This window comes from Thamnophis elegans, chromosome Z, assembly GCF_009769535.1.
Source record: "Thamnophis elegans isolate rThaEle1 chromosome Z, rThaEle1.pri, whole genome shotgun sequence".
Taxonomy (NCBI): Eukaryota; Metazoa; Chordata; class Lepidosauria; order Squamata; family Colubridae; genus Thamnophis; species Thamnophis elegans.
In genome coordinates, this window is record NC_045558.1 from 68,112,963 (window position 1) to 68,185,051 (window position 72,089).

Sequence of the window (72,089 nt, forward strand, 5' to 3'; positions counted from 1 at the left end):
TGATATGTACTTCTTGCAGGCATATTATATCTAATTTCAATTTCTCTAATTTATTAAAGGTCCTCTTTCTTTTTATGCTTGAATTTAGTTCATTTATGTTTAATGAGATTATTTTTTTATTTCTTCTTTCATGTCTTATTTATTTGTCATTTTAGTTGATCTAGTCACTCTCATCTCCATTTGTTCTTTCATCTCTTTTCCTCTTGCTCCTCTTAATGCCCTTTCTTCTTGTTCTTTGGCTGATTCTCTCTGTTCTTTCTCCTTCTCTTCTTGTAGTTTTATTCCTATTTTCTCTCTTTGTCTCTCTTCTTCTTGTGATCCAAAGTATTGTTCATAGAATAACGCTGCCTTCTCTACGTATCCAGCCTATGCATTTGTTCTTGCCAAGTTACTAGTATCCCTTCTGATATTAACCATCTGAAATTAATTCATTTTTTATTAGGCATTTAGTAAGGAATTGATATTCTCTTCTTAGATCTCTCACCTTTCTTGGCACTTGTTTGATGACTATTATTTCTTTAGATTTGTATTTTATTGTGGTGTTCCTTGCAGCTTGCAGGATCTCTGTTCTCAGTGTTTTCTTAGTAAATCTTACATGTACCTCTCTGGGTAATTTATTTCTTATGGCATATCTTGTATAGACTCTGTAAATTTCATCAATCCCACTTAACATCTTTTCCTTGGATTCTTCCAGTCTGTCCACTAATATGTCAGTGATTTTTTCCTGCTAGATTCTCTTCCTTTTCCTCTTTGATATTTTGGAATCTTAAATAAAAATCTGCCTTGTCTATTTTCCATAGAATATTCATTTTCTTGTTTTTTAATCTGCTGTTATCTATAATCCATCTTCTCCATTTTCTTCTCTGTTATTTCCACCTTTTCTTCCACTTTCTGCAATCTCTGCTCATTTATCTCTTTAACCTCTTTCAGGTCTTCATCCACTTTGTCCATTCTTTCTTTGAGGTCTTCATGCAGAGCCTGTAGCATGCTCTTTAACTCCATAGTAGCTTTATCATGTTGTGTTATTGTATTTGATGGGTTTTGTGCTGTAGGACTGGAGGTTGTTGCTGTCGATGTGGAATATGCTGTTATCTTCTTCATCTTGTTGATTTATTTTTTATAATCCAAATATAAAAAAAGGAAAAGAGAAGAAAAGAAAAAATCCAAGTTTTACAAGTCGCCTCTCCAAGTCTGGTGGTCAAAATTTCAGGTTCTTGTTACCTTGATCCAATTGTAGTAGTAAAATAAAAAGAAAGAAAGAAAAAAATGGACCAAATTCCAACAAAAAGGGCAAAGAGAAAAAATAGTAAAAGGTTGACCACAATTGTAAAATAAAAATGTTTCCTTAGTCTCCATTACTTCCTCCAAACTACAGGTTCTTGTTACCCTAATCCAATTGCAGTGGAGGTTAGAAAGACAAAAACAAAACAATTTTAAAAAAAAACCCAAATTCCAACAGAGAGAGCAGAGAGAGAAAAATAGTAAAGGATTGACCACAGTTGTAAAATAAATATATATCTTTAATCCCCCTTATTCCCTTCAACTCTAGCCATAGAGTTCCAGGAGAGAAAAGGAGAGAGTAAAAAGAAAAAGAAAAAACCCAGTAAGTACCCACTAAGTAGAAAGTTATGGGTAAAATAAAAAAAGACATTGATTTAAAAAAAGGGAACCAGGTACAGATCCACCTAAAGAAAATGACTTCCATTCTTAATATAAGCAAAAGTTCCACTGTTCCAAACAGTTCCAAAACAATTCCAGCACTCCAAAGTTATAATCAGAAAAGTAGAAAACAAAAGCAGCAAAGATGAATCCACAGCTGTTGTTTTGTCTTATGTGGCAGTTTTTATCACCACATGCATTGTTCTTTCTGTTGCCACTAGATGGCACTGTTGTTACTGAAAAGAGTAGTTAGGAAAAAAGAAAAAGAGATTTCAAGAGGAATCTCAGAGTTTCAATTTTTCAATATCAATATCAAAATTTAAAAATTTCACTAGCAGTCAACTCTGTCCAGACTGCTCTCCATTTCTCCAAACCATCCTCTCAAAACTATTATTATGAATCATTTATTTGTATTGGTGTTTGTATTGAGGTAATCTAAACAAACTTTTGAATACAGTGTGCCCCAAGGTATTAGCAAGATCTCACCCAGACATCCCAAGCTGCTTTCTTCTCTCTTTTTATGAGGCTGCCTCCACTCTGACAGCTCATAATGGCTGCCCTCCTAGCCACTTAGGTTGAGGGCTGTTGCAGACATCCCAGAGGGTTTGGAGCACCCCTCTTCACATCTGCCCATGTTCTCATTCCTCAATGTTCCTCCAAGACAGTTCCAGACTCAGAGGAGCCTCCCGAAGTGGTAGGTCCTTTGGAGCCCCGAAGTTCGTGTGTGTGCCATTGAGACGCTGCCCCCTCCTTTCCAGGTTAACAATTCTGACAATGGAGAAAGGACCCATATATTTTGGTCCAAGTTTCTTCGATTTTTGGGTAGCCTGGAGATACTTAGTGGACAAGAAAACCCTCTCTCTAATCTGGTATTCTTTTGGCTTCACCCTTTTCTTATCAGCTTGTATTTTATATGCTTAATGAGCCTCATCTAACATTTTACGTGTCACAGGCCAGATGACTTGTAGCTGTTTAATCCATTCGGATAAGGAAAGGTTTTATAATTTCTCTTGGGGCAATTCAGGGATAGACACAAAATCCTGGCCAGACACTACTTTGAATGGGGTCAATCCTTTATTGCTATGTACAGGATTATTATACGCGATTTCTGCAAATGGCAAAAGGTCAGTCAAATTATCCTGCTGATAATTGACATAGCACCTGAGGTACTGCTCTAGAACCGAGTTAGCCCTTTCACAAGCCCCATTTGTCTGCAGATTGTGAGCGGAGCTTAGACCTTGGGCAGAGCCTAACAATTTTAGGAACTCCCTCCAAAAGTGGGAGGTGAATTGGACTCCTCTATCTGAGATAATGCATTCAGGAACACCATGTAACCTATACACATGTAGGATGAATAGTTTAGCCAGTGTGTTTGCTGATGGGATCTTGGAACAGGGCACAAAATGCACTTGCTTGGAGAACAAATCCATGACCATCCAAATGACAGTGTTGCTATTACTTTCTGGTAGCTTAACAATGAAATCCATGGATATCTCCTTCCAAGGGGCACCAGGTCTGGCAAAACCTTGGAGTAGTCTAGCAGTTTTCCTGGTAGTCTCTTTGTTGCAGCACAAACAGGACAACTAGCAATGTAGGATTCTATGTCTTTTTTTCAGAGAAGGCCACCAAAACTGTCTTTTAAGCAAATGTAAGGTCTTCACAATTCCAAAATGTCCAGCTGCTCTTGAATCATGGGCTTGTTGGAGGACAACACTTTTTAGACTAGCAGGCACATACAACTTGCCCCCCACCCATGCAAGGCCATCCTGCATGGTGCATTCATTTGAGTGGGACTTGAACCAGTCATCAGATGCTAGTGTCTCCCTCAGACACTTTGTTAGCTCTGTGAGTATGTCTTGTTCAGCTTTTCCTTGGCTCCTGGTGACTACTGGAGCCATTAGCTGCTTGGAAGGAATGACTGGATGAATCACCTCCGGCCTGGCATTGTTATACTAGGGCAATCTGGATAAGACATCTGCCATAAAATTCTTTCTTCCTGGGAGGTATCTCAGAGTAAAATTTAACCTATTAAAGTGTTATGCCCAGCGAACTTGTTTGGGCAACAGTTTCCATGGGGTTTTTAATGCCTCAAGGTTCTTATGATCATTCCACACCTCAAACGAGTGCTTGGCTCCTTTGAGGAAATGCCGCCAGGTCAGCAGGGTCCACCAGACTGCAAAAGCTTCTTTTTCCCAAATTGCCCATCTCCTTTCTGTCTCAGTCTACTTCCAGGAGGTGTAAGCACAGAGTTGTAGGTTTCCATCAGCATTAGTTTGAAGTAATACTGCCCTTACAGCCACATCACTTGCATCAGCTTGGACCATAAAAGGTGCATCAAGGTCGAGGTGTTTTAAAACAGATTCAGATGCAAACAATTGTTTTAATTTCTCAAATGCCACTTGGCATTCCATTGTCCACTTCAGGGGCCAACTAGGTTTTGGCTTTGTTTCCCCATTTGACTTTAGGAGATTTGTAATTGGCAAAACAAAACTAGCAAATGAAGGGATGAACTGGCGGTAAAAATTGGCAACCCTCCCCCAAACCTTTGTAGCTGTTTGCAGGTGTAGGGGGTGCCCATTCTATGACAGCCTGGATGTTCTCTTGGTCCATTTCAATACCCATATGAGAAATGTGGTATCTCAAATAGTCAATTTTTTCCTGGTGGAATTCACACTCAGAAAATTTGGCATAAAGTTCAGCAGCCCTGAGTTTTTTCAGGACACGAGCACATGAGCACACGAGTCTCACATGTTCCTCTAAGGTTTCCATGTAGATGAGGATGTCGTCAAGATAAACTAACACCCCCTTATACAGATGTTCATGCAGCACCTCATTTATCAGCTGCATGAAAACTGCTGGTGCCCCCTGAAGTTCGAATGGGAGTACTCTAAACTGGAAGCAACCCAGAGGGCAGTTGAAGGTGGTCTTCCACTCATCCCCTGCTTTTATTTGGACTCTGTAATATGCTTCCCTTAAATCCAACAGTGAAAAATTTCCCGTTGGCCAGATGAGCTAACATGTCCTTCCTGAGTGGTAAGGGGTAGACATTTTTCACACAAATGGTGTTAAGGTTCTTATAGTTCACACATAAGCGAAGAGCGACATCTTTCTTTTCTCAAAATAACACCAGTGCAGATACCCGTAGCCTAGCTGGCTGGATGAACCCCCTCTTTAGGTTTTTAATCAATGAAGTTACATAACTCTTCCAATTCACACAGATTCGCCAAGTAAATCTGTGGCTTAGGAACTTTCACCCCGAGGCGGATTTCTATGCTACATTCAGTAGGGCAATAGGGTGGGAGCTCATTGGAATGTCCTTTCACTGAATAACTGCCTGAGGTCCCGATATTCCTTGGGGATTTTCTCCTCCCCCTCAATTGTCTCACGTGTGAATGCTGCCAGTTCCTTTGTGGCTCTGGCTATGCAGGAGGTTTTCCCTACCCACTTTCCCAGGTGGGTGGAATGGATGCATAGCAGTCCCTTCCTCCAATTCACCTGTGGGTTCCACTTCCACAGCCATGGTAATCCAAGTATGAGGGGCCATTCCATCCCAGGGGTGATGATGAAGCTTAAAGACTCTCGATGGTCCCCCATCCACATCTCTACTGGTTTGGTCACAAAATGGGCTGTAGGGCCCTCCAGCATGACCCATCCAGCTGGCAAAAGGCAATGGGTACTTTCATTGTTTTCAGTCTTAGTCCCATTTTTCCACCACCTCTGGCTATTAACACACCTGATGCAACCAGAGTCTAAAAGGGCCAGCATCTTTCTCTGGGTGCCAGTTGAGGGTACCCTTAGTTCTACTGGGATGGTCATGGGGTCCACATGAGGACTTACCAGGAGATTGTCATCAGAGTCGGTTTTGCTTTCCCCTGAAATGGCTGGATTCCCATCTCCTCCGAACCTGGGTGAGGGAAATCAATGACTTCATCTTTCAGGGCTGTTTCACGATGTTTCACTGACTGCTTCTCAGCCTTTTTCCCTCCAGCCAAGGTCAGTTTATGGCCAGGCTTAGAGTAGCAATCAGTAGCCCAATGCCCCCCTTCTCACATCTGAAACATGCTGTTGACCTGCAATTGGTCACTGCCCCCCCTTTTGGTGCTCAAGGGGCTTCCCTCAAAACAGGGGGTGGGTTTTTGCTCCAACAGTTGCCCCACGGCATCAATTTCTGGCCAGGTCAATTTCCACATTCGCAGCCAGCACATACCAGCGCTGAAGGTCTTGGGGAGCCCCTTGGTTAACACAGTTCTGGTACACGTCATTGTAACTGTCCATCAGCACTTCCTGGGACCATAGCCGCATGTGTACAGACAGCTCACGAAACTCTTGACACATTCTGCCACTGATCTCCGACCCTGTATTAAGGATTTCATCCTGGTTCTTGGCTTCCAGTCAGCAAGGGGGTCTTCAAAGTGTGCCATCAGGGACATCATAAATCCATCATAATCCCTCAGCTGTGGGGAACCATCACTGTGAAGGGTCACTATCCACTCAACTGCGGCATCCTCCAATGCCATGGTAATACATCTCACTTTTGCAGCTTCTCATACAAAATCTACCCCATATTCCTGCATGTAGTTTCAGACTTGAGCTAAGAAAAATCCCAGCACTTTGGGATCCCCTCCATATTTCACTCCTAGAGGAGGAATCTTTCGAATTCAGTGCCAAGGGCTGCCTTCCCTTGGGGGAGCATGGGTTGCTGCTGCAGCTGCTGCTGCTGCTGCTGCTGCTGCTGCTGCTGCTGCTGGAGTTCCTGCTGCCTGCCCTAGTCCTGGTCCAGCTCCCAGAGTCAATTTGGGGTTGGTCAGAGCCTCTGCTCCGACTTCAACTGATTCAACTTCGTGCTAAAACACAACCTGATAACTCGGGGGGAGGAATTTTCTAGCTAACACCCTCTCCCTCATGCCTCAATACAAATGCGAGTGGGGGAAGGTTGTAACACTATCATTCCACTTCCTCAAACCACAGTCCAAGTGACCACCATCAAAATGATGTGATTGGCAAGACCCACTCACAAGTGATTTAATGTAAAGTTTAAAACCAAACTGGGAACAAACCCCTGGATCCGTGACAACCAGCACATCCTGACAAAAAGGGAGGACTTAGCATGGAAGGGGGCAAAACTCTACATTCCCAAGTCCCTACACACCTCAATCCTCCACAGAAGCCATGATGTCAAATTGGCAGGCCACTTTGGGTTCCTAAAAACTTTACACCTGGTGAGGAGACAATTCTGGTGGCCCTGCATGAAGAAAAATGTGGATGGCTATTTAAAAAGCTGCCACCATAAAAAGGAGACGCCCCTGGACTGGTCTAACAGGTGGCAGAGCCAATAAGACTGTGGGGGGGATACTGCAATGGATTTTATAATTGAATTGCCAAAGATCAGGGGGAATACAGTGATCTGGACTGTGATTGTAATGGCTCCTCTCCTAACTTAAGAAAGTAAAGACTCTTGAAACAGATTATTTCAAAAGGAACCTTTAATCAAGCAGGATGGAAACCATTAGAGGCAAAGCAGCATCTGAAACCCTTTAGGCAATGCAAGTGGGATTAAACTGATAATGACCCCTCCCCTTTGTCCGAATGCAGATTCTGACCAATACACAAGTGTGAAGATGTTTCCTTAACTCTTCTGCCCTGAGAGTCGAATAAAACACATGTTCCAATGGCTATCTCTAGTTAGACATTAAAGTAAGATATCTCACATGACCATCATAAACATCCCTCCAGAGGTGCTGGGACCTTCAGTCTTCTGGTGACAGGAAACCAGTTGTAAAAGTTGCAAAACTCAGTTGTTACAGGTACAGCTAGTGATTTAACTCCGAGGCCCCCCTCCTCCCAATTGAATGGCAGTATCACTTTTAGGGATCTGACAGTGATTGTCTTATTCTCCAAGCAGGCACACTTCATACCCTCAGCCACCAACTAGCCAAACTCTTCCTGAAGCATATCTACTGCCTGCATGGGGTACTGTTCAGAATGATCTCAGACAGATGAGTCCACATCATGGCTACGTTCTGGAGCGAGTTTTTGCAGTCCATTGGATCATCCCAGAGCCTTAGCTTGGTGTTCCATTTGAGCACCAATGGCTGGGCAGAGAGATTGAACTCCATGGTAGAACAGTATTTGAGGTGCGAACTACCAGCAGTCTAATTGAGCTGACCTTCTGCTATTCACAAAAGTTGCTTATAATAATGCTGTTCACAGTAGCAAAGGGTTAATCCCTTTCAAGATAGTAAGTGGTATGGACTTTGTCCCAATGCAGGAATATCCAAGAGAACCCCGCTTCTCAGCCAGTTTGACTAACTGGATGTCGATACTGAAAGCATCATGGAAAAATGTCAAGAAAACACTAGTTAAGGTGGTGCAGACCTATAAGCAACAGGCAGACAAACACCAAGCCCCACAATGGCCATTCCAAGTGGAAGGAAAGATCTACCTATCCACAAAATACTTAAGGCTAAAACTTTCCAGCAAGATTCTGGGACCTAAGTTCATGGAGCCATTCCCCATAGTAAAGATCATCAATCCAATCACAGTGCAGCTGGGGCTGCCCAGGTACTGGGGAGAATGCACCCGGTGTTCCATAGCAGCCTCTTAAAGCCTGTGGTTGGGTCAACCCTGAGACTACCACCCCCCCTGAAACCCCAGATCCAGTGATCATGGGGGGGACCCCTTATGAGGTGCAACACATCCTCAACTCTAGGTAGCACAGGGGGCAACACCTAATCATGTGGATGGGCTACCTTCTATCAGAGGCATCCTGGGTAAAGAGCAGAAACATCCAAGCCAACCGTCTCCTAGCTAGATTCATGAAAAGAACCCAACCAAACCTGGGGGTGGGGGAAATCACACCCGTAAATGATATACCTGTACTCAAATTGTTTTTGCTTTGCATAAGTCACCTTCAGTAAGTGAGGGAGGCCAAATGTAAACTCATGAAGCTTTCCTGACCTGCTCCTGAATCGCCATAGGCAGAGGGATGAGAAATCACACTTTGCAGCTGCATCAAGGAATTTACTCCTCAGTCATATGAAGATGCATTCTGGCTGAGCAAGTCAAGGCCATCTCCATGGATACCACCAATGCCTGAAAGGGAATGACTTCTGCAATACACCTACTTCTTGGGGAATGTGATTGGGTGACACACTTTGGAGGGAGGGGAAAACATGGTCAGAGGCAAGGCGTGAAGGGAGTGTAGTCAGAATTGGTTTTACCTAGGTAATGCTGACATGGTGCTCCTAAAAAAAGACTGGATTTTTATTGCCAGATAGCTTGAGATTCTTAATTGCGTTAGGGCTGGTCGGAATCCTGACACTATTCCTGATTGAATTCATTAGACTTCTGTGAAAGCATATGGTCAGTTTGTCAGCCTCTGCTTTGCTGTTGCTTTGGCTGCCATGAAACGGGGAGGGAGAGCATGGTATTTGGGAGGGGTTACTCATTGTGCTGGAGGAAGGTTCTGGAGTTCACCGGCTGATCGGACTACGCATGCGTGGGAGTTTCCCGCCAGGACTAACGGCACCGACATTCCATCTTCGTGATGCCTTTTGAAGTTATCTCGCACCTGACACTTGGGAGAATTATGATTGGACTGTAACTGTGATGCCAAGGGGAGGGGAATGGGCTATTCTATATATCAATCGCTTTCGCGCCTAAATATTCAGATTTCGCTTCGCTATGCCTTTAATCATTTTTAATTAGTAAAAGTACACTTGATTTCCACACATGGAGTCTCGTGGTCTTTCTTTCCTAATTATTTAATGGAGAGGTGCTGACAGTAAGCGAAATCTCACTAACACCCCACCAGGAGATTATAACCTTCCATGGGGGGTGTACTTGCAAGAAGAAACGAAGACAATGTCTTTGCACGCAAGCGATGAAGACATTGAAAAGGAAACTACTGATCCATCATTACCTGAGAAAATGGCTGAGTTGGAAATAGCGGGCCCTGCGATCCCCCCCCCCCGTTGGTCCTTGTCTGTGGGACAAAAGGAGGACAGTGCAAGCTGGGATGCTGGAGTTACCAGAAGAAAACATCAGGCGAGGCCACTTGAAATGGGGGCCGAATGAAGGCCCCGAGAAAGAGGTCAGCCGGAGGACTTGGAACAAAGGTACTCTATGCAAAGATTCAGGGAGGGTGAAGAGGCCGAGGGGGAATGGGAGCGAGCTAACCCAGAGACAGCTTCACAAACCCCCAGCCAGGGGGGCTGCCAGAGCAGGGGGGGCAGAAGACGCAGAATGGCTAAAGTCCCTCCCTTAGCTGTAAAGTATGACGGCAATCCCAAAAAACTGGGCCTCTTCATTATGCAAGTTTATAACTTTATGGAAATTTATGGGCCCGATTTAGAATCGGATGACATGAAAGTACGTATGGTGTTACTTGCTTTGGAGGAAGAGGCTGCCGACTGGGTGATGGGTCTGCACCAAAGCAATTCCCCCCTCCTGAGGAATTTTGACACTTTTATGACTGCATTCAAGAGACAATTTGATGATCCCCTAACTGAGAAACGGGGGAAACTGAAATTTATGACCCTCATACAGGGAGATAGGCTGGTGACTCAGTACATTCAGGAGTTTCAACACCTCTGTACTTATATGAGAAGATGGTCTGCAGAAGCGCTTTTGGATAAATTTGCATTGGGCTTGAATGAGGACATTTATCAACAATGTGTTAATCGCCACCTTCCTAAGCGCGTTACAGCTTGGTATGAAAATGCAGCAGATATTGAGCTTGATTTAATTAGACTTCAATGTGCAAAGGAGGAGAGAGAGAGAGAGAGAAAGAGCAGCAAGATCTCCCCCCCACCTCAAAAGCCCCCTTTCCGAGTCAGGAGCGAGGGGAAGGGAGGCCCCACAGGCAAAGTCAAGCCGTTCACATGTTTTCGTTGCGGGAGGGGAGGCCACCGCACTCCGGAGTGCCGCGCTAAGCTTCCCGCGACCACCCCACCCCCTGCCAAGAGAGAAGGGAGATCAAGCAAGGCCCCGGACAAAAAGAAAAAGGAAGCTGCTTTCGCTGCGGATGCCACACACACACACCCCCCCGCGTTTCAGACAGGCAAATGGAGGGAGAAGCTGACGCCACTACCAGCTCCTCTGATGACTCCGATGACGATGCCTCGCCTCGCTGGGTGAGTTCAACCAAAGGCCCCATGCTGATCCCAATAGAGTTAAGGGTTCCGCCCGATGGGATGTCAGAGCAGCTTCCCGCTCTCCTTGCTCAGGCTGTTCCCGATGTATGATCAATCCTGCAATGGTGGAGAAACTAGGCCTCAAGTTAAAAACTTTGAAAACCCCTATTGTCTTTTGCCAGATAGATGGGTCCATAGCAGGGGGTGGCCCGGCCCACTTCTATACTGAACCTCTAGAGATGAAAATGGGCTCCCACACTGAATTAATCTCTTTTATTGTGGCTCCTGAAATGGACAGGCCCCTCATTTTAGGCCTCCCTTGGCTTCGAAAATGGAACCCTCGCATAAATTGGAGGGAGGGATGGTTGCGCATTCGCACAAGCACGCCTCCAGAGGGGAAGGGCATTTCCCCGGAGCCTGTTAGCTGCAGTTCTGCTTTGGCCGGCAGAGGGCAGGAGAGGATTGAAGGAGAGAAAAAGATTCCAAAAGTGTATTGGGACCTGAGAGGAGTTTTTAGTGAGGAATCTTCCGATAAACTTCCGCCCCACAGACCTACTGATTGCTCCATCGACATTTTGCCCAGTGTCAAGCTTCCAAAGCCCCAAATATATTCCATGTCCCCTAGGGAGATGGAGGAAATGAGAAAACTCATTGATAAAAATTTAGAACGGGGTTTCATCAAGCCAGCATGGTCCAAAGTAGCTGCCCCTGTATTATTCAGAGAGAAGAAAGATGGCTCCCTGAGGCTATGTGTTAATTTCAAGAATCTGAATGGGATCTCGGCCCAAAACCTCTACCCATTGCCGTTAATGAAGGACATGTTAGCCCAATTGGGGAAGGGCCGCATTTTCACTAAACTGGACCTCAGAGAAGCGTACTATAGAGTCCGCATAAAGGAGGGGGATGAGTGGAAGACTGCTTTCAACTGCCCCCTCGGCTGCTTCCAGTTCCGGGTGATGCCTTTTGGCCTGCAAGGGGCGCCTTCGGTTTTCATGCAATTAATTAATGAGATCTTGCATGACCACCTTTACAAAGGCGTTATCGTATATTTGGACGATATCCTTATCTATACTCAGACTTACGAAGAACACGTCGCTTTGGTCTGCACTGTCTTGAAAAAACTCAGGGCCGCTGAACTGTATGCCAAGCTGTCCAAGTGTGAATTTCACCAGGCAAAGATAGGTAGTCACCTAGGGTATCGTATCTCCCCCGCTGGCATTGAGATGGACCCTGGGAAAGTGAAGGTGGTCACTGAGTGGGAGGCACCCCGGACACGCAAGCAATTGCAAAAGTTTTTGGGTTTTTCTAATTTCTACCGTCAGTTCATTCCTTCTTTTGCCAAAATTGCGCTTCCTATCACTAATTTGTTGAAGTCCAAAGGTGGGCCTAAACCTAAGCCTAGCAAACCACTGGATTGGACCATGGAGTGTCAAGCTGCTTTCGAGAAGTTGAAGCGCCTCTTTGCTGCGGAACCGGTTCTGAAGCATCCCGACATGGACAAGCCTTTCGTCATCCAAGCCGATGCCAGTGACGTCGCTGTTGGGGCCGTCTTGCTACAAGCCAACGACCAAGGTAATTTGCAACCTTGCGCTTACACCTCCCACAAGCTCACAGACACTGAAAGACGTTGGGCCGTTTGGGAGAAGGAAGCATTTGCGGTACGCTGGGCCCTGGCCACGTGGCGCCACTTCCTAGAGGGCGCTAAACACCCTTTTGAGGTGTGGACTTACCACAAAAATTTGGAGGCTTTGAGGACCCCTCGCCGCCTATCCCCTAAGCAGATGCGCTGGGCCCAACATTTCAACCGTTTCAACTTCACACTCAAGTACATTCCTGGGGGGAAGAATTTCATGGCTGATGCTTTGTCCAGACTCCCTCAATACAACTGCTCTAAACTGAGTATTGTTCAGCCTGTTGTTCCCACATCCAGCCTTGCGGCTCCAGTGGTCACTCGCCAGCAGGCACGTTCGAAAGTGGAGGTGCCTCAAGATTTTCTTTCTGATCTCAGACGGGCCCTTCCCCAAGATGATTGGTTCCAGCAGCATCAAGATGAGTGCACAATGAGGGACGATTTACCGTGGATCGGAGCCAAGCTTTACGTCCCAGCCTCTCTTCATCTCATCGTCCTCCAACAAGCTCACGATTCTAAGTTGGCGGGTCACTTTGGATTCATAAAAATGTTGCATCTGGTGGTGAAGAGACAGTTTTGGTGGCCCTCTTTGAAGAAGGACATTGAACTTTATGTTGCCAGTTGTCTGGTCTGTGCAGCCGCTAAATGGCCACCTGGGAAGCCACAAGGCCTACTTCAATCCGTGGCCCGCCCTGTCACCCCTTGGAAGGAAATTTTGATGGACTTCATTGTCGACCTTCTTGAGAGCCAGGGGCACACCGTCATTTGGATGGTTACAGACTTATTTTCAAAACAAGTTCATTTTGTTCTGTGCCACAAGATTCCTTCTGCTAAGCCACTGGCTAGACTCTTCATTTCCCACATTTACCGTTTGCATGGGGTGCCTGATCGCATCATTTCCGATAGGGGTGTCCAGTTTACTTCTGCTTTCTGGAAGGAATTTCTTAAACGCATTGGCTCCGCCCAGGGCCTCAGCTCCGCCCACCATCCTCAGACTAACGTGGCTTGTGAGAGGACTAATTCTGTTTTAGAACAATATTTATGTTGTTTCATCAATTATCAGCAAGATGATTGGGTGGACTTGCTACCGCACGCTGAGGTGGCCTACAATAACTCCGTCCATAGCAGCACTGGTTTCACTCCTTTTCGTGTTGTTTTTGGTCAGGATTTTGTTCCTATTCCTGAGCTGCCTCGTGAACAACCTCAGGTTTCTTCCGTCGCTGAGTGGAGCGAACGTCTGAGCCATGTTTGGCCTTTGACTTACTATTTTGGATGCTGCGCATCGCGCTCATAAGAAACAAGCTGATAAGAGGCGTGCGCAACCTTATCAGTACAGGGAGGGTGACCTGGTTTATTTGTCCACAAAGTTCCTTCAAACTACGCAAAAGTCGAAGAAATTGGGGCCTAAGTACGTGGGTCCATTTCCCATCATCAAGGTCATCAATCCTGTTTCGGTTCGTTTGCAGCTGCCCAAGCATCTCAACCATGTTCATCCCGTGTTCCACATTAACCTCATTAAGCCTGTTCGTATTTCTACTTTACGTCTGCCTGTCGACCCTCCGCCTGCCCCCTGTTGATTGACGGTGAACGTCATTTTGAAGTTCGTGAGATATTGGACTCTCGACGGCGACGTAATCGAATCCAGTACTTAGTGGCTTGGAAGCATTTTCCTCCATCTCATACTGAATGGGTTGACAAGTCCCATGTTCGTGCCCCCCAGCTGCTTCGACAGTTTTATTCTGCTTATCCTGACAAGCCCTGATTCCCCCCCCCCTCTTTTCTCTTCTGTGTTTTGTTGTTCGTCTGTTTGTTTGTGTTTTTCTCATTTTCCAGGCCTGACTGCCTTTTTCCGGGGGACGGCCGGATGTCAGCCTCTGCTTTGCTGTTGTTTCAGCTGCCATGAAATGGGGAGGGAGGGCATGGTATTTGGGAGGGGTTACTCATTGTTCTGGAGGAAGGTTCTGGAGTTCACCGGCTGATCGGACTAGGCATGCGTGGGAGTTTCCCGCCAGGACTAACGGCACCGACATTCCATCTTCGTGATGCCTTTTGAAGTTATCTCGCACCTGACACTTGGGAGAATTATGATTGGACTGTAACTGTGATGCCAAGGGGAGGGGAATGGGCTATTCTATATATCAATCGCTTTCGCGCCTAAATATTCAGATTTCGCTTCGCTATGCCTTTAATAATTTTTAATTAGTAAAAGTACACTTGATTTCCACACATGGAGTCTCATGGTCTTTCTTTCCTAATTATTTAATGGAGAGGTGCTGACAGTTTTTCCACTGTGGCATATTCCTCCACTTTAGTCACCCAATCCTGCACTAATAGCAATGTTTCTCTTTTCAAATGCTATGCAGATTGACTCTTGCTGTTGTTACCACATATCTTAATAAATTATTGAACTTTTCATTTATGTTCTCTGGGGTTGTGCCTGATAAAAATATTTGTGCTTTAATTTAAAAAAATATTTTCAGAGTTTTAGGGATGTTTTGGTGAATTTCTTTACAGTAGTTTTGGGATTCTTTTCACTTTAATTACCACATATGATAAAATGTTCCTGGTTTGTTGTAGCACTTCCAATATTTATTGCTCTTCAATTTATCACTCTTGGTAATGGAGTTGTATATAATCTGTAGAATCTGTAGAATATTTATCCCAATTTTCCCTGTTTGTAGATTAGCGTTAATTTTACTGATTTTGCCCCAGAGGTCTTTCCGTTGATCCATTTTCATTGCTTCTTTGAAATTTTATATTCATTTTGTAATGCATTTTTATTTATTCTATCTTCAAATATTAGATAAGTAATAATTTATCCTAATAAATTATCTTGAATCTGAATAAATGTTTCACTATTTTGTCATTTTCAAAGTATAAATACAGACTTCTAACACTATCAATACTTCCTTATTCATTTGGTCATTGATTGCTGTACTTTAACTCTTTTTAGCAACCTTGTTTAATCACTTTACATTTATGGATGATGGACTGATGGTGCTGGTGGTGGGTGCTAGCAGCATTGGCTGGCTTCACCCACATCAACATGGTGAGAACTGGGAAGTGTGCAAGTGGAGTGGGACAGGCACTCATGTGGTTTGGCACCTTCAGGATACCACTCAGTCAGTGAATGGTGCTCTGCCCGGCTGGAGAGGACAGTTTTTCCACTGGGTGGGCATCACATGGCAAGAAGTACCAGGTGGTTGTTCTCTTGTGAGCGGCCTCCCGAAGAGCTATATGGAAGGACGCGGGCACAGCCTCAGGGGCAAACAACTAACCAGAGGCTGTGTTGCACTGTTATGAGGTGAACACACTCACTGCCTCCTGCATCCCCAAAATAATAAGCCCCCCTCCCCTGAAAATAAGGCAAAGCCCTTATTTCAGGGGTGAAAAGAAAATATGACCCAAATCAAACCTGATATTTTCCCTATATTAGATTTACAAAAAAGGTTTGTTAATGTAAATTTTTGTGAAAAGGGATAAAGAAAAAAATGAAAAGAATCAAGTTTTATAACAACATTTGAAGGGACTAAAGATCAAGATAGTTAGGAATAAAGCAAAATATAAAGATAATTTATTTGATCAAGATAAAAATAGATATTGTCAGCCTCTGCTTTGCTGCTGCTTCGGCTGCCATTGTAATGGGAAGGGGGGCTTGGTATTTGGGAGGGGAATCATGATGTGCTGGAGGAAGATTCTAGACGCTGACCTGACCATCTTATTGCACATGTGGAGGAAGGGAGTTTCCCACCAAGGTTAACTGTCCGGCATTCCATCCTGGTGATGTCTTTTGAAGTTATATCCCACCTGACAATTGGGTGCATTATAATTGGACTATGGACTGGGGTGCCAAGGGGAGGAGATTGAATTATACATGATATTCTTTGCTTTCGCGCCTAATTAACCAGATTCAGCTTAGCTATGCTACTGTTCGTTTATAATTAGTAAAAGTACACTTGATTTCAAACAAATGGAGTTGAGTGGTTTCTTTCCTGATTATTAAATGAAGTCACAGCTGACAATAAGCTGAATCTCAATCGCACCCATCCCGGAGCGAACAACTACCGAGGGGGGTGCCCTCACAAGAAGAAAAGAAAATGTCTTTGCATGAAAGCGACCAGGAGGAAGAAGAGGGGGCAGTGGCGGGACCATCTCTAACAGAAAGACTAGCTGAACTAAGAGTGGAAGAACCTGCCGTCCGTCCCAGATGGACTTGGGGTGTGGGACAGAAAGAGGAACCTGAGGAATTACAAGCTGGAGTCACAAGAAGGAGGCCAAAGAAAAATCCAGCGGCTGACTGGAGTGGCACTGGAGAAGAAGACTACAAAATCTCCCATGCCCTAAAAGGAATTAAGGTTAGGCAGCAAGAATACAGAGTGCGGGCTTTTGCGGATGATTTAGTCATAATATTGGAACAACCGCAGGAATCCAGTATGGTTTTAATGAATACGATTGATCAATATGGTCAAGTGTCTGGTTTTAAAATAAACTTAGGGAAAAAGAAAATATTAGCCATAAATATGAATACTAAACAAAAGGAGGAATTAGGAGGAATGTTAGGATGTGAGGTAGTCAAAAAGGTTAAATATCTTGGAGTTAATATTTCAATCTCAAATGGGAAATTATACAAGTATAATTATGAAGCACTCTGGCATAGTATACAGATAGAGATGAAAAATGGGAGAAGTTACACTTATCTTTGCTGGGAAGAATCGCGGCAGTGAAAATGAATACCTTACCAAAATTTTTATTTCTTTTCCAAATGTTACCTATACTTAAAAAAGATGCAAATCTTTTAGAATGGCAGAAGGATATCAATAAATTTGTATGAGCAGGAAAGAAGCCGAGAGTAAAGCTGAAAATAATGCAAGATATACGCGAGAGGGGAGGCTTGAAACTACCCAATTTAAAACTATATTATGATGCAGTGGTGTTGTCCGTAATTAGTGATTGGATCAATTTAACTAATGATAGGATACTGAACCTTGAGGGATATGATCTGGTATATGGTTGGCACGCTTACTTGTTATTTAACAAAAAACTGGACAAAAACTTTAAAAGTCATATTTTAAAAAATGCTTTACTGCGGGTTTGGAAAAAATATCAACATAAATTAAATGATAAGATACCTATGTGGGCAATTCCTAGACATGCAATTGAAAATATAAATATAGCAAAAAAGCAGGATAGAATTACTTACAGACAGCTTCTTATTTTGGAAGGAGGGGCATTACAATTAAAATCCTTAGAGGTATTAAAAGAGGAGAAGGCAGTTCAAACATGGTTCCAGTATGGGCAATTACAGACCAGGTGGAAAATAGATCAAAAAATTGGTTTTGTCCAAATTGAGGACAACTTATTTAAAAAAATAAGAGATCAAAGTTTAATGCATATAAAGAGGATATATAATGTATTAATACAGATAGATTCGGAAACAGAGTTAGTTAAAGATTGTATGGTAAAGTGGGCTCAAAATATTGAAGAACCAATAATGTTGGATACATGGTGAAAAATTTGGGTAAGAAATGTGAAATTTACTCAAAACCTGAGAGAAAATTTTTACAAGATATTCTATAGATGGCATTTAGATCCTAAAAAGCTGACTTCTATGTATCCAAATTTACAACCCAAATGTTGGAGATGTGGTTCTCTCGATGCTACCTATTTCCATATATGGTGGACTTGCCAAAAGGTTAAGGCATTTTGGATAAAAATATGGTAGATTATGCAAAATATCTTTAAAAGAAGGATAAAATTTACTCCTCAGCTATTTTTGCTAGGTATAAGTACTGACTTTACAGCGGTAGAGACTAACTTGATCCTGCACTTAATAACGGCAGCAAGACTGTTGGTGGCGCAATACTAGAAGAAGGAAGACCTGCCTACAACTCAAGAATGGATATTGAAAGTTACGAATTTAGCCGAGATGGCTAAAATATCGGCATATCTTAAAGATCACTCAAATGAGAGATATAAACGAGACTGGAAAAAATGGATTGACTATATACAAAATAAATACGGGACCAAGAAATTCCCGTTAGCCTATGCTTAAGATCAGGAATGATTTAAATTGTTTAAACTTAGCTTAGCAAGAAGAAGCTAAGATCAATGTAGAGATGTTATTTATTTATTTTTTTCTCAATAGATTTTAGACTGTGTTTGTTAAAAATCTATACCGTGTACGGGTTCTGGGAAGTTGGGGGGGAGGAGGTGGGGGATCGGGGGGAGGGTGGGGGAGGGAGGGATATATATTAGGCTAGACACGTTGTGTTAGATCTCAATGCAATGTGACTTTACATGTATACTGTTTTTGTTTAATTTTTCTTTAAAAATAGGATAAGCCAAGTACATTAACATATAGTGGAAATACACCAAAAGGAGGAGGAGTAGGAAAGAAGAAAGTTGGGTAGAGAGGGATGGGAGAGAGGGGGGGAAGGTGAAAAGGAAGGGGGAGCGGATCTGGAGAGAGGAGTGGTAGAGGGGGAGGGGAAGTAGGGTAGAGGGGGATGATGGAGGGAAGATAGAAAGTTGGAGGGTGGTGAAAGAAAGAGGTGTATGGAGAATGGAAGAGGTATATTGGGCTTTTATTTTCTAGGGCATTGTTGACAAGAGGAATTGATGCAATTATTGTTTAATACTGTATGGTGTATACATGTGAGTGTATGAAAATGAAAATGAAAATAAAATATAATAAGTAAAAAAAAAATTCTCCCACTCCCTGAGGCTCCTCGAAGAGGCATGGACTGAACGTCGAATTCAAGAGAGAGCTGTGGAAAGGGAACCAACAGAGGAACAGGAGAGAAGGTATTTACTGCCAAGCTTAAGGGAACCTGGAGGGGCCGGAGGGGATGTGCACAAGAAAACCCAGAACCAGCCTCCCCCCTGCGGCTAGAGACATTCCAAGAGCAGGGGGGGGCAGGCGATGCCGGATGGCTAAGGTCCCACCCTTAAGCGTAAAAAATGATGGAGACCCTAGAGGCCTTGGGTTGTTTATTATTCAGGTCTGGAATTATATGGAAATATATGGGCCTGATTTAGAGACAGATGAAATTAAAGTGAGAATGGTATTAATGGCCTTGGAGAAGAAAGCAGCCGACTGGATGGTCAGGCTACATAAATGCAATTCCCCTCTCCTGAGAAATTTTGATGAATTTATGGCAGCCATGAGAAGAAGGTTCGATGACCCTTTGACCGAGCATTGCGCTAGGCTGAAATTTACGGCCCTTAAACAGGGAAAGAAAACTGTGCCTGACTATGTGCAAGAATTTCAGGAATTGTCAGCCTATATGAGGGGGTGGTCGGAAGAGGCCTTGCTGGATCAATTCGCTGATGGCTTGGATAAAGATGTTTACCAGCATAAACAGACACCTTCCCCGTTGTTTAGCAACTTGATATGAAAACACGGCAGACGTGGAATTGGATTTAATCAGGCTGTGTTGCATGAGAGAGGGAGAAGTTGAGAAATTCCCCCCAGCACTTCCTAAGCCCCCACCCCCACCCCAGGAGTGAAGGCAGGGGAGGTTTTGCAGGCAAAGCCAAGCCTTTCACTTGTTTCCACTGTGGAAAGGAGGGGCATCGTGCTATGAATTGCCGCGTCAAAGTGACACAACCTGCTCCACACACACCCCCGGAGGGAGTGGAAGCCGGAGAGGACTCCAAGCAAGAGGAAGGAGGCTGCCTTCGCTGATGAGAATGTTTCTCGACGCTTCGAGCCAGAGGAGGAGGGAGACGGAAGCCCCAGCTCGTCTGACGAATCTGATGATGAGAATTCCCATCACTGGGTAAGTTCACGAGCTGGCCCTATGCTTATCCCAATTGAGCTTAGAGTGCCCTCTTCTGGTGCAACAGAGAAACTTTTAGCTCTATTAGACTTGGGGTGTTCCCGCTGCATGATAAGTGCTGAGATAGTGGAGAAACTGGGCTTAAAATTAAAGACTTTAAAAGTCCCTATTGCTTTTTGCCAAATTTATGGTTCTATTGCGGGAGGCGGCCCTGCTCATTTTTCCACTGAACCCATCGAGATGTGGATGGGCACCCACCAGGAATTGATAACTTTTATTGTGGCACCTGGGATGGACCGGCCCCTTATTTTGGGACTCCCCTGGCTCCGTAGATGGAACCCATGCATTAACTGGAGAGAGGGGTGGTTACGTATTCGAACAACCACATCCCCTGAGGGGAAAGTTGAAACTCCGGACTCTGATACTACTGCCCCCACACTGGTAGCCAGGGGACAGGAGAAAATTGAGCGGGAGGAAAGAATTCCGAAGGAATATTGGGACCTCAAACATGTTTTTAGTGAGAAATCTTCTGATAAATTGCCCCCTCACAGACCCACAGATTGCATCATTGATATTTTGCCTAGAGTAAAGCTTCCAAAGCCCCAAATATATTCATTGTAAATGTGTTTTTATTTTCCATTTCATTTTCATACAGTCACATATATACTGTGCATAACCGGGGCCATATAACATTAAACAATAAACACAGCCTTTCCTCTTGTCGACAATACCCCCCAAAATAGAAACCCAATGTACCTCTTCGACCATCCATACACCCTTTCTTTCGCCCCCCTCCAACTTTCCTTCTTCCCTCCATCATTCCCCTCTACCCTACTTCCCCTCCCCCTCTACCACTCCTCTCTCCCGATACACTCCCTCCCTTCCTTCTCCCCTTCCCTCCAGTCCTCTCTCCCACCCTCGCTACCCCTCTTTCTTCTATCCCTCTACTCCTCCCTTCGGTGTATTTCTACAATCTATTAATATATTCAGCTTGTCCTATTTTTACAGTGGAATTAAAGAGCAACAGTATACAAGTGCCGTCACGTTGCTTTAAAATCTAGCACATACTAAATATCCCCCCTCCCCCCTAACACCCCACCTCCCTTCCCCCCGACTTCCCAGAGCCCGTAAGCGGTATAGATTTTTAACAAACACAGTCTAAAATATATTGAGACAAAGGAAATTAAAAAAAAAGAAGTTAATAACATCTCTGCATTGAACTCAGCTTCTTCCTGTTACACTAACTTTGAGCAGTTTAGATTATTCCTAATCTTAAGCATAGGCTATCTGTAATTTCTTAGTCCCATATTTGTTTTGTATATAGTCAATCCATTTTTTCCAGTCTCGTTTATTTTCATTTCATTTATATCTCTCATTTGAATGGTCTTTAAGATATGCCGATATTTTCGCCATCTCGGCTAGGTTTGTGACTTTCAATGTCCATTCTTGAGTTGTAGGCAAGTCTTCCTTCTTCCAATATTGTGCTACCAACAGTCTTGCTGCCGTTATTAGGTGCAGAACCAAATTAGTCTCTAGCGCTGTAAAGTCAGTACATATACCTAGTAAAAATAACTGAGGAGTAAACTTTATCCTTCTTTTAAAGATATTTTGCATAATCCACCACATTTTTATCCAAAATGCCTTAACCTTTTGACAAGTCCACCATATATGAAAATATGTAGCATCGAGAGAACCACATCTCCAACATTTAGGCTGTACATTCATACAGCCAGCTTTCTAGGATCTAAGTGCCATCTATAAAACATCTTATAAAAATTTTCTCTCAGGTTTTGTGCTTGTGTGAATTTCACATTTCTTACCCATATTCTTTCCCATGTGTCCAACATTATTGGTTCTTCAATATTTTTAGCCCACTTTATCATACAATCTTTAACTAATTCTGTTTCCGAATCCATCTGTATTAGTATATTATATATCCTCTTTATATGCATTAAACTTTGATCTCTTATTTGTTTAAACAAATTATCTTCAACTTGGATAAAACCAGTTTTTTGGTCTATTTTCCACCTGGCCTGTAATTGGCCATACTGATACCATGTTTGAACTACCTTCTCTCCTTTCAATACCTCTAACGATTTTAGTTGTAGCACCCCCCTTTCCAAAGTAAGAAGTTGTCTGTAGGTGGTTCTATCCTGTTTTTGTGCTATATTCATATTTTCAATTGTATGTCTAGGAATTGCCCACATGGGTAACTTGTCATTTAGTTTATATTGATATTTTTTCCAAACCCACAGTAAAGCATTTCTTAAGATATGACTTTTAAAATTCTTATCCAATTTTTTGTTGAATAACAAGTAAGCATGCCAACCATATACCAGATCGTGTCCCTCGATGTTCAGTATTCTATCGTTGGTTAAATGGGTCCAATCGCTAATTGCGGATAGCGCCACTGCATCATAGTATAATTTTAGGTTAGGTAATTTCAAGCCTCCTCTCTCGCGTACATCTTACATTATTTTCATCTTTAACCTCGGCTTATTTCCGGCCCATACACATTTGTTGATACCCTTCTGCCATTCTAAAAGATTCGCATCTTTTTTAAGTATAGGTAACATTTGAAAAAGAAATAAAAATTTTGGTAAGGTATTCATTTTCACTGCCGCTATCCTACCCAACAAAGATAAGTACAATTTCTCCCATTTTTTCATCTCTATCTGTATACTCCGCCATAGTGGTTCATAATTATACTTGTATAATTTCCCGTTTGAGGCTAAAATATTAACCCCAAGATATTTGACTTTTTTGACTACCTCACATCCTAGCATCCCTCCTAGTTATTCCTTTTTTTAGTATTCATATTAATAGCTAATATTTTTGTTTTTCCTAAATTTATTTTAAAACCAGACACTTGACCATATTGATTAATCGTATTCATTAAAACCATACTAGATTCCTGCGGTTGTTCCAATATTATGACCAAATCATCCGCAAAAGCGCGGACTCTGTATTCTTGCTGCCTAATCTTGATCCCTTTTGGACCATCCAAGCCCCGTATTTTATTCAACAATACTTCCAAAGTTATAATGAACAATAGTGGGGACAAAGGATAGCCCTGTCTTGTACCTTTTCTGATTTGAAAAGGATCTGTTAAACTTCCGTTGACTATGATTTGGGCGGTTTGCTGTTGGTATATTGCTTTAATTGACCATAAAAAGCTATCTCCTATCTGCATTTTTTGCAATATCTTCAACAGAAATTGCCAGTTACCTCGATCAAAGGCCTTCTCAGCATCCAGAAATATGAACGCAGCAGGAATTTGGTTATTCTTTCCCAAATATTCTAATGCATTAATAATTAGTCTGACATTACTCTTCATCTGTCTCCCCTGTATAAAACCTGTTTGGTCAGTATGTATCAATTGTTGCATAACCACCATTAACCTATTTGCTAGTATTTTAGTAAAAATTTTATAATCTACATTAAGTAATGAGATAGGTCTGTAATTTTTTGGTTGGGTAGTATCTTGATCTTCTTTGGGTATCAAAGATATAAACGCTGTCTTCCAAGATGGGGGCACTTTACCTTCCGTTTGAATTTTATTAAATAGTTCTCTAAGAGGTTCTACCATTTCTAACTGTAAATTTTTATAGTAAACCGCTGTCAAGCCATCTGTGCCTGGCACTTTCCCTAACTTTAGTTGCTTAATTACCTGCAAGATTTCCCCTGAGGTTATTGGTTGGTTCAACTTTTGCCTGTACTCTTCTCTAACTAGGGGTATTTTCTCTTTATCTAAGTATCTGTCTATATCTAAACCCTTAATTTTGTCCCCTTTATACAATTCTGTAAAGAATTCCCGGAATGCCTTTTGAATCTCCTCCTGTTGAAACACCTACTTCCCTCTATAAATCAATCTGGTTACATTTCGAGTTTTCATTTTTTCCCCTAATCTGATAAGCTAACCATCTGCCCGGTTTATTTGCGTTACAAAAAGTATTGTGTTTTGCATATAATAAACTAGTGGCTACCCAAAGCCCCAAATATATTCAATGTCCCCTAGAGAAATGAAGGAAATGAGGAAGTTAATTGATAAAAACTTGGAAAGGGGTTTCATTGAGCCAGCAAGACCCAAGGTAGCAGTGCCAGTATTGTTCAGAGAAAAGAAAGATGGCTCCCTCAGATTGTATGTGAACTTCAAAAACCTGAACTGCATCTCAGCTCAGAACCTTTACCCATTACCATTGATGAAGGATATGCTGGCCCAACTGGGGAAGGGCTGTATTTTCTTTTTTTATTATTATATTTTTTTTAATTACATAGACAACACATACACACAACAATAGAAAAAAACAAAAAAAAACATCATCACATACAGCATGTCATTTGGTTACAGGTGTTTTAACATCCATATTCTCGAATAATATTTACCATCTCAGATTTTTCATCTAGTATAACTAAATACCTCACTTTCATTGTACAGTATATGTTCCGTTACAATTAGTATTATTTTTTTCCAGTACATCATGATTCCCTTACATTCTTAATTATCTATTTGATAACAGTATACCTTTATATAATCCCATGTAATAGAAAAAAATGTTTTTTACCAACCATTTATATTTGTATATCACTGTTTTCAATTATGCATAATTCTACCAATCAACTATCAGGTATGCTTATGTTCATTATTATCCTTGTACATCATACATTCAAACAGAAATCTTATTCCTTTATTTTTCAACAAAATATTCTAAATAGTCGCTACATATATATACCAAGTTTCCAGAGTGAGGTGTGGGAGGAGTAACCAATGGGTATTAACCCTGCCCTCTTGCCCTTGGAGTCTGAGGATAATCCTTTGAAGCCACGCCTCTGATCCTCCTCTTGCTCTCCCAGATTAACCTCAGACTCCAGCCCAGAAGGAGTGTTTCTCTGACTCTCCCTCACCTGGAAAGTTTAGGGTTTTTTTCCTTCAGGTTTTTCTAGGATTGCAGCCTCTAGGAATCCCCAGGATTCTACAGGCTGCATCACCTTGCCTTAGGATTAAGGCTTTTTTTCCTTTCAGCGTTTTTTCTCTTAAAGAAGATTTCTGTGGATTACTCACCCCTTCTGCTGTGCTCTCAGTGATCCCCAGCAACCAGAGGGTTGCGTAAGAGGGCAAAAGGAGCCGCGTGGGCCATTTGGAGGCCCCCTTGCACCCAGGAGCCCAGCAGAGGACCGGGGAGCCGAGGAATCTTCCCCCAATGCTCCCAAGCAGCTGGGAATCGAAGCAGAGACTGGCGGCCGCCATCTTGAATCTCTGCCATTTTGAGGAGAGCACATGGTCGAGCACGTGATCAGCTCGCCTCCCACGGAAGCCGAAAGTGCTCAGACAGCATCGAGAAGGCCGGAAGAGGCCTAGAGCGGCCCTATTCTGCTGGTGGATCCGCAGAAGGCCTAGAAGCCTCGGTGCAGGCTGGCTGGGAAAGAGAAGATCAGCCGGCAGAGAACAAGGAGGGAGTGAGCAACAAAACTGTGAGTGTTATGGTGGAGGCAGCAAAGCGTGGGGGTGCAGGCCCAAGACCAGGGGACTCTGATCCAGGTGAGGGGTCTTCCAAGGGAGCTTCCTGGGGCCCCAGAGGGAGATCCCCCGACAAAAGAGAAAAGTCCAGGGCACCCAGGAAGGAGCCCCGCTCCCAGGGAAGCCGAGTCACCAGGGCCTCCTCAAGAAGGTTTAGGGACACCATCAGTCCATCACCTTCCAGGTCACGCTCCCCCCACAGGCTCCCTGCACTGGCAGAGGCCCAGCCTCCCTCCCCTGGCTCCTCCAGGGGCTCAGGCAGGAGGCATAGCTCCATTTCGCCCCCCCTTTCGCCTGCTCATTCCTCTGAAACGAGGGGGGATCCCTTTGGGCACAGAGTTTCCAGCTCAGCTAGGCCCAGGCTAGCACCAATTTCCCCAGAGGCAAGGGATCATCTACAGCCCCCAGAGCTCCGCCCTGCCCTCCCAGAGTTACCTGAGAGCTTCCAGGAGGTTCTAGCCAGGGCTTTAGCTCAAGTGATGGCCGCTGGGATGCAGCACCAACCCCAGGCCTCACAACAGGGATCATCCCGGGACCAGCCCAGAGATCATCAGGCCCTTCCCAGAGCCTCTGTGACCAGAGAGCACAGATCCCCTTCTCCCTCCACTGCCAGTGAAGCCTCAGATTTAGAAGAAGGGGAGCTGAAGGACGTGGGGTTCTCTGAGGATGAGGATGCTCAGTCTACAGACGCCCCAACATCATGGGCCTGTTTCCCCCCTCCTTATTTAGCTCCCTACTCCGTAAGGCCAGGGACACAGCGGACCTGGATCCCCCTCCAGAACCCGCACAGACCACTACCACACCTAGCACCAGTAAAAGGAGAAAAAAGGGCCCCTTTCATAGACCCCCAGTTAAAAAGGAGGAGATTCCAACTCCAGAGATGTTTATGGAGGTCCTAAAGTCCCAGTGGGTTAAACCAGAGACTTTCCCTAATCCGGGGAGCAATGAGCGGAGGTTCTATAACCTCAACCCCACCTTTGACCAGGCACTCCAGTTCCCGGAGGTGGACAACCCGATTGCCACTCTAGCCTCAGCCTCATCCGTGGTGACGGGAGACATTGCATACTGTCTCAAGCCAGAGGATAGGAAGGCGGAGACCGTGATACGTAAAACCTTTCAGGCAATAACCTGGGCCATTAGGGCAGCCGCTTCTGCTTCCTTTTTTAACAGGTCCACGGTGTTGTGGCTGGAAGAGCTGAGGGACAGAACATCTGCCACAGAGGTGCGACTGCTGCAAGCCATTTCGAAGATGCTGGCAGCCACACAATTCTCTGTGGACGCTACCCTGGATGCAGTTAAGTATGCATCCTGAGCTTTATCTTCCTCTGTAGCATCCAGGCACTTACTGTGGTTGCGCCACTGGCAGGTAGAGTCCTGAGCCAAATGGCATCTTGCAGGTGCAGACTACGTCGGGGGCAAGCTGTTCGGCGCCTCGCTGGACCCGCTTCTGATGGAGGACAAAAACAAGAAGAAGGTCCTCCCAGCCACAACCAGACGGTCGGATAACCGACACGCCCCCTACCCCAGGAGAACATCCTTCCACCAGCCTGATTCGGAGGCTCAGTCTCACAGGTATCAACCCCCCAGGTTCCACAGGCAAGGGGACAGGCAGTCCTTTAGGGACAGATTCAGGGGCCAGCAGCAAGGCAAACGGCCCTTTTGAGGAGGAGGCGGTCGCCCATTCTGCAGGTTCAAGTGATCCAGCCACGGATCACCCCATTGGCGGTCGCCTCGCCCTTTTCGCGGATGCCTGGGAATGCATCACCTCTAACGAGTGGGTCCTCCAGACGGTTAAGCTCGGGTTATACCTGGAGTTTCGCTCGCAACCCCCTAACAGGTTCCGCACCTTCATCTCCTCTGCTGATCTGGCCAAATGAGCCCTTAAGGCTAAGGCCATCAAACACCTCCTGGACATCAAGGCCATCGAAGAGGTCCCTGAGGGGGAGAGAGGTTCCGGATTCTATTCCCACCTGTTTCTGGTTCCCAAGAGCTCAGGAGGGTGGAGAGCTATCCTGGATCTTAAACAACTCAATTCCAGGGTAGTCTACTGTAGATTCAAGATGACTTCCCTGAAGTCCATCTTGGAAGGCATACGACAGGGTGACTTTATGGCCTCCATCAACCTTACGGAGGCCTACCTCCACATCAGCATCGCCCCGGAACATCGCAGGTTCCTTAGGTTCTCACATGGGGGAAATCACTTCCAATATAGAGCCCTCCCTTTCGGGCTGGCCTCAGCCCCCAGGACCTTTACCAAGGTGCTGGCTGCAGCTGCAGGTCACCTGCGTTCTTTACCGTTTATTTTGCTACCTAGACGACATCTTAGCCCTAGCCAGGTCCCCAGCCACGGCCAGACAGGATCTGGGTACCACCATTGACACTCTCAGGTCCCTGGGGTTCTCTATCAATTTAGAGAAGAGCCAGCTGGTTCCATCTACCAGGCTCCAACACCTCGGCCCTATTATTGATTCGGTGTCTGGGGAGGTGTTCCTTCCTCAAGAGTGAAGGGACAGCATTGTGCAGATAATTCATGAGGTTTGTAAATTACGTTCTTCTTTCCAGGCTCCTTGGGAAATTCATTTCTTGTATAGGGATCATGCCTTGGGCTCGCCTACACGCCAGGGAGCTGCAGTGGTTCCTGCTTCCATAACAGAAGGCGGGGATGAGCGATGCCAGATTCAAGATCCGAGTGTCGCCCCAGGTGCTGCTCTCATTCCGTTGGTGGCTGACCCCGGCACTGACCAAGGGATTCCTCTTCAAGGAGCCAGCAAAGAAAATACTCATGACGGATGCGAGCCTGTTCGGCTGGGGAGCACACCTGGAAGCTCAGATGGCCCAGGGACGCTGGACTCCAACAGATCTGCGCAACAACATCAACTGGTTGGAGCTCAGAGCTATCCACCTGGCCCTACTACACTTCAAGACCACAGTCTCCGCTCACCACATCCTGGTCCTGACGGACAACGTGGCAGCCAAGGCCCACGTGAACAGGCAAGGGGGAACCCACTCCAAGGCCCTTCGCGATGAGGCCCTCCGGTTAGGCAACTGGGCAGAGAGACATCTCCAGTCCATCAGAGCAGAACACATCTCCGGGACGGAGAACCACCAAGCGGACTGGCTCAGCAGGGAGACGGTCGACAACGGAGAGTGGCAGCTCCACCCCAGCGTCTTCAAGCGGATCTGCAAAAGGTTCGGACAACCGACGGTGGATCTCTTCGCAACTCCAGCGAATGCCCAGCTGCCAAACTTCATAGCGAGGTTTCCCTCCAGAGGAGCCGTGGACATGGACACCCTCTGCTGCAGATGGCCACCAGGTCTACTTTACACATTCCCCCTCCCTTCCCCTCATTCCCAGGGTTCTGAGGAGGCTAGTGTCAGAGGGGGCAGAGATGATTCTAGTAGCTCCCTTCTGGCCAGGCCGCCCCTGGCTAGCAGACCTGGTGGAGCTGTCCTCAGCTCCCCACTGGAGGATCCCCCTGGGGGAGGTATCCCTACATCAGGGGTCTCTGGAGCACCCAGATCCAGAGTGGCTCCATCTGACCACCTGGCGATTGAGCGGGAACAGCTAAGAGAGGCCCAATATTCCTCCAAAGTCATTAGGACCGTCGAGGCGTCCAGGAGGCAATCCACCACTCACATTTGCAACGCCTCCTGGGTGACCTTTGCTGACTGGTGTAAAGCAAAGGACATCCAACCGGCTGCGGCCTCGGTTCCTCAGGTCCTGGACTTCCTGCAGGAAGATCTGGAGAAGGGCCTCACCCCCAGCACTCTTAGGAGACAGGTCTTGGCCCTCTCCACCATTCTAGGGGGGGTGGACGCTCCACCCTTATCCCAACACCCGGTCCTCAAGCGTTTCCTCAAAGGAGCGGCGAATCTTAAGCCTCCAGCGGTCCATCGTTTCCCCTCCTGGGACCTACCTACGGTCCTCCAGACCTTGACGGAGGCACCGTTCAAACCCTTGAGGGAGGCTTCCCTCCAATTTCTGACCCTTAAGATCGTCTTCCTGGTCGCCATCACCTTGGCCAGGAGGGTTTCTGAGATCAACGCTCTCTCCAGCAGAGCGGACCTTTGCACATTCCTAGAGAACCGGGTAATCCTCAGATTGGACCCCGCATTCATGCCTAAGGTCAATTCTCCCTTCCACAGGGCTCTAGAGATAATTCTGCCGGACTTCTGTCCGCAGCCCTCTGGGGATAGGGAAAGATGGTGGCACAAGTTAGATGTCAGGAGAGCCTTGCGCATTTACCTTAAGCGCACGGCTCCCTTTAGGCGCTCAGAAGCCCTCTTCATGTCATATCAACCTTCCACCAGAGGCGCTAAGGTTTCCCCGGCCACCATCAGCAGGTGGATAAGAGCGGCCATTTCACAGGCCTACCAGGCACGGGGTATTCAGGTCCCAGAGGACATCAAAGCGCACTCCACCAGGAGTCCGGCCACCTCAGCAGCCTGGGCCACCCAGGCCCCCATAGAAGAGATCTGCCGGGCCGCCGCCTGGGCGTCTCCTTCCCCATTCATTAGACATTACCGTCTAGATGCCTCCGCCTCCGCAGAGGAAGCCTTTGGCAGGAGGGTGCTGCAGGGAGTCCTAGACTCTCGAGGGCCTCAGGCCCAATAATCCCCCCCTAGGACATCTAGCTTTGGTATGTCCCATTGGTTACTCCTCCCACACCTCACTCTGGAAACTGGCAGTTGGTCTTACCTGAACTGCATGTTTAAGAGTAGGTGTGGGAGGAGTCACTTCCCCCCCTTGTTTAGCGCGCCCACGCCAGGGGCTGAGTTAGCTCCGTGGTCATTCAGGGTCAATAGGAAGGATAGGTGCTTGCGCTGTTCTGTGTTCTTTCCTTCCAGGACTCTGCTACAACTATCGGTTAATCTGGGAGAGCAAGAGGAGGATCAGAGGCGTGGCTTCAAAGGATTATCCTCAGACTCCAAGGGCAAGAGGGCAGGGTTAATACCCATTGGTTACTCCTCCCACACCTACTCTTAAACATGCAGTTCAGGTAAGACCAACTGCCATTTTCAATTATTCCTTTATTAAAATTATTTATCAACAACAAGATATCATTGTAGTATGTTCTTAACATTATACATTATATCACCAGTCCTCTATCAAGTATACATAAAATCATTATTATCCTTATCCTTTTTAAAGCAAAAAGTTCTAAAGTATTCTATTCATAGATATATTAGTTTTTCATTGTATCATTGTTAATTTATTTCACAGCATGATTGTGTTATCATTTAGCTCCTTCAGTTAAAACATGAGTAAAACATTTTTCATTTCCAAGTTTTTTCCCCCAGCCACTGATAAAACAAGTCGCATATCTTATAAAATTGCTCGTCCTCTTGTTCTCTAATTTCAAGTGTCAATTTACTCATTTCAGCACAGTCCATTATTTTTCGAATAACTTCTTCCTGTTTTGGTATTGTTTCATTTTTCCAGTTTTTTGCAAATACAATTCTGGCTGCTTTTAACACATTTACAATCAGATATTTTAAGTCTTTGTTATAGATTTCTGGTATGATCCCCAATAATCTATTAAGAAGACCTCTGGTTTAAAGTCTATTTGTTTGTGTGTCATTTTCTCCAGCCACATGTGGATTTTAGTCCAGTATCTTTTAGTTTCAATGCAAGTCCACCACATGTGGTAATATGAGCCCGGTATCTGATGACATTTCCAACACTTTTCTGATTTATTCTTGGACATTCTTGCAATTCTGGTTAAGGGTAAATGCCACCGACAGCTGACAGATATATTATTTTCTCTGGTAACCCTTAATAGATTTTTGGCAACATCAAGACTGAAATGGTAAAGCATTTGTTTATACATAGGATATAAGATATGTGAACAAGAGATCATTTGTCATATTTTAAAAGAAATGTTTTTGAAATTGTTTGTATTTGTTGTAATGAAAGGGAAAGTCCCTTCTTTATATATTCTGACTTTTTTCTTTATTATATTATTTTTCTTTTCTGTTTCTTTTTATTTTTTCTTTTCTCCACCTATCCTTTTCTTTTTGTTCCTTCTTAAATTAGTTTTTCCTATTATAATTGCAAACTTTAATAAAATTACCTCAGGTAGTCCTTGACTTATTACCCCAATTGCGCCAAAATTTATGTCGTTGAGAAAGTTGTTAAGTGAGTAGTGCTCCATTTTAAGATCTCTCTTGCTACAGTTGTTAAGTGAATCACTGCAGTTGTTAAGTTAGTAATACATTAAGTGAATCTGGCTTTCCTTGCTTGTCAGAAAGTCACAAAAGTTGAACAGATGACCCTGGGACAAGCAACTATCATAAATATGAGTCAGTTACCAAGCATGTAAATCTTGATCAGGTGACCATGGGGATGCTGCAACAGTTATGTGTGAAAAACAGTCATAAGCCACTTTTAGTATTGTGGTAACTTTGAATGTTGTTGTGAATCGAACAAACTGTTGTAAATTGAGGGCTACCTGTATTTTAAAAAGTCTCCCAGTGATGCACTCATTGCTACTGTAACTGAGTCAATCTACCTTGTTATTGATCATGGTCTTCTTCTGATTGGCTCTGAATAATCTTATAAAATTTTAATAGCTTTATAATGTATCATTTATATATTATTTTACACAAACTGTTGAAAGGGCAATTTTGGTTCGGGTTAGGGCAATTGTGGTTGTAAATCAGGACATAGGAAGAAGAGAATGATGCAAAGATGAAGAGCTCCCAACCAAGTCTGCTAACTTAATGCAGAAAGGTTTGAAGTATGCACAGCACTAATAGATATGGCAGATTAAAATGTTACTGAAAAAAAGAACATTGCTTGCATTATCTGAACCTTTCATATTTGATTTGCGTCAGTGTTATAGTCTAGATCAGCAGTTCTCAAAAAATGCTCTTTGATAACAATAAAAGAAAAGAATGTGAATATCCAAAGACTTGATTATGTTTTGGACATGCCAGGACCTAACAAATTTTGGAATCTTCCAAATATATTTTTCTTTGATTTTATAATTGTACGTGTTTACTCAAAACATCAAATAAATTAGTAAGGGGTGGGTTTCGACCGGTTCGCACCGGTCCCTGCGATCCGGTTGGTCGCCGAACCCGGAAGTAAGTAACTTCCGGGAACGGCGAAGCCCCCCCCCCCGCGCCCGCGCGTGCCCGCACACCCGCGCCCGCTCCTTACCCGGTTTTTACGAATTCTGCGCTTCCACGCATGCGCAGAATGCATACAGCACCTGCGCGATCCTCCAGGAGCAGCTGGAGCATCGCGCAGACGCTAGTGCGCATGCGCGCGCCGCGAGGACGCCACGTGCGTGCGCGAGGACGCCGCCGGCCTCGTTCCAACCGAACCGGTTGGAACGGGGCGAGAAACCCACCCCTGCTGTGCAAGCACACATTTATGTTTTATACCTTATTTTATGTCTTGATATATATGAAGTGAGATTACTTCTCCTCCATTCTGCAAGACCACACTAATGGAATAATAACTTGGTTCTCTATCTAAAATAGACTGTGTTTCATAAATCCTTGCATCAGGCTTCCAGAGGATCAAAATGTAGTTTCCTATATGGCAAGAAACAAACTGCTGTGGTATATTACCCCCACCTAGTGGCCATTAAACAAAAATAAAATCTCCTGGGTTGCCAAGTACCTGTCTTTATAAATCATTTTAAAAACTTCAGGAGACATTTTAATTTTAAAATATTAAATTATGCATTTGAAGGGATACTTGTATTCTCTGGGAAAATAAAACCACACTTAAGAGAACCAATAAATATTCCTAGATGGATTAGAAAATTTGGGTTATATTATAATTACCATCATCCTTGACATTATCCTTCTGGTGCTGGAACTGGATACAATACTCCAAGTTTATTTCACCCAGTGAAGCCAGCATAAAAATGAGCCATCACACTTCATACTCCTGACTCTACTCCTATGTTTACATTGGCACTTTTGGTATCAGCTACAGCACTGCTAGTTCATATTTAATATGTAATGTACAGATACCCAGACTCTTCTTACAAATATTATTGCTGAACCAGGGAACAAACTGTCCTATCAATCAAGGTGTATAATCTTATATTTCTAACAACTAAACTGCATATTGTTGGATAGAGCACAAGTGTCAAGACAATGAAGAATGTTACAACAGGCATTATAAATATACCACAGAGAGAACAGCACACATTCTGCTAGAGAGAAATTCCCTGAAGATAGATGCCCTCCTGCATGGAAGACAAAAACCATTTGGTCCCACTGACAGACTCAGAGTGGAAGAATGTTCTGAACATTTACTCTGCCTTCTGAGGTATTAGTAATTCCCTCACCTTGTATCAACTGCAAGTTTGATAGACCTCCCTTTTCTCCACTTGTCTAAATCATTTATAAAAATGTTAGCAAGTGCTAGCCCTAGGAAAGAACTCTGGGTACCACACTAGTACCTCCTTTTGTTCATGTAGATAACAATTCACTAAGAACCAAACACTGCAAATTCACCTAGGGGTGGGACTATCCATTCCCAAAAACAATCTATTTTATCAAGAAAATGGCTATGGTCAATTAACTTACAAATGTGAACAGTGTCACTCTTGCCCCCATGCCCATACTTAAAGTTCTTCCTGTTTGTTCCTCATATTCTGCACATTAGTATACAGGCATCTAAAATACTGTCCTTTTTCATTTGCTTGCTTCAGCCAAAAATAAAACTATGTGATGAATAATCCAGGGTCATGCCATGCATGGTATTAATACAGTGAAATGTAGTTATATCTGATTATCTGCTGTATTCTTTTCAAATACTGCATATAAATGCTTTTTCCTACTAGTTTGAAAAGAGAAGATTCAAGAAATATTTGGATTATGTTGAAATTGAAAAGCATGTGCTGATAGGAAAAATATAAAACAATTGGCAGACATCCCTTAAAGCATGATATTTGGATTCCATTCACCTTGATACTTTAGCTAACAATGAATAAACAGGCTTACTTATCAATTTGTTTTGGCATTTATATCATGTTCTTCTATACTAAAGGCCTATTCAAGATTGAATATAGAAAAATAGAGAAGAAGAAAAAAATTCCAAAATTTTGGCAATAATTCATTACAATAATGAAAGGACATAATGAAAATATAATAGGCACAGGAGATAAAATATGAATCAGATACTCTCATTTTACAAATGGAAAATGAGGTTGCCAAAATACAGCAATCTGAAAATAGAGCATCCTGAGAGATAGATTCTTTCTGTCCATTTTTGTGTTGGGTTAGGAAAACAAAAGGAGAGTCTTCTAAAATTGAGAAAAATCTTAGATGGACATTACATTTTTTTCTGTGCTCATTTTCTGCTTGCTGTACCATACAACTTATACATACTTCAGTTAACTGGGATGGGGGGCATGTAGTGAAACTTCCAACACATAGTTCACCTCTTCTAAATTCATGTCCAAAACAATATGTAAAATTCCACCAGTGTGGACACTAGAATAGCTAAGATTTTATGCCCAAGAATGAATTTAATGATGTGACCATTTTAAATTTTATTAAGCAAAAAAATTAAGCTAGCCTCATGGGTTGCAAAGATAGGTCACATCTTTGTGTGAAGATTGTCTGAAGATAGAATTATATTTTTACAGCCTTGTTTCTTCTTTTCTATTGTTATTGCTTTTTTCTATTCTTCATAATTTGTTAATCTATAGTTTTCTTTATTTCTAATATCTTGATCCCTAATTATTTGCTATTCCTATAACTTCTGTAAATATCAAGACAAAATAGGGTTTTCAATTATAATAAGCTTATATAATTTATAAATCTTGAATGAACTTCTGGAAATTTAACTTGAGAAAGATCACAGATTTTAGGTGCTCTGGTCAGTACTTTTTATTTTCATTCTATGATCTTTTACAATGGGAACTATCAATTGCCACAAATTATGTCTGCCATGGGAGTCTAAAGCAGGTGATCTTGTAATCCCAACAAAGATTTCTTGTCATATTTACCATTTATATCCAGCTCTCTTGTTCTAATTTCTCATGCGAACAGATTATTTTTTCAAAGCAACAAAGCAAATTTCATGTGCATCAAAGCAATCTTTTAATAATACTACTATGTTGCAAGTTACTGTGAAATTTATGTGAAGCTATTTGGCCAGCATCAGTGCTCAAAGAAGGGAAGAGGAAGCACTATTTTCTTTACAGAGCTAAGCATTTGATTATGTTGCAAAGCTAATCTTGAGAAATCACAAAAAAGAGAATCTGTGCAACCCAGACCCTCTTATCGAGAATTATACCAACTGATGAATATGAAACTACATAAAAATGTTTACTGACAGACTAATAAACAAATGGACCCATCTCAATGTAACCTTGACAAATGGCGCATCCAGGTGTTTTCAATAATGGCCATAAGCACTACAACTCAGAGTATTTCTGATTCCAGTATAATGCATTATTAGGCCATTAGAGCCTGAGGATCGAGGACCATTTGTACTCAGGCCTATCAATAATGCTGCTTCCCAGCTTACTTTTAGACCAGGGGAATTAGTCATACTGATATTCTATTTAATAAAAATCTAAAGAAGCCGCATCAAGAATCGCATTACATTTTAACAGGGTTACAGCAGCCCGGGAGGAGCACAAGTTTAATTTTCATAAGAGCATTCATTCCTCAATTATGTCAAGCATGAAAATGTAAATGGCAAATTTAATGCTAACAATATCCCTCAAAGAACATTGGCAGGTAGCAGCCATTATGTTGAATGAATGCAGGCAGCATAACAAGCAGGACCAAGAAGACTCAGCAGGAAAGGGAATCACCAGCAAAGTTGAGTTTTACCAATTAAGCTGTGGACATAGGGCCAGAGATCATCCAGTATGCATGTGGACATCTTTCTCTTCCTCCTGAAAGTATTTACTGATAGTGCAAGGCACAATTAATTTGGGCTGGTAGCAACAGCCTGGGAAACACTTAATAAGCTTCTTGACATATCTTCAGATAAATGGAATAGTTCAGTTGTAGGCTGCAACCACTCTGTTTATGGAATGGTTTGTGTCTTAGGATCCCTTAGCTGGGATCCTATTTGCCTTCCAAGCCACCTGACAGCCAATTATATTATCAATTCCTACTGTTATGATTAGGATTATAAGTAAAATCTTGAACTCACCAAAGCCATATTGTCTGAACATTTTTATCTGCTGTGTTCAAATTCTTTTATTTTTTCATGGTTTTTGGCTAATTTTTAATTTTATTTTCTAACTGTTTCAAAGCCAGTGGGAACATCTGAGTTTCTATTTGTCTTAAGATGACCCATTTTAAGACAAGACAATCCAACACTGCTGTGTCTCTGGAAATAGTTGCAAAGACCTAGCAAGCCATTGTTATCCATTGTCTTAACTTAACATGATTTCATAGGACAAGCAACTAAAAGTTAGAGCTCCCAAAGTAGAACAAGATTGTTTATTCAATTGATATAATCTCTGATTTTGAAATTGGAAACAAAACAAGGATAGACCCTCAGATAGAGATTGCTGAGTAGTCTTAAGCAGTCTTACAGAGAGTAGAGAAGGCAGAAAAATTTCTTGACTGCTTTCGCCTGAATCAGTGGTTCACAAACAGAAGAATGCAGGGACAAGTTTGGAAAAACTGAGTTCTCAAGGGAAATATTGAAATGACTAAAGAGGATGTTTGTTAGTTTTTGAATTATTTAAGGGTAATCCATACAGAATATTACTGTATTGTATTTTGTCTCTGTGGTTACTAGGATATAGATCAGCAGAGCTAAATCTCTCTTTCCTATTAAAAAAAACCCCAAAACATTTGCAACAGAAATTAAAAAGTAAGAAGGAACTCCTTGCAAATTCTGTCCTCTAGGTGTCAAAAATTAGGTGGATTTCCATTTCTGGGCATTCTGGTATTTATTAGCAAAATTGATCTCTACTGTATGTTCAAAATCAAAATTGTTTTGTGTTCAACTAATGACAAATAAAACAAAAGTCATCAGCAAATTTTTAACATCCAATTTCTGAATTCCCAATGATTTCCCAGGTGCCCCACAGTCCTTTGGAAACAGCCACAATGGAGACTTGTCAAAAATAATTCCCCGACTGAGAAAAATATCAGAAAGTCTCCATCTTAATATACACAAGGATATATTGCTTTTAAACTGAAAATAGTTTAGTAACTGGGATTTTGTAATGTCATCATATCCATCTCACTAAAGCTTGCTCAAGAGAATTTGGTGTGATTAATGATCTTACAAAAATCATTTAATTTAGGCAGCTCTCAAAGAGCTCCACTCTGGTGTACCTCACACAGAAATTTATCGGGGTTAAAGTTAAGTGCCCCCAGTTCTCATTGAATATGCTGTAAGATATAATTGGACTGGCTCACAATAAGGTATCTTTAGCTTAGACTTTGAAAAACTCATTTCCTGAGAGTCTAGGACAACTCACCACAGCCAATTTGCTGTGGGACAACTCACTACTGGTTATATATTTTTTGTTAATGGAAATAATGTCAAAGAAATAGCAGCAGATAACATTTATTGCATGAGTTATCCTGTATGGAATTGTCTCTCATCAAGGTGTCCTGCAGTGATTTGGCTGCAGCAAGATGACCACAGTGAGATGACCATGCTGTATTGACCATGGCAAAATGGCCATGGCAAGATGGCTGCAGAGACTTGACCATAGTGAGTTCTCCCATTCCACTTACTGACCTCCATATATTCTGGCAACAGTGAGTTCAGATTAAATGAATGACTGCATTTAATTACACCAGTGATGTGCAGTGAGGTTTATGGCTGGTGAGGCAGCAATTTTTTTAGACTTGTGGACTTCAACTCCCACAATTCCCCAGCCAGGCATGCGCAGTTCTGATTTAAAGTGACAGCATTTGTTTTTCTCCTTTGTTAAATAAGTTTCCTTCATTCTTTTTCTTCTCCCTTCCCCTCCTCCCTCCCTCTCTCCCTCCCTCCCCCCTCTCAAACACACACTCTCTCACACACATACACAGAGAGAGAGAGAGAGAGAGAAGTTGGATTGGACTATTTCTCCTACCCCCTTCCCTCTCTCATTCAAACAAACTTTCTCTCAAATAAGCAGACACACGCGCGCACACACACACACACACACACACACACAGAAAGTTGGATTGGAGGGAATCAGGGAGACCACAGGAGGGGCAGGAAGCCAATCAAAGAGCCATACTGGAGCACATGGATGTCTTTCCCCCAGCCCGGAAGGATCCAGCCCAGCTTCACTGATTACAGATTTGAAAAGACAACGTGGCTCTGCCTGGAATCGGAGGCAAAGGCAATCACTTGGGGAGGGAGAGCACTTCCCTTTAGCCTTTGCCTAAAGCCCTGCATCAGGAGGATGAAGTTTGAATTCCTTCCCCTCCCTCCAACCCACACGTACCTTTCCCAGCTGTTTCAGAGAGGATTTCAACTCTACTCTTGCCTGCCATAATGAAAAGAAAAAAATGTAAAAGGAAAAATGCAAGAGCTGAGGTCAGGCTGGGTTAGTTGCTACCAGAGTCACTGTGGATGACTCTGCTTAACTGTTTAAAAAAGCCTCTAAAAAAGCACCCTCTACAGGAGCAGGCAGGAGAACGACGTGCCTCTTTAAGGTATGATCCCAGAAGAAAGTGGGGAGGCCATAAAGGGATAGATTGCAGTCAGTAGCTGCCTCCTGAGCAGCTCTGCTGTGAAGGGAGGGAGAAAAGTTCAGCTTCTCTTTGCTGCAGCATTCAGCGTGGCTGCTTCTCTCTTCCTTCTCGGGCTCATACACATAAAGGAAACATGAGAAGGAAGTGCAAAACAGCCAGGTTGAATGTTAGAAGACTTGGCTTTTTCTGTCAGTTAGAAGACTTGACTTTTCTGTCAGTTCTGTGGGCATGGCTTGGTGGGTGTGGCTTGGTGGATTGCCTTGAGTGACATAAAGTTGGTCATGCCTACTCAGTCACATGAACACCACCACCATCAAGCCATGCCCACAGAACCGGCAAGGAAAAAAATTGAATTTCATCACTGGAGAAATCCATTAAACTATGGGAAGAGTGGAGGGAGAAAGCACTAGAATTAAGCTTCAGTAGATTTAAGAATTGCATTTTCACCCTGACATGTATTTAAGTGGTTTCAATCAAATATGCACAAAATAGATTCATAATTAGATGTTCTGTGTCTTGTATTTGAAAGTCTTCAGTTAAGTTGGAGTCTAAGAACTATGCCAAGACAAAAAAGTTTGAAAATTACTGCTGAGTTCTGATCAGTAAACTTTGTATTGGATGTTGCTTTACTCTATATTCAAGATAAAGGAGTAAAAAGCAACCATTTAGCAAAGGGAGCATTGCAAATTAGTTAATTTTATTACTTTTATTACATTCCTTATCTATTGCTGAATAAAGTTGCCTCAGGGTTAGCAAGATAAAAGACCTCTCTGCTGAAAGATGGCAATTATTTGAAATGGACTGAACTCATTTTGAGTAATACTCAAATCCTATGTCTGGTGTTAAAGAGAGGAAAACAGAGGTGGGTTTCTGTTGGTTTGCCCTAGATTGGGTGAACCAGTAGTGGTGGTAACGGGAGGCTCTGCCCACCCACCCAGATGCTTCTGTGCATGCGCAGAAGTGTCATGCAAATGAACTGGTAGTAAAATAACTTGAAACCCGCCATTGGAACAAAGTTATAACAAAGGAAAGTGTTAACTTATACAAACATCTCAACTCATTTCTAATAACTGACTTTAAGAAATAGAATCTGGAAGGATTTATTGATTCTTAATAATTACAGCTTGTTGAATATAACTAATTCTCACTGTGTTAAAAAAAATAATTATATAGTTAATCCACCATGTTTTCTTCCTTCCTCTCTTCTTAAAGATCTAATGTGGATATCTTCCCAGGGATTAGCTGATTATGTACCATCAAGACATTGTTGATTCACATATTTTCTTCATGACAATCTATCCCTAGTCTGGTCTTTTAGGTTTTCCAATAATATACACATTGCTGCAGCCCATCATCTTCTTCCTTCTAAAGGAAACCAACCCTGTTCTTTGGAAGGACAATACTGAAGCTGAAACTCAAATACTTCTGCCATCTAATGAGAAAAGAAAATACATTGGAAAATGTTGGGGAACACTGAAGGCAAAAGGAGAGGGGATGGCAGAAGATGAGATCGTTAGATGGCTTTATCAGTGCAATGAACATGAATTTGAGCAAACTCCAGGAGACAGGGGAGGACAGGGGAGCCTGGCATGCTATAGTTCATGGGGTCACAAACAGTCAAACTTGATTTAACAACTGAACAAGAACAGCAAATCATCTTCTTCTGTTTCTTTCTACCATTTCTAGCATTTAGAGCCCTACTCCAGACAGTTAGGTTTTCATTTAAGGTGTCTGAAGTTAGATAATTTGAACCTGGTCATTGATTCCTCAAGTGAGAACTCTAAGTTGATTCATTTGAGGATCCATTAGTTTGGATTCTTGTGTTTTTACTTTATTTTCAGGAGTCTTCTGATGAGAATTTTATTATTCTCTCAAACAAATTTCTGAGTATAAAAAATATTCTTTCCACACACGTCTGTTTAATTTATTATATCTTAGCAAGGTACTAAACTGTTATGCACCTTGCCAAAGTCTCCAGTTTTGAGAAAGAAATCAAAAGTTACTGGCTGATAACTGACTTCTCTAATATAATGTCTTTTACAAAAATTCTAGCCTAGGAGTGATGCCTCCATACTAATCAATCTCTGGAGTTGATATGGATACAGATGTAGTACATTGCATATTAGACCTACACAAATTGTTGAAGAGTCATTGGTTTGTTTTTTTAAGAAGCCTATATAAAACCTCTCTCTTTTTGTATTGTTAATACCTCTTTTTCATATTCCCACTGCTGCTTCAGAAACTGCCCTATTTGTTTCAGGATATGTATCCATGCATAATTACTTTGCTACAACCCACACACCCCAGCAGCTGGTTTTTTGTTTCTGAAAAATATCCAAATGAAATTCTTCTGAGAGATATCGTGAAGTAGTGTCCATGATCTAGTATAACAGTTTCCTCTTAAGTGATCACACCTTTTCCTTGACCTTAAAATCTGGGCTGGAGAATGAGCACCTGATTCCAATACAGGACTGAACTGCTAAGTTCTGATGAATTCTGTACTTGGAGTTGATTCTGTTTTTCTTTCAGGGTTGTTTTAAAGTCATGTGAGAAGTTATTAGTCACCAGCATAAGAGACTTGCTTGGAGCCTTGTTTGTGTTGGTAATGTCCCATTAGTAACTTCACCCAGAGTCCCTAGCAGTATTGGCATGTGGTTATCACCACTCACCTCTCAAGACATCTTAGAATAATAAACCAGTAATTGAAAGGCAAGTTTAATGCTGCTGTTGCAGTCAACCAAGGCTGTTGAATGATTAGCACAGCAGGCAGTGTAATGAAGGTGCTGAAAGAGTCTATTAATTTGCTTAGTCTCAGTCAGCATGGAGTATTAATACAACCTCTCTGTAAACAGACAGACATAGCAGAAGGCTTGCAGGGAGCAAGAGGCAGGGTTAACTTCTTCAGCAGTTTCTGTCTGGACCTTCTAACAAGAAGAAAAGATAACAAGAAAAGTCCTGCCAAAGTTTCTTAGGGAGATATTTACACTAGCCAGGTTCAAATAGCTTGACACAATAAAAATCACCAGGACCTGATGGATTACATCCCAGAGTTCTAAATGAGCTGGCAGATGACATTTCAGAACCATTGTACCACATATTTCAAAAATTCTGAAGCACCAGGGAACTACCAGAGGATTGGAAAAGAGATGATGTGGTTCCCATCTTCAAAAAAGCAGGGGGGGGAGGGATCAGACCCAGGAAGCTACATACAAATCAGCCTAACATTAATACTGGGAAGATACTGAAAAAATATAATAAAAAACAAATCTGCTAACATCTAGAAATGAGTAAAGTAATAACTAGCAGTCAGCCTGGGTTTGGTAAAAATAGATCATGCCAAACCAATCTTATTTCATTCTTCAACATAGTGACTAAATTAGTAGATCAGCGAAATACTGTGGACATAATACACTTAGACTTCAGCAAGGCATTCAACAAAGTAACCACAATCTACTTCTTGGTAAGCTAGAAAAAATTGGGATAGATAGCATTACCACCAGATGGATTCATAACTGGGTGACAAATCAGTTATGAGTTGTCCTTAATGGGTCTATGTCTACATAGAGGGAAGTAAGCAGTGGAGTACCACAAGGTTCCATCTTAGGACTAGTATTCTTCAATATCTTCATAAATGACTTAGATGGGGGAATAGAAGGGGAACTTATTTATCTAACAAAATGAAATTCAACGTAGAGAAAAGTAAAGTCTTAGGCAAAAAAACTAAAAGTACATATATATACTGGATAAAACCAGGCTTAATAGCAGTACTGTGAGAGGGATCTTGGAGTCTTAGTGGGCAACCAATTAAATATGAGCCAGAAGTGTGCAGTGGCAGCCAAAAAAGTCAATGCAATCCTAAGTGCATTAACAGAGGGATACAATCAAGATCAAGGGATGTACTAATACCAATCTATAGCGTGACCCATCAAAAGCGCGAACGTCATAAGCATGCCGACAACACCGCGGCGCTAAAACCGCGATTTCAAAAGCGCGCCGACAGAAGCACAATTTCATTTAAGGTAAGATTTACAGTTAGGTTTAGGGTTAGGTTTAGGGTTAGGTTTAGGGTTAGGGTTAGGGTTAGGGTTAGGGTTAGGGTTAGGGTTAGGGTTAGGGTTAGGGTTAAAGTTAGGTTTAGGGTTAGGTTTAGGGTTAGGTTTAGGGTTAGGTTGAGGGTTAGGTTGAGGGTTAGGTTGAGGGTTAGGTTGAGGGTTAGGTTGAGGGTTAGGTTGAGGGTTACGTTACAGCGCGCTTCTGTCGGCGTGCTTCTGTCGGCGTGCTTTTGTCGGCGCGCTTTAGGGCTAATTAGTCGCTCATTCGTCACGCGGTTTTGTCACCGCGCTTTAGACACCGCGGTTTAGTCAGGCACGCTTTTGTTGTGCGCGCATTTGTGGTGGAACCATCTATAAAGCCTTAGTAAAACCACACCTAGAATACTGCATCCAGTTTTGGTCACAAATTATAAAAAAAATGTTGAGACTCTAGAAAAAGTGCAAAGAACAACAACCAAGATGATTAGGGGACTGGAGGCTAAAATATATGAAGAATGGTTAGAGAAACTGGGCATGGCTAGTCTAGTGAAGAAAAGGACACAGGGAGACATGATAGTAGTCTTCCAATATTTGAGGGGATGCCACAGAGAGGAAGGGATCAAGCTATTTTCAAAGGCCAGACAAGGAATAATGAATGGAAACTGATCAAGGAAAGATTCAACCTAGAAATAAGGATAAATGTTCTGACAGTGAGAACAATTAACCAATGGAACAATTTGAAAATTGTGGGAGCTTCATAACTGGAGGTTTTCAAGAAGAGGTTGGACTGCCATTTGTCGGAAATGGTGTAGATGACCTACAAGATCCCTTCCACCTCTGTTAATCTAATCAATCTAATCAATAGTCAGATAAGGGAGATTCCATTCTATACCCTATAATGGACATCTCTGCATTTGTGGAGTTGCAGAGGCAGAAGACTTGGCTCCAGTGGTAGGATTCTGAAAAATGTACTACTGGTTATGTGGGCATGGCTTGGTGGGCATGGCAGGGAAAGGATATTGTAAAATCTCTGATCCCACCCCACTCTAGGGGAAGGATACTGCAAAATCTCAATTTCCTCCCAATCAGCTGGTACTTGGGAGGCAGGGAATAGATGAGGGCAGGGCCAGTCAGAGGAGGAATTTACCAGTTCTCTGAAGTACTCAAAATTTCTGCTATTAGTTCTCTAGAACTGGTCAGAACCTGCTGAATATCACCTCTGCTTGACTTACATCCTATTTGATTGTTGTTAAGAGGATGAGAGACAGGTACCTTGATCTATATACCAAACAAATGATCCATTGGGATCTCCATATCAAAACAACTTACCTTATGTGTGGCCAGAATCTAAAAATAACATTTATCACAGCACAGTACTTAAGCAAAATGGGTCAGCTGGGGTCTGCAAATGTGGGACTGATGGGGTAGATTGTAGGGGTGACACCAAGATATAATTTTATCATATTTTATTTATCTATATATGAAATTATTGTATTTTATTCTATTTTCATTTTCAACTGTATTTTATTTCAATTTCATTTAAAATTGTATTTTATTTCATTCCATTTGAAATTGTTTTTATAAGATTTGAGTAATTTGTAGTTTTATCTCACTAATGAGCTAATCAATAAAGTAAACTGAAACTGAACCAAAAAAAATCTATATGAAAGGACAGATTAATAATTCTGCCTTACATTTAAAAATGATCATCAATAAGCAATGTTTCATACCAATGTATAATTATCTAACAACCAAAATGTAATTATGATTAATAATAATAACAACTATTATGTGCTATGACTATTAGTATTATTAATAGTTATCTGTAATATTTAATAATTCCTAATACAGAGGATTGTTGGTATTTTTTTTCAATTCTAAAATTTAGGAGATTGAAATCTCTGTGGAGCTTAGTTCAACTTTATTGCCATCCCATTCAGTATTCTTGGCAGCACTTCCAAAGGGAACCCCTATTGCTTCTTCTGGAATCTGTTTTTATTTCCTAGGGCAGGGGTGTCAAACTCAAGGCTTGGCCCATGGGGTGCTTCGATCTGGCCTATTGGGCTGCCCTGGAAACATTGAAGGACTGGCCTGCAGTGCCACTGCTAGCAAACATGGAGCTTGGAACAGCCATACATTGCCCTCCCAAGCTCCATTTTCACTGGCAGAGGGTTGTAGGAGATCTTCATAGCTGAAAACAGAGCTTGGGAGCACGTTTTTGCTGGCAGAGCACTTGGGGCATCACAGGCACCCTTGTCATGAGTGACATTGAGCTTGACACACCCACTCTGGCCATACACCCCATGCCCCGCCCCAAGGTCAAACACAACCCTGACGCAGCCCTCAATGAAATCAAGTTTGACAGAAGAGGAGGAGCTGATGTCGCGATGACACAATGTGCGATCTTGGAGCTCCAAGATAGCAGTCGATATTTTTGCTTCTGGACAGTCCTTTTGGACCTAAACCATCCCACAGAGACAGTGATAGAGAAGAGTACATCCTGCTGATCTCAGGGACACCACAAAGTCGCTGATTGACCCAGGAGAAGCTCTTATTTCTGACAATAGAAGTGCAGCCATTGAAGCTGCTGACGTTGGGACAGCTCCAGAACGGAAAGAAAGCGGAAAGAGAAAGTGTGTCGAATTGGTGAGGAAATTTTATTATTAGAAAAGAGACTACCCCCAAAAAATCAAAGCTAAATTAAAATTGAAGACAGAGAGAATGAGCGGTGAAATTAAGCTTCATTAAACTTAGTCTGTTATCTTTTTTAATTTTTCTTTTTATGATGGAATTTTTGCAAATGTTCCCTATTTTTTAAACTGAATGGATTAGTTTTTCTTCTACTACTGTTTATTCTTTTTTTAAATATTTTTATTTGTTTTAAACAAAGACAAACAAACATAAAAATAAAAATAAAAAACCCATTTTCCATTACAAATTGTAGAAAGTGTATCAGTTGGTTACAGTATTTCCATGCATCTCTTCCATAGTCACCATCTGCTTTTCATATCAAATCACATATTTTAAATTCACCTATATTCATGTATATCTTAATTATTATATCTCAACCCTAATTTGACTATAATTGTTTTTACGTATTTTTATATATAATATTCAAAATCTAGAATAGGATTATAAAATAACATTCCATTAAATCATCCTAAAATCATTCAATCACAATACATCTTTATAACATATTCTACATAAAGCTTTTAAACCTCCTCTCATAATCATATATTATTTATATAAAAAATCATATTATCAAACTGATATATCTATATGTATTGTTATCATTATTAATCATTATTTACCTATAGCTATTGTCACTTCATTTTATACATACTAGTAGTAAACTAAATTTAGCTTAATTTTTATTATACATTTTCATTGCATCAACCTGTATCCCTCCAGCAATAGTAGAATCTTATATCTCTTGCCATTTGCAGCATTAATGTTATAGTTACTTTCTTAATAAATCTTATATAAACCTCCTTTGGCAACATGCTGTTCCTTTCATATTTCACAAAAGCTTGAAACCCAATATCTGCTTTTTCCATCAGCTTATCTTTGTTTATCACTAGTGCTTCTGTCAAGATTTCTCTCCTTATCTCCGTCAATTTTTCTCTCTTTTCTTCTTCTGTGCTTTGAAGTGTGGGGTAGAGTTTCAATCCATCCATCTCCCCTTTCCATATTCTGCTCTTGCCATTACCAACCATGCTCACTTGTTGTCAGTATACACAGTTTTCTTATCTCGTTGCTCATTTTTTCCTTCCATCTTTTGAACTCTGTCCTCCACTTTCTTCATTTGGTAAACATCCTCAGTTTCTCCATCCAATTTTTCTGTTTTGTATTCCATATTCTCCAAATTCTTTTCAATTCTCTCTGTCACAATTAATAGATTTTTAATTTCAAACATAATCATTTGCAATGCTACAGTTTCTTTTTCCTGCTGGGCCATTCTTTCAATTTTACAGATACTGCCACTATAGGGTTCAAGGTTATTTAATAAACTTCAAACAGGTTCATTTATTATCTTCCAGTAATCCTTCCTATTTTCTTCTTTATATTCCAAGTTTAAGAAAAAAAACCCATTAAATCCAATCAATCAAATCAAGCATAATAAAAAAGGAGATTTTTAATCCATAGGTATAAGCAAAAGTGAAAAAAGAAGAAGAAAAAGTTGATCTATTCAGTTTAAAAAATAGGGAGCCCCTGCAAAACTTCCATCCATGAAAAAAAAGAAATTAGAAACTGGATAACATACTAAGTTCAATGCAGATCAGTCTCGCTGCCTACAGTCTTTTGTCTTCAACTGAAGTTAACTTAACTTCAATTTTTTTTCTTGGGTAGTCTCTTCATCTAATAATAAAATTTCCTCAACAATTCAACACACTTTCTCTTTCCACTTTCTTCCCATTCCGGAGCTGTCCCAACTTCAGCAGCTTCATTAGCTGCATTTCTGTCACCAGAAAAAAAGACTATTCCTGGATATTTCAGGGACTTTGTGATGTCCCTGAGATCAGCAGGAGGTGCCCTTCTCAATCACTGTCTCTTGTTAGGTAAGCTCCCCGTTAGGAGAACGAGTGCGTGCAGAGAAGCGTAGTGAGAGTGGTGTGGAAGAAACGCATAAACCAGCATATAGGGACACTGAATTGTAAAACTGATAGTATTTTACTTCTGTGGAAATAGAGGTATGCAGAGTCCAATTCATAAATGGTTAAGACAGTCAGTCATCAATGTTCTCAGTTAAGGGGTGATCCATCAAACACAGTCCAGTATCATATAATCAGTTCAGCACATAAAGTCGCTAATAGTAGCAAAACTCACAGTAATTCAAGCTGAGCAATATATGACACGTCTACAAGCAGTATCCAACGATCAGCATCTAACAAACAGAGAGTTAACAGTCATTCTGGCTCCATCTTATGGCCACTTGAGGTAACAGCAACCAATCACATTTACAGCAGTACTTAAAGATACAATACTACCATCATGGCTTATATATTGCTAACCCAACTGTTAGATTACATTCCTAACATCTCTGCGGGATGGTTTAGGTCCAAATGGACTGTCCAGCAGCAGGAATTCAACTGCGATATCGGAACACCAAGATCGCACGTCGTGCCATCATGACGTCAGCTCTCTTCCCTATTGTTTATTCTTTCTTATACCTATGGATTAAAAATTTACTTTTTTTGCATAATGCTTGATTGGATTTTTTTTCCTCCATTTAAGGTTTTTTTCTTTAAATTTGGAACATAAAGAAAATATAAAAAGGAATATAAAGAGGGCTCTAACAACAAAGAGAAAAGAAGTAACACTGCGACTTAGAGGCTGGAGGCTTGAATATATTGTTTTCTTCTTTCTCTTTGATCATTTGACACTTCAAGGCTTCTCAGCTTGTTTATTGAAAGTGATAGTAGGAAGAGCACAGATTGTTTACACAGGTGTTCTTCGAGAGTCCTATCACCAGCTGGATTGGAGGGAAGACAAAATCTTGACTTGAAAGATTATAATGAACTTGCTTGAAATTTAATAAAAAGCCTTGAATACTATAGTGGTAGTGTTTACAAAGTAGAAGAATGGTGCAGCAGGAAAAAGAAACTTTAACATTGCAAATGATTATGTTTGAAATTTAAAAATTATTAGTAATAACAGAGAAAATTGAGAAGAGATTGGAGAATATAGATCACAAAACAGAAAAATTTGATGGAAATATTGAGGATGTTTATCAAATGAAGAAAGTGGATGACAGAGTTCTAAAAATTGAAGAAAAAAATGAGCAAAGAGATATGAAAATTGTGGATACTGACAACAAACTGAGCATGATTGGAAATGGCAAGAGCGGAATATGGAAAGGGGAGATAGATGGACTGGAACTCTACCCCAGATTCCAAAGTATAGAAGAAGAAAAGAGAAAAATTGACAGAGGTAAGAAGAGAAATATTGACAGAAGCACCAGTGATAACCAAAGAAGCTGATGGAAGGAGCAGATGGAGGGTTTCGAGTTTTTATGAGATATGAAATGAACAACAACTTGCAAGGAGAAGTCCATACAAGACTTATAAGAAAATAATCAGAATACTAATGCTACAAATGGCAAAAGTCATAAGACTGCACTATTACTGGAAAGATACAGGTTGATGTAATGAAAGTGTATAATAAAAATTAAGTTAATACTTAGTTAAATTTAAAGTATTATGTATAAAATGAAGTGATAATAGTTATAGTCAAATATCTGTGAAATATAAATTTCATATTGTCAAATACACATACACACATATATATACTTATATATCTACCTTCAATTTCTTAAGTTTATTCAACATCTGTGCTCTTTTTTTGGTGCATTCAGTCCATTCAAGTTTATCAAAATAATTGTTATTTCCTGGTCCATCTTTAGATGGGGTGTTTTTTGTTACTTCTAGTTTGTATCTGCCTTTTCCCTCACGCACCTTCCTTCTCTGCTCTCTCTCTTTCTTGCCTCTCTTCTTCTCTCCTGTTTCTTTCCTTGTCTCCTAATGTTTCTTCCTCTCGACTTCTACTTTCTAGTTCCTCTTTACTTCCTTGTTCTTCTTCCGTTTGCAGTATTCTTCATAGAATTTCTGTGCTTCTTCTATATTCTCTATCTTATATCTTTTTCCTTGCCAAGATACCAGTACCCCTTCTGGTACCAACCATCTGTACATTATACTGTTTTTATTTAACTGATTTGTTTAAAAATGGTATTGCCTACTTTGTTCCCGAATTCTCCGTGGAATCTGTTTAAGCATGATCAACTCTTTTCCCTGTAATGTAATCGTCTCTTCTCTGGGTTTTTTTTGTACACTTCATTTCTCGTTGGTTTTTTTTAGCAAATCTTACGTGCACTTCTCTCGGGAGTCTGTGTCTTCTGGCATAGTTAGTATACACCCGGTAAGCTTCATCGATGTCTCCTCTCAACTCTTGTTCTTTTCTTTGTAGAATTTCAATGAAGATTTCAATCATTTTTCCTTTCAGGTCTTCCTCCTTCTCTTCCAGTATGTTTTGGAATCTTGGGTAGAATGCAGCTCTTTCATTTTCAAGTCGGATTATTGATAGCTCTAATTCTTTATTAACTTGTTTATATTCAAGTTCCATTTTTTCCATCTTCTGTTCTGTTTGTTCTATTTTTACTTCCATACACTGGATTTTCTGTTCACTGATTGCTAAGGCATTCTGTATCCTTTCAATTTTGTCATCGACATTTTTGATAGTTCCTTTCAATTCTCCCATTTCATTTTTCATTTCTTCATGATTCCTCCTTGTCTCTTCATGATTAGTAGTTGTCACTTCTTGGCTTTTTGCCAATGTCTCTTGTATCATCTGGAGCATCAATTCCATACTCTGCATCATTGGAGCTGGTCCCGTTGTTTCTGCCATCGTTTCAACTTTCTCCAGCACCAACGCACTCTCAATTGATCTTTGCTTTGAGGGGGGGGGTGTTGCTGAAATCACATTTTTTCACTAATTTTACTGAAGTTGCCATTTTTATCCCCCTATTTATCCTTGCCCACAGTTGCATATAAATTCTACTTTACTTCTACTTTATCAGTAATATCAATGATATAAATAATTGTATATTTCAATATTTAACAATAATTAACCTTCCTTAATATCACGTTTCAATATCTAAACATTCCTATGTAGTATTCTATTCTGTTTTTGATCCTTAACTAATATATATCATAGATTTCTTTTTTATTAATTTTTTTATTTTTATTACATAAACCACACATACACACAATAATACAATAAAAAACACACACAGAGAGACAAAAAAACCATCATCACATACAGCATGTCGTTTGGTTACAGATGTTTTAACATTTATGATTCTTACACATTTATTATTTCATTTAATAGGTTATAATATACTGTTTGGGTTGCTTTATTTACCATCCCTTCCTCCTGTTGTAACACCACCTTATTTTCCCTTTCTTTTCTCCCTCCCTCCCTTCTCTACTTTCTTCCTTCCTCCTCTCCTTTCCCTTCCTTCTTCCTGTACCTTTCTCCTACTCCCGCTCTTCCTCTTCCCCTTTCTACCCTCTCTCCTCCTCCTTTCCATCCTCCTCTCCTTACCTCTTTCTTTTCACCCTCTCTCCCTTCTCCACTTTCTTCCTTCCTCCTCTCCTTCCCCTTCCTTCTTCCCTCACCTCTCCTTTGCTCCTGCTCTTCCTCTTTCCCTTTCTACCCTTTCTCCTTCCTTTTCTCTCCCTTCCATCTTTCCCTTTCCCTTTCTCCCTGCCTCCCTTCTCTACTTTCCTCCTTCCTCCTCTCCTTCCCCTTCCTTCTTCCCAAACCTTTCTCCTACTCCTGCTCTTCCTCTTCCCCTTTCTTCCCTCTCTCCTCCTCTTTCTCTCCTTTCCATCCACCTCTCCTTACCTCTTTCTTCTTTCCACGTCTTTCTTTCACTCTCTCCTCCTCTTTCTCTCCTTTCCATCCTCCTCTCCTTACCTCTTTCTTCTTTCCCCGTCTTTCTTTCACTCTCTCCTCCTCTCTCCCTTTTTTTCTCTTGTTGTTGGTGTGTCTATTTTAAATCTCAGTTTATGTTTCCTTGGGATGGTATTTCCGCCAACCTAGACATAATTTGGTATCATTTCTTATTCCCTTACTTTGGCTAACCTATCCTAACTATAATTCCCCACACACACACACTTTGTATCTCTCTGTTGTATATATACTTATATATTGGTACACACAACAATAAAGACAAAAAAACACAAAAAGAAAAAAAACCATCATCACATATAGCATGTTGTTTGGTTACAGATATTTTAGCATCCATATTCTCAAATAATATTTACCATCTCAGATTTTCCATCTAGTATAACTCAATACCTCCCTTTCATTGGACATTATATATTCAGTTACTATTAGTATTATTTTTTCCAAAAAATCATGCTTTCCATACATTCTTGATTATCTATTTGATAACAGAATTATTATCAATAACCAGATATCATTGTAGTACATTTTTAACATTATACATTATATCACCAGTCCTCTTATTGAATATACATAAAATCATTATTATCCTTATCCTTTTTAAAGCAAAAAGTTTTAGAGTATTCCATTCATAGATATATTAGTTTTCCATTGTATCATTGTTAATTTATTTCACACCATGATTGTGTTATCATTTAACTCCTTCAGTTCAAGATTCTTCCCTCTTCCTCTGCATAGATTAATTTTGCTGGAATATTGCCTTTAAAATAGAAGATCACTCCTCTTTTCTTGCAGTTCGCCAGTGTTGAAAGCATTTTCCCAAGCTTTGGTTGAATTAGTAGATGTTCATTTCTCTTTTGGATCTGCACTTCTTTTAGGCAAATTATGGCAAGTTTTAACTTCTCTAATTTATAGAATGTTTTTTTTTCTTTTAGTTACCAAATTAAGTCCATTAATGTTAATTGTAATCATTTTTCTTTCCTTCATGTTTATACTTTATATACAGGGTTTATAGTTCTAGTAGATCTGGGTTCTCATTTTTCTCTATGGCTTACATCCCCCTCCGCACCTTCTTCTTTCTCAATGCCACCTACAGCTCCTTCTATTTTTTCAGTCACAGTTGTGGGTGATTCCAGTAGTTGTACCACAGAACCATCTTTCCCAGTTTTCTCAGCAATTTCTCTAAAATATTCTGCATAAAAAGCTTCTGCCTTCTCAGTTGTATCTATCCTGTGTCTTTGTCCTTGCCATGTACATAGTAGACCTTCCAGTATGAGCCATCTGTAATTAACACCTTTTTTAATCAGAACTCTGGTCAGGAATTGGTATTCTCTTCTCCTCTCTCTCACCTCTCTCAGGATTTGTTTGAGGACTACAATCTCCTTGCCTTTGTATTCTAATTTTCTATCTCTCATTTTCTGTAAGATTTGTAATTTGGTTGTTTTCTTAGTAAATCTTACATGCACTTCCCTTGGAAGAGCATTCCTCATTGCATATCTTGTATATACTCTAAAGGATTTATCAATCATATCAATCATCTTATCTTGGGAAATATCTAATGCATCTATCAGGATCTTGGATATTATCTGAACTAAGTTCTCACCTTTTTCTTCTTCTATGTTTTGGAATCTTAAGAAAAATTCTGACCTATCCATCTCCCATCTTAGTATTCCACTACTCTCTTTCAACATCGCTTAGTCTGCTCTCTAGCTTCTCGGTTTTCTTCTCTCCTTCTTGGATTTTATCTTCAATTTTTTGAATCCTGTCTTCATATTTCATCATCCAGTTATGTATACTTTCAATTTTCCCTTCCATTTTATCAACTTTTTGTACTATGCTTTGGTTTTGTTGTTCCATTATCTCCATTTTTTTCCATACTCTCAAACGTCTTTACGAGGGTGTCTAACTTGTCATCCTTACTATCAAGTCCTGCTTGCATTTTCTGCATCGCTTGCATAAGTGTTTCAAAATTTGCTCCTTTCTCTTTTTCTTGCTGAAGCATTGGCTGTATTGTCCTCTGGCCTCCTGCAAGTGAGGGGGCGGAAGTTGATATAGAGCCAAGGGGGGCTGCTTTTCTACTCATAGTTAGCAAGTTTTAGAAGGTGTAATATTGTAAGTACAATGCAAAAAGAGCGTAAGAGACAGGAGAAGGGGGGAGAGTGGAGATCTGGCTTAAGAGAGAAGATGAAAAAAGGAGAGAAGGGAGAGATGGTAAAAGAATAAAGAAAGAGGGAAAGAAAGAGAAAGAAAAAAACTCTTCAGATTGTTTTGCTCAAAATTTAAGGTGAACCATCTATTGATGACCCAATGTCTTCAAAAAAAAATGCCAAAAAGAAGACAAATGTTAGAAAAAGAAAACCTCAAAAAAGGAAAAAGCAAGGGTGCTTCAAGCCACCAGAAAAAAAATATAAGTAGTCAAAAAGTCAAAAAGAATAATCGTAAAAAAGGAAAAAAGTCAATGTCAATATCTCCCCAGCAGAATGATATGAAAGTAATGTTGAAAAAAGAGAAAATGCCACCAAGCTAAAACAAATAGTCTTTTCAGACTCTTCCCCCCCCCCCAAGGTAAAAGTCTTTCCAAGGTCATTCTCAGCTCCTTCGCCGCTCTGTTATTTGGTCTAACAGAGCTCCAGATAAAGAAAAAACAGCAGCTGTGTAATAAAAAGTTATAAATAAAGCCTTTTTCTTTTTAAGAGTCGAATGAATTACAGGGGAAATTTTGGTAACAATAGTTCAACTCCGCTAGATGGCAGTATTAGCTTGTAACTTGTGGCTTGCATTAACTCTATATTAAAACTTCCATAGCTTCTTTGTTTACTGATTGCTAATTACTAATTGTTAAAATGCAACCAAAAAGCTAAAAGAAAACGAAGGATGGATCTTCAAAGCACTTTAGGTTTAAATTCAATGTCCCCACAAGGTTCAAAGTTAGAGATATCAACAACAAAAAGGAAATACAAAAAGCCGATTTGAATTACAAGAAAGTCCAGCCCGGTTTCCAAAGATAAAAAGAAAAACAGAAAAAATAATCCTTCAATTGGCAAAGCTTATACCCGCCGCTTTTCTCACTAGTCAGCCTTATTTTAAACTAAGTTTCCAAATTTAGAGTGTTTTCTTTGCAACAAAAAAAAGGTTTAAAACTCACACCAAACAACATATTCTTATCCAGTCTCCTTGGGGCTATCCGCAGTTTCAGCAGCCTTGATGGCTGGTCCAGAAATCACTGGCAAAGGGGTTTTTCCTAGGCCCCCAGAGACTTTGCGAACGTCTCTGGGACCACTGAGTTTCCCCCTACCTTTCACTGTCTCTACGGGATAGCTTGGGTTCAAAAAAGGACCGTCCAGATGACCCGATTTAGATGGTCCCTCAGGAACAGCCTGAAAGTCCGTCTTCACACTGGTAAGCCCCACCTTCTTCTCCTATATATCATAGATTTCTGTATCACACTGTTATCTTATACAAATAGATGTCTCTCAATTTTATCATTTATACAGGTATTCAATTCTAGTAATTAGTTTCTCTCTCTCTCTCTCTTTCTCTCTCTCTCTCTCTGTATATATGTATGTATATATGTATGTATGTGTATGTGTATGTGTATGTGTATGTATATGTATATGTATATGTATATGTATATATAAAATCAGCTTATGTCACCGTTGGTTTTCTTGCATCAGATTTCACGGTTCAAATTTATAGTCCACTAGATGTCACCCTCTCCTCAGTATCACTGTTAGTATCCACAATTCCAGCAAAAAAGGGAAGTAAAGGGCTCCTTCTGAAACAGTCCTCTCTCTACTGTCTCTGGCACTGTTCCAAGTTCCGAGGCAAATAAATATCAAGTACTTATAAGTTCAACTATTCTTTGGGAAAAACAAAACAGTAGAAGGAAGAGCAAGAAGAAACAAGTCAACTACCAACCCAACTGTTAAACAATCCTTTCTGTGCCTTCCAAATCTTCTCAGCAGTTATTACCGTATATACTCGAGTATAGGCCGGCCCGAATATAAGCCGAGGCACCTAATTTTACCACAAAAAACTGGAAAAGTTATTGACTCGAGTATAAGCCTAGGGTGGGAAATGCAGCAGCTACCGGTAAATTTCAAAAATAAAAATAGATACCAATAATGTTTTTGAATATTTATTTCAAAGAAAAACAGTAAACTAGCTCTGGGACATCGTTATGTGGCTGCTTGCCATAACAAGGAGGAGGTGGGACATCTTTGCAGAGCGGCAGGAGGGGGAGGAAGGGGAATCGTAAGACAGTCCTGCATTACATTAGAACGTGAGGAGGGGGGATGGTGCGGTGCGCACTGCGCGGCAAACTGACACAGAGGGAGGGGAAACTCACAGGGGCACCGGGCCATTCACGAGTGTCACCCAGTGGCATGGCCCCGCCCCCTTTTCTCCTCCATTTCGGGTAAATTTTTCACTGACTCGAGTATAAGCCGAGGCGGCTTTTTTCAGCCCAAAAAGTGGGCTGAAAAACTCGGCTTATACTTGAGTATATACGGTATGTTCTACTCCTGTTGTCCATGCCAGTTTTTCATTCTCACTGTGGCCAATTCCTTCAACTTATTCAGGCTGTCATTTCCAACTCAGTGTCTCTGCTTCACTTCTTTTCGGCAAATTGAACTACAAAAACAGTCTCCGTCCCGGCGCCTCTTTCTTTCCAGCTCACCCTCTCTGCCAATTTCGCATTGTCCTCCTCTTTTTTGGGTTGTCAGTAATAGTAACAGATATCTCGATTTCAACTGCTTTCTCTCTCTGCTTCCTTCTTATGCGGTCGCCATCGTTCTGGTCCTAACTAAATGGCAGGATAGATCCTCGTCCATTTAGAGGATTTCTCCTATCCACTGGGGGATTTGCCGTATTACCCCAGCATCTACAGAGTATCCTCCTTAATCTGCTGGCCCCTTCAGGATCCACAGCACTCAAAAATGAGCCCAAACAAAGAAGTTAGAGTTAGAGGTTAGGAGAGCTCCCATTCCTCTGCTCCAAGCACGCTGATGTCAGCACAGGAAATTCGGCAGTATCACTTTTAAGAATCTGACATGCTGCCATTCCTTAGAAAAAGGAGAAATCTACCTGTGAAAAGTAGGAAACAAAAATTCCATCATAATATTTTAACATGGTTTGTCAAGGTATTGGTAGTGAATTTTTTTCAGTAAGGTAGGGGCCCTAACATGGTGTTTAGCTACTCATTCATTTTGGGATGAGGGTAGATGTTTCCAAGCAACTAAGTATTGGGTTTCCCCTTGTGGGTTCTAGAATCAAGGATTTACATAATTTCAAAGTGTTGTTCACCTTCTATCCTGATAGGGACAGGTGGTGTAGACGCATGTGGTCTGAGTTGTGAAATTACTTCTCGTTTGAGTAAACTAATGTGAAATACTGGGTGGTCTTGCCTGAGTGTCTTTAAAAGGAGTAGTTCTATTGTTACTGGGTTGATGACTCTAGTGATAGGGAAAGGGCCAATGAAATTTAGCCTTAATTTCTTTGATGGCTGCAATGACTTCAGGAATTTTGTAGATAAGTATACTCTATCTCCAACGTGGAAAGGTTTGGGTTCCACTCTTTTCTTACGAGCTTGAATTTTAAAAGCCGCTCTAGCTTCCTCTAAAGCTAATCTAATTACTGACCATGTGTCTCATAAAGTGTCTACCCACTCCTTAAGTGAGGAGATAGTGGGTTCTTCTGTGGGTAGTTCAGGCATGGGACTGAAATCCTCGCCTGTTGCTACTCTAAAAGGGGTAAAACTAGTGCTTGAGTGTACAACGTTATTAAATGCCACTTCCGCAAAAGGTAAAAGTTCAGTCCTGTTATCCTGTTCTAAATTAATAAAACATCTTAGATATTGTCTACGACCAAGTTCATTTTTTCAGTTTGATTGTTAGTTTGGGCATGGTATGACGAGCTCAGCTCTTGGGTGGTGCCATGCAAATTTAAAAATGCCCTCCAAATTTTTGATATGAATTAGACCCCTCTGTCAGAGATTATTTTCTGTGGGGCCCCAGGAAAACAATAAATGTAGATCAGTAATAACTTGGCTAGACTTTTAGCAATTGGGATCATTTGGCAAGGTATAAAATGTGCTTGTTTTGAAAACAGGTCTGTTGCAACCCAAATGACAGTATTCCCCACACTTTCTGGTAGTTCAACAATAAAGTCCATAGCAATCTCTCTCCAGGGTTCTGAAGGTTCAGCTACCTTCTGTAAGAGTCCTGGGATTTTCCCTTGACGTCTTTTAGCACAAATAGGGCAGCTAACTACATAATTCTCTATGTCCTTTCTTAGTGATAGTGCATCTGCCAGAAAATCCCCCCCCCCCCGGAGATATCTGAGTGTAAATTCAAACCATTTAAAGTGCTGAGCCCATCATACTTGTTTTGGGGAGAGTTTCCTTGGGGTCTTTAAGGCTTCTAAATTTTTATGATCCATCCTGACTTCAAAAGGGATCTTATTCCCCTCTAGGAAATGCCTCCAGGTTAAAAGTGCCCACCAAACTGCATAAACTTCTTTCTCCCAAATGGCTCACCTTTGCTCAGTTTCATTCAATTTTTTTTGATGTGTAAGTGCATGGTTGTAATAGGTCTTGCTTGTTTTTCTGAAGCAGGACTGCTCCTATTGCCACATCACTGGCATCTGCTTGTATGATGAATGGTTTCTCTGTGTCCGGGTGCTTTAGAATTGGCTCTGCTGAAAACGGCCATTTAAATTTTTCAAATGCCGTTTGGCATTCCATTATCCAGTTCAAAGACTGCTTCATTCAGGTTACCCTCCCCCTTCATTTCTAAAAGCTTGGTAATGGGGAGGGCAATCTGGGCGAAAGCAGGGATAAACTGGCAGTAAAAGTTGGCGAATCCCAGGAAGCTTTATAACTGTTTACATGTTCTGGGTGGTTCCCAATCAAGTACCACCTGCATTTTTAAAGGATTCATTTCTATGCCCTGGTGTGAAATGTGGTACCCTAAATAATTGATTTTTTCTTGGTGGAATTCACATTTAGAGAGTTTAGCATAAAGTTTAGCAGAGCGGAGTGTGTTCAGATAAGCCCGGACTAGTTTTATATGTTCTGCTTTGGTCTCAGTATATAGCAAAATGTCATCTAAATATACCAAACAGCCCTTATACAAATGATCATGTAGCACTTCATTTATTAATTGCATAAACACTGCAAGGGCCCCTTGTAGCCCAAATGGGAGCACTTTTTAATTGGTAGCATCCAAGAGGAGTGTTAAGTGCCATTTTCCATTCATCTTCCATTTTCAAATTTCAAGTTTCAAGTTTAATTTTATTTATAGGCCGCCCAATCCCGAAGGACTCCAGGTGGCTTACAGAGAGGGGAAAGAAAAGAAAAGAAAACAAAATAAAAATAAAATAGACAAGTTAAAAAACAACACAGATACGTTCATTTCAGTCGGGGCTGGACCTCAACAATGAGGTCAACAGCTCCAGGCCTGCCGGAATAGCCAGGTCTTGACAGCTTTTCTGAAGGCCATGAGAGTGGGTGAGGTCTGGATTTCTGGGGGTAGTTCATTCCAAAGGGTCGGGGCAGCCACAGAGAAGGCTCTCCTCCGGGGAGCCGCCAGCTGACATTGTCTGGCTGACGGCATCTGAAGGAGGCCCACCCTGTGGGATCTTACTGGCCGTTGGGAGGAGTGTGGCAGGAGGCGGTCTCGCAGGTATGCTGGTCCTAAGCCATGCAGGGTTTTAAAGGTAATAACCAACACCTTGAATTGCATCCGGAGACCAATAGGTAGCCAGTGCAGCTCACGGAGGATAGGTGTGACATGGGTGTACCTAGGTACACCCAATATTGCTCGCGCAGCTGCATTCTGGACTAGTTGCAGTCTCCGAACACTTTTCAAGGGTAGCCCCATGTAGAGTGCATTGCAGTAATCCAGCCTTGAGGTGACTAGGGCATGAGTGACGGTCTGGAGTGCCTTCCGATCCATGTAGGGCCACAATTGATGCACCAGGCGAACCTGGGCAAAGGCTCCCCTGGTCACAGCTGACAGATGGTGTTCCAGTGTCAACTGTGAATCCAGGAGGACCCCTAAATTGCGTGCCCTCTCTGAGGGGTATAAGTTTTCACCCCCCAGGATCAAGGATGGACTATCTGGGCTGTCCTTTGGGGGGAACATCCATAGCCACTCAGTCTTGTCAGGATTGAGTACGAGTTTGTTTACCCCCATCCAGATCCTAACAGCCTCCAGGCACCGGCACATCACATCCAACTCAAACAGCGGGACACATGCTCGACCTTGTGTTTCTCTCAGGGCAGTGGAGACGTGATTTGGAACCGAAGGGCATAGAGATCTCACCCTTGTCATGGTCAGATCACTTCCTACTGAGGCTTGATTTTCGGAAGCTACTCCCCCACTGCAGGGAAGTGGAGCCGATTAAATGGTTCCGCCCCAGGCGCCTGATGGACCCATTGGGATTTCAGACGGAGCTTGGAGAGATACCTGACTCCCTAGCCCACAATCCGACAGAGTCCTTGGTCGCAGCTTGGAATATAGCGGTGGCTGAGGCACTAGATTGGATTGCGCCTTTGCGGCCTCTCCATGGCAGTGGATCCAGGAGGGCCCCTTCGTTTACCGAGGAACTCCGAGAGATGAAGCGCCAAAAGAGATGCCTAGAGTGACGTTGGAGGTCTAGTAGCTCCAAATCTGACCGAACACAACTAAGAGCCTTTATTAGGATTTATTTAGTGGCGATACGGGCGGCAAAATGTACTCATTTTTTCGCTCTTATTGTATCCGCAGAATCGCGCCCGGCCGCCCTGTTTAGGATAACCCGCTCCCTCCTGAAAGGGAGGGATGCGGGGGAACCCTTACAGGGAAGGGCTGAGGAATTTGCCCAGTTTCTGTCGGACAAAGTCACTCAGATTCGGATGTACCTGGACTCCACTTGGACAGTACCAGCAGAGATGCCGAGGGAGGGCCTTGATCGGATTTCTTGGAGTGAGTTCCAGCTCCTTAAGAAGCCTTCTCTGGACCCAGCTATTCTTAAGAACTATCGTCCTGTCTCCAACCTTCCTTTTCTGGGAAAGGTTGTTGAGAAGGTGGTGGCCTTTCAACTCCGATGGACCTTGGATGAAGCAGATTATCTAGATCCCTTTCAGTTGGGTTTCAGGCCTGGTTACTGCACCAAAACCACTTTGGTCGTGCTGACTGATGATCTCTGGCGGGCCAGGGATAGAGGACATTCCTCTATCCTGGTGCTCCTTGACCTGATTCTGCGCATGTGCGGGACTCGGATGGCTGCCTGGCTTCTCGTTCCACAGAAGCCGGTGCTAAATACTAAAGACTTCTAGAGCCTCTGGAGTCCACTCACAATACCAACAAAGCCCCCTGGAAGGGCTTGGTCCCAGGAATCCGGTAAGGGCCAGCATTTCATCGGTAGCTGCCTGTGGTCGTCCCTCGGAGCAGCGGAACTGCGGTGGCTTGGATCGGTGATTTTCGGCGTGAGAGAGAAGATGGCGGCGCCACGCTGCCGATTTCAGCGTTTTGTAACTTTTCGGCGCTCCCTCTCTCTCTGCCGGCTGTGACGGACTCGGAGTGGTGCGGTGAGCTTGGGGGCTCAGTTTTTGTCATCTTAAAGGTGGGGTTATTAGAACTCACTGGAAATCATTGGGAGCTGTGGGTTGGGCGGCCGGCTGTATTTGCCACCGCCATAGCCCCCCCCCTCCGGACATTCCCCCCCCGTTCTACTCTGTTTGCCCTACTACCAGCTGCCTTGTTTATCCTGTGGTCCTGTGGTCCTCCGGGCCGTTTGTCTGTTCGGCTGGGGATTGAATGGAGGACGGAAGACGGAGGTCTGAGTAGCTCTATTATTATTCTGCGCTCTCGATCTGAGGAGAAAAGAGGCCTGAACGCTCCTCCCTCTCCCCATCTTCTGGCCCCTTTATCATCATAGCTGCCTCAGACATTGCTCCTTTGTCGCTCCCCCCGGTCATTGGGGAGCTTTTTATCTTTCTACCATCTCATCGATTGCCTATTAGGAACAATAGATGATGGCAGCTGTAGGGACAAGGCCTTGGTACCAAGAAAACTGGTACTCTCTCCCCCTCTGCCTTGAGCAGCTGGGGCCAGCTTCAGACTTTGGCCCACTGGACTATGGACCTTATATAACCTCAGGAAAGAGACTTTCTTCTACGTGGTCTGCTGATCTCCTCTGGGACCTTAAGGGGAACAAGACTGAACAGATCCTGTTTATAAACATCAGGCATTTTTGCCTTGCCCTTTTCCACATGCGACTGCCTTGTACATCATTGACTTCTGGCCTTCCAGCTGTGGACTTTCCTCTGGGACCTAGAAGAGGGAGAAGAGCGGAGCAGCTCCCTCCTCATTTCTCACATCACCGTCTGATAGCGCACTGTTGCAATGCAACCGAGCACTCTTAACAACTTGCACCAAGGAATACATCAGGGCACTTAGGGCAGCAAAAAGATCATATATTGCCACCTTGGTTGCGTCCGCTGAGTCACGCCCAGCCGCCCTGTTTAGGATAACCCGTTCCCTCCTAAATAGGAGGGATACGGGGGACCCCTTGCAGGGTAGGGCTGAGGATTATGTCCAATTCTTAGCGGACAAAGTTGCTCGGTTTCGGTCGGATTTGGACTCCATCTTTGCAGATCCAGCCGAGGCACAAGAGGATGAATTGGTAGATCACCCCTGGGTTGAGTTTCAGGATGTTGCCCCCGGGGACGTGGACAAGGCCATGAGGGCTGTGAGTGCCTCCACCTGCGTACTGGACCCGTGTCCCTCCTGGCTGGTTACTAACAGCAGTGAGGTGACACGAGGCTGGATCCAGGCGGTTGTTGCCGCCTCCCTTCGGGAGGGGCACTTCCCCGCCGCACTTAAAGCGGCAGTGGTGAGACCCCTCCTGAAGAAACCATCCTTGGATCCAGCTGTACTCAACAACTATCATCCAGTCTCCAACCTCCCCTTCGTAGGGAAGGTTGTTGAGAAGGTGGTGGCCTTCCAGCTCCAACGGTCCTTGGAGGAAGCCAGCTACCTTGACCCCTTCCAGTCGGGCTTCAGACCTGGTTACAGCACAGAAACCGCTTTGGTCGCATTGACCGATGATCTCTGGAGAGCCAGGGATGGAGGCCATGCCTCCATCCTGGTTCTCCTTGATCTCTCGGCGGCTTTCGATACCATCGACCATGGTATCCTTCTGTGACGACTGCGGGAGGTGGGGGTGGGAGGCACTGTCTTACAGTGGTTCTCCTCCTACCTCTCGGACAGGTCGCAGTCAGTGTTAGTTGGGGGGCAGAGATCGACCCCTAGGCCCCTAACATATGGGGTGCCTCAGGGTTCGGTCTTATCCCCCCTACTATTCAACATCTACATGAAACCGCTGGGCAAGGTCATTCGGAGGCACGGGATAAGATACCACCAATATGCGGACGATACGCAGCTGTATCTGTCCGCCCCGTGCCAACTCAATGAAGCGGTGGATGTGATGAACCGGGGTCTTGAAGCCGTTAGGGACTGGATGAGAGCTAACAAGCTTGTACTCAACCCGGAGAAGACCGAGTGGTTGTTGTGTTTCCCTCCCAATAATTTGGTTAGTGTTCCATCACTCAGGCTGGGGGGTCAAATTTTATACCCCTCAGACAGGGTTCGCAACTTGGGAGTCCTCCTGGACCCACAGCTGACCTTCGACCACCATCTGACGGCTGTGACCAGGGGGGCATTTGCCCAGGTTCACCTGGTGCGCCAGTTGCGACCCTACCTGAACCGGGAGGCTCTCACAACAGTCACTCGGGCCCTTGTGACCTCTAGGCTGGAATACTGCAACGTGCTCTACATGGGGCTGCCCTTGAAGAGCATCCGGCGACTTCAGCTAGTCCAGAATACGGCCGCGCGAGTGATTGTGGGTGCACCTCGGTTCGCCCACATAACACCCATCCTCCGCGAGCTGCTCTGGCTACCTGTTGATCTCCGGGTGCGCTTCAAGGTCCTACTTACCACCCATAAAGCCCTTCATGGCATTGGATCTGCGTACTTGAGAGACCGCCTCCTGCCAATTACCTCCTTGCGACCTATTCGATTGCACAGATTAGGCCTCCTCCGAGTTCCATCTGCCAGTCAGTGTCGACTGGCAACCACACGGAGGAGAGCCTTTTCAGTAGTAGCTCCGACCCTTTGGAACGATCTCCCCGTGGAGATTCATACCCTCACCACCCTCCAGACCTTCCGCACAGCCCTCAAGACCTGGCTATCCCGTCAGGCCTGGGGATAAAGATCGTAATCTGTCCCCACCCGAATGATGAATGTTGTGTTTTATTTTTACTTGCACTGTTTTCATGTTTATTGTTTTATTGTCTTGTATCCCCTTCCCTATAAATTGTAAGCCGCCCTGAGTCCCCTCAGGGAAAAGGGCGGCCTATAAATAATAATAAACTCAAACTCAAACTCAAACTCAAACTCTCAGTGGCCTTCGATACCATCAACCATGGTATCCTTCTGCGACGGCTGGAAGAGGTGGGAGTGGGAGGCACCGTTTTACGGTGATTCTCCTCTTACCTCTTGGGCAGGTTGCAGTCGGTGTTGATTAGAGGACAGAGGTCGACCCCTAGGCCCCTTAAATATGGGGTGCCACAGGGCTCAGTCTTGTTCCCCCTCCTATTTAATATCTACATGAAGCCACTGGGTGAGATCATTCGCCGGCACGGGATTAAATACCACCAATACGCAGACGATACCCAGTTGTATCTCTCCGCCCCATGCCAACTCAGGGTAGTGGTGGAAGTGATGTGCCAGTGCCTGGAAGTTGTCAGGGCCTGGATGGGAGTGAACAAGCTTGCACTCAATCCTGACAAGACCGAGTGGCTATTGATGCTGCCCCCCAAGGACAGTCCAGATATTCCATCCCTTAGCCTGGGGGGTGAAATCTTACACCTCTCAGAGAGGGTCCGCAACTTGGGGGTCCTCCTGGACTTGCAGCTGACACTAGAACATCATCTGTCAGCTGTGACCAGGGGGGCTTTTGCCCAGGTTCGCCTGGTGCACCAGTTGCGGCCCTACCTGGACTGGGAAGCACTTCAAATGGTCACTCACGCCCTCGTCACCTCAAGGCTTGATTACTGTAACGCGCTCTACATGGGGCTGCCCCTGAAAAGTGTTTGGAGACTACAATTGGTCCAGAATGCAGGCGTGCGAGCGATATCGGGTGAACCTAGATACACCCATGTCACACCTATCCTCCGCGAGCTGCACTGGCTCCCTATCGGTCTCCGAACGTGCTTCAAGCTGCTGGTTATCATCTTTAAAGCCCTACATGGCCTAGGACCTGGATATCTGCGAGACCGCCTCCTGCCACACACCTCCCAACGGCCAATAAGATCTCACAGGATGGGCCTTCTCTGGGTGCCGTCAACCAGAAAATGCCAGCTGGTGACTCCTCGGGGGCGGGCCTTCTCTGTAGCTGCTCCAGCCCTTTGGAACTATCTACCCCCAGAGATCCGGACCCTTCCCACTCTCTCGGCCTTCTGAAAGGCCACAAAAACCTGGCTATTCCAGCAGGCCTGGGGCTGTTGACCTCACAAATGAGGTCCAGCCCCACCTAGATTGAGTGTATGATGTGTTGCTTTTTAATCTGTTTTTCTCTTTCTTTATTTTTAACTTTTTATCTTTTTAGTCCTGTATTTTGTAAGCCGCTCGGAGTCCTTCGGGATTGGGCGGCATATAAATTCATTAAATTTACAATTTACGTCTGTCGCTACACTGAGCTGGCATGGGGCAGAAAGATATAATTGTGTATCATCAGCATACTGATGATACTTATCCCCGTGCTGTTGAATGATCTCGCCCAGTGGTTTCATGTAGATATTAAATAGGAGGGGAGACAAGACTGAACCCTGCAGCACCCCATATTTAAGGGGCCTAGGGGTCGACCTCTGTTGCCCGACCAACACCAACTGCGACCTGTCAGAGAGGTAAGAGGAGAACCACCGTAGAACGGTGCCTCCCACTCCCACCTCCTCTAACCGTCGCAGAAGGATACCATGGTCGATGGTATCGAAAGCTGCTGAGAGGTCAAAAAGCACCAGGATAGAGCAATATCCTCTATCCCTGGCCCGCCAGAGATCATCGGTCAGTGCGACCAAAGCGGTTTCTGTGCTGTATCCAGGCCTAAAGCCAGACTGAAAGGAGTCTAGATAATTGCTTCATTCAAGGTCCAGTGGAGTTGAAGCGCCACCACTTTCTCAACAACCTTTCCCAGGAAGGTTGGAGACAGGACGATAGTTCTTAAGAATAGCTGGGTCCAGAGAAGGCTTCTTAAGGAGCCTTAATTCTGATATGGTAGTAAGCCTCCCTCAAATCCAGCTTCAAAATTTTTTTCTCTTTAGTGAGATGTGCTAACATGTCTTTCATGAGGGTAAGGGAGTACATGTTCTCTACACTGATCGTATTTAAGTTTCTAAAATCTACACAGAGACGTTTAGAGCCATCTTTTTTCTCTAAATAACACTGGGGTTGCGATTTTTGGTCAGGCTGGCTCAATGAAAACCCCTTGCTAAGTTCTTCTCAATGAATGCTCTCAATTCTTCCAGTTCCCTTGGAGACATGCTATACATCTTGGATTTAGGGAGTTTGGCACTGGGTAGGATTTCTATCACATAGCCAGTGGAGCAGTGGGGGGGGGGGTCTCATCAGAAGCTTTTTCACTAAAAACCTCAGCCAAGTCTTTGTATTCTTTGGGTATGCCCTGGGTTGACATAGTATAAGCAGGCACTGCTATTTCTTGGTGTTCTGCCTCCCCCCCCCAGTTTCTTTGTGTGGATTCTCAGCAAAAGTCGCATCTATAGCAATAGCAATAGCAGTTAGACTTATATACCACTTTCAGCCCTCTCTAAGCGGTTTACAGAGTCAGCATATCGCCCCCACAGTCTGGGTCCTCATTTCACCTACCTCGGAAGGATGGAAGGCTGAGTCAACCTTGAGCCGGTGAGATTAGAACCGCTGAACTGCAGATAACAGTCAGCTGAAGTGGCCTGCAGTACTGCACCCTAATCACTGCGCCACCTCGGTTCATAAATCTGAACTTTTATGGTGCACTTCCAATTAATTTTGGTGTTCCATTTTTTCAGCCATTCAAGGCCCAAAACTAGCGGCCATTCCATGCCAGATGCCACTATAAATGTAAGTATTTCTTTGTGGCTCCCAATGCCTATCTGTAGAGTCTCGGTGGCAAAAGAAGCTGGCTCCCCCCCCCCACTGCTATTAACCCATCTAGTTGGCAAAAAGCTATGGGGCTTTTCAGCTTCCTTACATTAATCCTCAACTTTCTTACCAGGGTTGGGCTAATCAAACAGCAGGTTCACCCTGAGTCCACTAAAGCAGAGATTTTTATCCCCCTCTCCCAGTTGGGGATAAACAGTCTTAGCAGAAGGGTAACCAGTTTAATTGGTTTGCTTATCAGTGGTTCATCCTCTGGGTTGCTTCCAAATGAGTATGGGGGTAACCCCTTGGCATCATCCATTGTTGATGCCCTTCCAATGCTTCTTTGCTGCCATTCTGGTTTATCCACCAGAACCAACTGGTTATATGTCTCTTCAGTTGAAGAACGAGGCTTTGTTTAGCTCTTCCTGGTCAGAGGGGGCTTCTAGCTCCAATTTCCACCCCAGTTTTTGATTACCCCAGACGAGGGTGATTCCTCTGGTCCTCCCATCCCAGCTGTCTTTCGTTCCAATGTCAATTGACTAGTGGGGCTTTTGGGGGTCCTCCAGGTTCACCTTATCCTCTCCAACATGGTACATGGATCAGGCCTCTGGTTGAGGGGGGGTTGACATCTTACTCCAGCATTTAGCTTCACTCTGCTCACTATTGTGCTCAGACATGGTTTGCAGGGTCCCCTCAGTAGAGCAAAAATGGCTTCTCCAGGCTGACTGTTTTGTTGAGATGTTGCTTTATGTAAGAGTTCCCCTCCTAGCTTAAGAAAGTGAAGACTCTTGAAACAGAGTATTTCAAAAGGAATCTTTTATTAAGTACAATGGAAACCATTAAATCCAAAGCAATGTCTGAAACCCCTTAGGCAATGCGCATAAAATTAAGCAGTAGAGACCCATCCCATTAGTTAGAATACAGATTTTAGTCAATACACAAGTGTGAAGATCAGGGACATGCAATCACTGGAGGCAGGGGAGGTGGGACCTCACCAGTCTCATGAGGAAAAGGAAACAATTTTTAAAATAATTAAAAAGGCCAAGGTAGTTGCTGCCAGACTCCAAGTCACAGTGACTTTGAGCCTGCTTAGTGTTAACTGTAGGGGGAGGCGAGAGAACTATGGGCCTCCTTTGCATAAGGAATTTTTCTCCTTTTAAGAGTTAAGCAAGGGTTAAAAAGCGAAAAATTTCATATGCAAAAGAGGCACGTGATTCTCCCGCCTCTTGATCTGGGAGCAGCAAATCATGCCTTGCGCCGCTTGAGCAGGGAGGGCAGAGACTCCATTTCCCAGGCTGCAGAGGGAAAGCGAGCTAAAGCCTTCCTCGCTGCAGGTTGAACTTCTCGGTTGCAGATGAGCAAGAGAGAGAAAACCGTGAAGGGAGAAGAAAGAGAAGGAAGGAAAGAAGGAGGTGGGGGAAGAAGGGAGGAAGGAAGGAGGAGGAGGAGGAGGAGGAGGAGGAGGAGGAGGAGGAGGAGGAGGAGAAGCATCTCTGGGCAGGCAAATTATTCATGCACTAAGCGAGCTCTGAGAGAATGGCAGTGGAAGGTAAGGGCTGCAGTTCTCCTGCCTTTTCCTTTTGCAAAACCAGAGGGGCCCCCGGGCATCCTCCCTGCCTTCCTCATCCTTTGCTCTCACCTGAGTGGAGCAATCGCAATCGAGTCAGGGGGGGGGGTGTCAGCAAGCAGATCAAAGGCTTCGGTGCCTTGACCAAATGAGGGGTAGGAGTGGGGGTGGGTGGGGGATGCTGGCCACAAACAGAGGCTTGGAGGGAGCACAGAGAGGTGAGCCGGCGAGGAACCTGCTGAGCTAGGGACAGCCATCACGGCTTCCCTCTTTGCTAGGCTCCTGCATAGCTCCACTGCAGTGCTGACTGGCTTGCCCCTCCGCCCCCTCCCCCGACCTCGTTTTAAAAGGAGCTTGCGGTTTCGTTCAACGGAGACCCATCCAAATCCTGAACACATAACCCCCCCTTCGCCTTCCCTTCCGAGGGCGTTCATTGAATCCCCAACGTGTCCTTTTTATCTGCAGCTGTTAGTCCAATGTTAAGCTATTGAGCTCCTGCCTACCTGCCTGCCTGCCTGCCTGCAAGCACTTTCTGGGCATCAGGTGAAGTTGGCAGGCATGGAAGGCTACTACGTGGCTACTAACAATGGTCGGGGCTGCCCTATGGCGGACACAGCCGGGGCCCTGCCGCCACTTTAAAGCCCTGCCACCCGGGCTTTAAAGTGGTGGCAGGGCCCCAGTGGCAGGCTTTAAAGTCCCGGTGCCGCATCCGCCATAGAGCGGGTCCCGGTCCCGCTCTATGGCAGATGCGGTGCCGGGGCTTCAGCGGGGCTTTCGCGTTTGCCTCACCTGCCATGAAGCTCACCGCACGTCACTGGTAAGATGTTTCCTTTGCCAATTGCCTTGAGAACCGAATAAACATACATTCCCATGGCTATCTTTCGTTAGACGTTAAAGTGAAACATCCCACATGGCTATCATAAACATTCCCCCAAAAGATGAGGGAAATCTCAAGGCACTTTGGAGCCAGGAAACCAGTTGTAAAATATCAGTTGTCACAGGAACTGCTAATAAATCGACTCCAATTGAATGGCAGTATCACTTTTAGGAATCTGACAGAGGATTTGGTCTACAAGATATGAAATTGCATTTTGATGCATACTGTTTGACCTGAGCCTTCAGAATAAGAGGTTACTTGAATTAGTGGGCCATGAATTAAGATTTGGATGGCATGGCTACTTATGGTGTGATAACAGTAAAGTTAATGTTGAATGAATCAACATTATTATTATTATTCAGACGTAGTTGAATGTATCCTTTTCAAACTCCCTTTTTATAGTAAGTGACTATCAGGTTTTCTGATCTGACCGTGAAAACCATAGAGGGGCTGGTTTTGCTATTTTCTATTTAAAAAATCCCTAGGTCTGAAAAAGATTAATGTTACCATTGTCTGTAAACTGGGCCTAAATACCACAGTTCATTTCTTGCTATTGTTATAGAGCCCCTGATTATGACCTTGGTCATACGAACAAGCTAATTATGCTACTAACATGGGAAGCTTCCTCCCCACATCCCCTTATCTTTCTTGATGATCACAATTTGCCTTTTATTAATTGGACCCTAAACGAATGTACAACCGAACCTATAAATGCAACCCTGTACAATGCTGTCCTGACTCTGGGGCTGGAGCAGTTGGTAATGAACAACACTACGCTCAACAATTGCTTAGATCCCACCTTCTACAACAGCTTAAACTCAATTTATGGTCTATAACTTAAAGAACTTTTTTTCCAATAGTGATCACAACATGATTGATTTTTATCTCAGTTTATGTCCCCGGAAAGAGGGTCATAATGTTGGGACTCCAAAGTATAATTTTTAAAAAGCCAACTATAGCTGCCAACCTTGCATCTCTTGATTGACACCTTCTGTTCACAGGTTGTAATACTGCAGAAGACCATTATAACACTTTTTTGTTTGAAGTCAATAGAGTCATTAATCTAAAAGCATCAATAAACCCTAACTTAAAGACTTGAAAACTATCCCACTCCTAAAATGGCCTAATGGGGAAGATTGTAACGCTGAAGCTTTTATGACTAATCTCTTCAATACATTCTTCAGTTCAGTCTTTGTTGACAGCAATGACTGCTGCCCTCCATTTCCTAGTTGTACCATAACAAATTGTATTGATTTAGTACATATTGATTTTACATTAGATAACGTTGAAACAGCACTATGTAACCTAAAGCCATCCCTACCTATTGGCCCTGATGGATTATGTGCCTACTTCTCAAAAAAGCTTGCCACTGCCCTAGCTGTACTTTGATGCACAATCTATGAGGTATCCTTCAGAACCAGCTCCTTGCCCGACTTGTGGTCATTAGCCACGGTCACACCTATCTTTAAAAAGGCAACAAATAGTCAAAATAGGGAGGGCCCTATCAAATCCTCCACCAGTTAACAGAGGTGTCCCCCAAGGCAGCATTTTAGAACCTACACTCTTTCTGCTTTACATCAACAACCAATGCAATCATATTAAAAACAGCTGTGTTCTCTTCGCTGATGATCTAAAATTATTTAACACCACTGACAATGGTGCTCCCCTACATAGCAACCTTGACAATGTGTCAGAATGGTCGCACAATTGGCAACTTTAAATTTCAACTAATAAATGCTCTATCCTACACATTGGCAATAAAAATCAGAACACTAAATACAAGCTGGACAGATACCACCTTGTAGATGACCCTCACTCTGTCAAGGACCTAGGAGTACTCATTTCAAACAATCTAAGCCCCAGAGCTCACTGTAACAGCATTGCCAAAAAGGCATTCAGAGTTGTTAACCTAATTTTGCAAAGTTTCTTCTCTGGTAGCACTGTATTGCTTACTAAGGCATACAAAACCTTTGCCAGACTGTATAAGGCACATCAGACAGGGGCACCATCCAGTCGCCAAGTACATCAAAGAGTTTGTGAACTGACTTGCCACATAGATTGACCAGAGGAAATACTCATAGTTGGTTCAAAGATGGCTTAAAGAATGACCTGTATAACACCTGTGTTGCCTGTGGAGCCCCAGTCTGTATGCATGGCTGGTGAGTCTTGGCTGAAGAAGCTGAAATCAAGCAAATTCAAAACCAATACCACTCTAGTTGGTCCTGGAAGAGATCCCCAAAAGAAGGGAAAGGAGAGGGAACCAAACCTCGCTCTGCCCTGCCATGCTCAGCCACCTGCTTCGATTGAGAGAGGGGTTTGAGTTTGAGTTTTGAGTTTTATTATTATTTATAGGCCGCCCTTTTCCCTGAGGGGACTCAGGGCGGCTTACAAAATATAGGGGAGGGGATACAAAACAGTAAACATGAAACAATACATGAGTAAAAATAATACACAACATTCATTCATCATTCGGGTGGGGACAGATTACGATCTTTATCCCCAGGCCTGACGGGATAGCCAGGACTTGAGGGCTGTGCGGAAGGTCTGGATGGTGGTGAGGGTACGAATCTCCACGGGGAGGTCGTTCCAAAGGGTCGGAG